We start from the raw sequence: 72,089 nt of genomic DNA on the forward strand, positions 1-72,089 counted from the left end.
ACCTGTCAACACTCCTGTTTTTCCCGGGAATCCCGTTTTTTCACAACCATCTCCCGCCACCTTCCTGATTTGTTGTTTTTTTGTGAAATTTCCATTTTCCGTAATTTCTTCTGTTAAATTCCTGGAACGCTAATAGGTCGGATTTTGGTACCAAAATGTTGACAGGTTTGACTTAAACAAAGGTTTTTCTGTAGAGTCATAAGATAAACCTCAACATGTAGCTAACAAAGATTTTGTTGACTGGACTTGGATCCTTAAGTTCAAAACTTATCAAAACGTTTGCCCACCTTGCAAAACTATGTAATCTGAACATGCAATATCATATTAAACAGGGGGTTAAAACAACATGGCGAATTCCAAGGGGACCCACGGTGTATGTAGATAGAAATAGTTCATTCTAAGGTAAAAAAAATAACACTTCATTATGTAAGCTCTATGTACACCTCTGAAGACATAGTTATGTATATTATATTTCATTTCTGTCAATAAAGCCTCCATAAAATTACACATCTGACCTAAGTGAAGGTATTTCATTTAAAATCCACTTGGCTTAAAAATTAGGGGCACAGGATGCTTTTGGGTGTACTGTATGTTTAAATTCAGAGAGGACAAGAGTTAGTGTATGACAGAGAGAGTGAGAAACGTCAAAAGAACAATAAAGGCAGAGAGAAAGGAGGGACAAAGACAGAGTGTGAAAGAAAGAGCCATACATATAAGGAAAGATGAAACGCAGGACGAAAATCCAGCCCTCTCTTTTCTCTGTGCCCTTAGTGGCCCGCCGAGCCTCTTGCCACACAAGCATTAATAATGCAGTCCCAGTTCAATAGCTCCAAACCCAGGTGTACATACGTCAGTCTCACCCCCCACTGGGAGAAGTAGATCAACGGAGGAGCAGATATGAACCGATTAAAGAGGGACACGAAGGTGAAAGAAATGAAGAGCCGTAATTGGCAGAGATGAGTTTGCCCTGGTTGCTGGGTTTAAATGCAGAGGTTTAAATGCTGGTTTAAAGAGGTACCCCAGGGCATGGGAAGCAGAGTTTAAAATGTTACCATATTTTTGATCAGCGATTGTACTGATCACATGACAGGTCTGTTATAGCCAGAAGCAAACATCTGCATTTGAACAAGTTTAAACTGAGAATTTGTGTGTGACTGTGTGTTTCTGAAGGAACAGAACTGTGTCTAACAGGCCCCATGATGTAAAGCCAAGTGATCCTTCTTAGCTCCTGGGTCCTACTTATTTTAAGAGCTCTACCATCTCCTTAGTGGTAATTCAGCGCACACACACAGACACTTTAGTAAATATAATCAGCTAAAACCTTAATCCAAAAATATTACAATAAAACATTTTTATTTTAAAATGTAAAAATAAACTGGAGTACATCCGTTCAGCCAAGAGGTTGAGCTCACGCCAGGCACGCTGGTTGATCTTCTTCTGCCGATTCAACTTCACCCTCTCGTACCGGCCTGGATATAAAATCGTCAAGCCCGACGCAGTCTCTCGCCTGTTCGAGCCACCCGAGGGGGAGCTTTCGGCCAACGCCATTCTCCCTAAGGAGATTGTGGTCAGGGCTCTTACCTGGGCTCTCGAGCAGCGAGTAGAGGAGGCCGGACGAGGGGTGCAAGTGCCGAAGGAACGACCGGCGGGCAGTTTGTTTGTGCCGGCTGCGCTGCGCCCCGATGTCCTTCAGTGGGGTCACTCGTCCAAGTTTGTCAGCCATCCAGGGGTTCGGGGAACCCTGGCTTCCGTCCGTCAGAGGTTTTGGTGGCCATCGCTGGTCATGGGTGTCAGACAGTTCGTGTTGGCTTGTCCCGTCTGCGCTAAGTGCAAGCCCTCTCATCGCCCTCTGGCTGGTCTGCTTCGCCCACTCCCCATTCCCTCACGTCCTTGATCACACATCACTATAGACTTTGTCACTGGCCTTACTCCCTCCAGTGGGTACACCGTCATCCTCACCGTGGTGGATCGTTTCTCCAAAGCGGTCCATTTCATCCCTCTGCCCAAGCTTCCCTCCGCCGGGGAGACCGCGCAGCTGCTGGTGGATTCACCTGTAGCATATTCCCCTTGATTAGTGCCCGTTCATCTATTATCTTTCCTGCCTGTTGTCACTCATCCTTAGTTAGCTTTCCTATTTATTTCCCTTTGTTCTCCTGTCCTGTGTCAGACCGTGCTTGTTGTTTTGCCAGCTCTGACTGCCCAGTTCTAGCGAGTCTAGTTCTGTTAGTCTTGTACCTTGTCGTAGTCTTGCAGAGTTTTTGCTTCTCGTCTGCCCTAGTCTCTGCTATTTTTGCTCTCTGCCCCGCTGCAGTTATTGGCCGCCCGGACCTCGATTCTCACGGCATCGGAGCTCTCACCATCTTGCCATTTCGGCGCTTCTCCCTGACGGGTGCAACTTCTCTCTACTGGAATCTTATGGGACGAACTATTCCCCGAGGACTGTTTTGCTGCCATTGGTGCCGTGGACTATTTGCTTTGCTTTTGCCTCACTGGTTTCAATAAAGACCTTGTTACCCCACATCTGAGTCTGCCCATCTGTGTGCGTCATGACAGTGTTTTCTCTTTGGGTTAATCCACTATTCATCACCCCTTTGTTCCTCCAAACTCAAATTACCTTTTCCTCCCCAAGTGGAGCTATTATCAAAATGTCAATGCTGTCAAATTCAATTCAATTCCACTGTTACTTTATTTCTTTTAAAACCCTTTATATTAGGTCAGCATTTGAACCTTTGGTCTGCTTGCATGCGACATGAAAACAGAGTCACTACAAAAAATAGTATTTTGTTAAAAAGCCATGGCTGTTTGATCATGTTTTGCCTCACTAAGGCCACCAACCCAAATCTACACCCGTGTTGTAGTATTTATTTATTTTTCCAAATAAGGACACAAGGATGTGGGGGCAAACAAACAAATTATGTTTACCCTATATCCTAACTTATTATGTAGTAGCCTATTTCTTGTAACACAGTTTGTGTGCTTATGTGATAATGTTTGTATTCTCATGAATGATTCTTAAACGATTGTGAAACAGAGATTTCAATTCTGTGTACATATGTACACACACACAAACTAATACCTACTTTATGCACACACAAATGCATGCATTAACATTATGAAGTCAGAGTGGGCATATGGAATATGAGAGTAATGAAGAAATATAGTAGATGTGACGTGTTCAGCTTCAGTAAATGTCTGTCTTTTGACCTCAGCGAACTGGAAGAAATAATAATATCTTGAAAGCCAGGCACAATATGGAATGTACTTGGATCAACTCTGAGCAGGTATAGCAGCAACACACAAACAAACAATCGCACACACTCACACATGCGCACGCACGCACACACACAAGCTCTGGTTCAGTGCTTCCATGATTCCCATAGCTGTGCAAGAACTCTTGGTACCCCTGATATTCGAACACATTCCCATGGCAACCTATGACTTGCATCCCATAAATCAAACTGCAAAAGCAAAGACCGAATTTAATATAATGCTTTCGGGTTGTTGTATATGTGTGCTTGTGTGGTCCTCTCAGTTTTAATCTTCTGGGATTTGTTCTTTTCCATAGAAGGCTGTACATTATTTGTGTGGTAATCTTTTGAGCTACATCACATTCAGTTTTAGCTGGATTTTTTTGTCCCTGCTATAGGTTTAACACAGCGTGCTAAAATCTACATGGAAGTCAAAAGGCATGTCAGCCCATCCGATTATGAACATGCATCAGCAGAAAATCCTGCTCCTGTCGGACCACAACAAATAATGCTTTATGAAGACTGGAGAGCATGTCTGAATACATCTGTCTCGTACATTTGTTACAGCAGTATCCCTGTTACAGCAGAATGTTCATTTCTTTGCAAAGTGAATTTGCCCCATTGTATTATTACCTCCAAGTAAGAATATTTTCTTGCTAATATCTATATTTATATGGATATTATTCCAGGTATTGCCTATTTCATTCTATTCATTCTATTTACCATCACACCTATAAAAATGAGAATCATTGAGCATAAGCAGCACTGACTGATTCTTGATTGAATATAGTGTATATTTATTTCATTATTTCTTTTGTTTCCAATCCTGGCTATACATTTTCATTAGCATGAATTTGATTAAAATGGAGATTATTACAGTGATTCATTTTTTTAACTAAAAACAAGACTCATCAAACATTTCATTTTACAATAAAATAAGAAATGTAGAATCTGTTATTTAATACATTTTGTTTGATGATGTTTCTTGTCCATATTTTTCGTTCTGCTTTTAAATGACAATGTAAGCAACAAAAATAAAAGGTTAATTGCATGCCAGCTCAATACTGAAAAAAACGTTTTGCCAGGTAGCATAAACAAGTGCTTCAAATGGTAATACCTAAATTATCGTCTTGGTTATGGATGTAACCTCAGTTCCCTGATGGAGGGAAGGAGACGTGTCGCACCGACAGATGGGGTTCGTCTTGAGAACCTATCAACTTCTGACTAGTTTAGAAAAGGCCAATGAAATTGGCGAATGAAATTTGCATGCCGGACTCCGCCCCCGGATAGCCGGGTATAAAAGGGAGACAGTGTGCTGCATTCATTCACCTTTGGGCTGAGGAGCCTGAGAGCCTCTCTCGACTGCTGCAGCGGGCGGCACGTGTTGTGGCATGAAGGACACAACGTCTCGTTCCCTCCATCAGGGAACTGAGGTTACATCCGTAACCAAGACGTTCCCTTTCTGTCGGTGTCTCGATGTTGTGTCGAACCAACAGATGGGGTTCCTATGGAAAACGCCACGGTGATGTGCCGCATCACAATCTCTAGCGAAGCGATGGTGACTGGCCTGGGCATGTCAGACGTGAGCGCTAGCGCGAAATACAGCGAAACAGTTTCTCTTGTTTCTTCCGTAAGGGCCACTGGGTAAGCGCTATTTCCTCAGTGGGGGAACGCGCTACAGAGACCACTTCCTACCGTAGGGAGGAGTTTAGTGGAGACACCAACAAGGTCTCGCCTTCAGGGGAGAACTCATAGGAGGAATTTGCGGACTGAAGGATGTGCCGCAAGGTGGAGGTCCACCTAGGGAAGGTCATGGGTTACCAAGGTGGGAACCAATCATGAGGATACATCAGACGGAACCGCCCGTTTGGGGGGTTACTACGGCTGGAGCACTAGGTCCGGTTAGAGCTATGCAGTAGATAACTCAGGTGGTACCCACCAGCAGGAGGTGCTTAGTGATGGATGGAATGCCTGTTCTTCACCCAGTGGGGGAAGAGGGGAGGCGAGAATAGCATGCTGACCCACCAAGAAGGAAGGGGGGAAGGTGCTTTTTCAGGCGTACGCCCTACCGGCCGCCGGTCTTACCTATTGCCATGCAAGACTCAAGCTGACATCGGTTCTACGCGGTGGCTGTAGAACCTCGCGAAGGTGTTGGGCGTAGCCCAACCCGCAGCTCTGCAGATGTCTGCCAGAGAGGCGCCCTGAGCCAGTGCCCAAGAGGAGGGTGGAGTGAGCTCTCACTGCTAGTGGGCATGGGCAATCTTGGGAACGGTACGCCGTAGTGACGGTGTCCACAATCCAGTGCGCAAATCTCTGTTTGGAGACAGGACCTGTGCAATGAGGCTCACTGGGGGGAAGGCGTACTTCCGCTTGTCCTGCGGCCAGCTGTGCGCTAGAGCATCCGTGCCGAGGGGGGCTTCGGACAGGGAGTATCATAGCGGGCAAAGGGTGGTGTCCAGGGAGGCAAGCAGGGTCTACCTGAGCCTGCCCGAACTGCACCCAAATGAGCTGGACTGCGCGGGGGTGTAGTCGCCACTCTCCGCAAGCCGTCGACTGACGAGAGAGCGCATCGGCTGTCTGGTTCAGGTCGCCTGGGATATGTGTGGCTCGCAGGGAGCTGATCACCTGCTGACTCTACAGGAGGAGGCGTCGGGCGAGTCATGTTAACTGCCGTGAGCGAATGCCACCCTGGTGGTTGATATGCGCTACGGCAGTTGTGCTGTCCGACTGGACCAGCACGTGCTTGTCCTGCATGAGAGGTTGTAGCCTCTTCAGTGCAAGTAGCACAGCCAACAACTCTAGGCAGTTGATATGCCAGCCCATCCATCGCCCCTACACTGCATGCCCATTGCACATGGCACCCCAAACCTGCAGGGAGGCGTCCGTCATCACGACGCGCCTGGTAATCTACCCGAGAGGGACCCCTGTCCGTAGAAAGGTCATTTAAGACCAGGGGGTTAGGGTGCATCGGCAGAGAGGCGTGATGACCATATGCCTGCTGCCGGTGTGCCGCGCTCTCCAGGGAACTCGACTCTGTAGCCAGTGTTGGAGCAGTCTCATGTGGATCAACCTGAGGGGTATCACCCCCGCAGAGGATGCCATGTGTCCCAGGAACCTCTGAAATTGTCTCAGTGGGACCGCTGACTGCTTGAAAAGGTTCAGGCAGTTCAACACTGACTGCACGCTCGGTAGTCGCGCTGCCATGGAGACAGAGTTGAGTTCCATATCGAGAAAAAAGATGCTTTGCACAGGGGAGAGCTTGCTCTTTTCCTAGTTGACCTGTAGTCCCAAACTATCTAGGTGCCAGGGGGCACCAGGTCTCTGTGTGTACACAACAGATCTCGCGAGTGTGCCAAGATGAGCCAGTCGTCGAGATAGTTTAGTACCCGCACACCTCTCTCCCTGAGGGGAGCGAGGGCGGCTTACACGACCTTCGTAAAGACTCGTGAGGAGAGGGACAGACCAAAAGGGAGGGCCCTGTACTGATATGCCCGCCCTTCGAAAGCGAACCGTAGGAACGGGCGATGACGAGGGAGAATCGAGACATGACGCATCCTTCCGGTCGATTGCCATGATCCAATCCTGACATCTGATAGACGCCAGGATGCGCTTCTGCGTGAGCAGGCAGCTTGTGTAGGTGCCTGTTCAGGGTACGCAGTTCTAGAATGGGGCGCAACCCCCTGCCTTTCTTGGGGATGATGAAGTATGGGTGGTAAAACCTGTTGAACATCTCGGCTAGAGGGACGAGCTCAATTGCTTTCTTCGCCAGAAGGGTGGCGACCTCGGTCCGAAGCACGGGAGCATCCTTTCCTCTGACTGAGGTTGACAGGATGCCCTGAATTGGATCGCGTAGCCGAGACCGCTCGTATCCCGTACCGACCGTGACGGTTTGGGAAGCTCTAGCCAGGCTCCCAAGGACCGAGACAGGGGGGCTAGGGGTACGATGTGCTTCATCGACCTCCCAGGGGTTGGTTCGATGGCTGGCAGTGCGGATCCCTCGCCGTGGGGAGGCCCCCGGGGAGGAGATCGGCTCTGCTGACTTACTTGCCTGGCGATGCAGCTCCACGCACCGTCGATTTGAGAGTGCTGAGGGCTGCAGAGTATGCTCGACATTGCGTCTCGCCGCGACGCAACGTCGGGTTGCCAAACACTGTCGTGCAGAGGGCTGTGAAAAACACCCAGAGAGAGAGGAAACTCTTTTTGTGAGAAAGTGGGCGCTAGGCCCCCGGAGGGACCTAGCAGATGTTGGGACGGGGCAGGGACTGTCCCGGATCGATCGACCAGTGATGTAATGGCTGGGGTTGGGCCCGATGGTGTCAATCTCCCTGGGGTCTTCCCATCAGGGCCGCTTCTGCTTCCACGATGGCTGCTGATGGGGCGGTGGTCTCCTCCTTGACGTCCTCTTCCAGGGGGCGGCCGGGGTCGGGGGTGCCAGAGCCGGCGTCAAAGAGGGCTGGGGCTGCTGGGGAGCAGACGCCGCACGGGATCTCGAAGGCCGGTGGGTGGCCGAGTCGCGGCGGGGTAGGATGTGGCTAATCGCCTCTGTCTAGAAATAAAGCTTCAGTGCTAGTTCTGCCGGGAAGACTCAACCTTATGTCACTTACTAAGTATTTTAGATTTTTTTTAGATTTAGATTTAGATTTAGATTCAATTTATTGTCATTGCACATGTACAAGGCAACGAAATGTGACCTCTGCATTTAACCCATCCAGAGAGTAGTGAACACACGTACCCACGGAGCAGTGGGCAGCTATCACTACAGCGCCCGGGGAGCAAGTAGGGGTAAGGTGCCTTGCTCAAGGGCACCTCAGTTGTTACCCGCCGGCCCTGGGAATCGAACCGGCAACCTTCTGGTCATGAGTCCGACTCTCTAACCATTAGGCCACAACTTAAAAGCGGACTTTCTCTGCGTCACGCCTCTGCGCAAGGTTGAGCCAGAGGTGCCTCTCCTGGACCACAAGTGTGGACATTGCCCAGCCCAGGGGCGTAGGGCGAGGTCGGTGGCGGTGCGAAGTTCCTGCATCAACCCTGGGTCGGTCTTACCCTTGTGGAGCTCTTTCAACGCCTTGGCCTGGTGGACCTGCAGGATGGCCATGGCGTGAAGAGAGGAGGCAGCCTGGCCCGCAGCAGTGTAAGCCTTCGACACCAGAGATGCTGAAAACTTACACGCTTTTGATGGGAGTCTAGGTTGACCTCTCCAGGTGGCTGCCGTTTGTGGGCACAGGTGCACCGCGACTGCACGTTCCACCCGGGGCACGTTGACGTAGCCTCTACCTGCCCCGACATCGAGGGAAGTAAGGGCGACGGAACTAGTCTGACGTGAACGAGCTGAAAAGGGGGCGTTCCAGGTCTTACTAAGTTCCTCATGCACTTCCGGGAAGAATGGAACCGGAGCCGGGCGTGGCTTGGAGTCACGCTCTGACCCGAGGTACCATGTGTCCAGCCATGAGCGTTGGGGAAGGGGCGGTGCGGTGCACTGTAGCCCAATGCTCACAGCGGCCCGGGAAAGCATGGCTGACATCTCGACATCCGCCTCTTCCTGGGCTCGACCCCCCCGAAGGAGGGAGCTCCAAGGAATCGTCGGGGTCGGATGCCAGTAGGTCACCCTCCGATGCTGCGAGGGACATCTCATCGTCATCACAAATCGTATCCAACTGCGTGGCTGAGGAACAAGACGGGGTGGGACCGCATCTTGGGGAAAGGTCAGACGACCGAGACGGGGTGCGAGCGGTTTACGAGCGCTTGGCTGACGGATTTACGCTCACAATAATCCACATATCACCCTTGCTGCTCGCCGTAGCGGACGGCAGGGCCGTAGCCACTGCTATCACAGAACGGGAAGCTGACAAAGTGGTGGCTGGCTCCCGAAAGAACACAGCCACCCGTGACCGCAATGTCTGGATCGCCATCCGCCCGCAACTGCACATTTATTTGCAAAAATCATGTTTTTTATTGTGTTAGTTAGCTGTATTTAAAAGTTTTTATTATCAAAACAAATCAACTGCAGTTTGATTGATATTACTTGGAGTGCACAATTGCAAATGAACTATTCGTTTTTGGTTTCAGAAATTACAATAGCTAAATTATGTAATTTAATAAAGAAATGAGTAGCCACTAGAGATCACATGGCGTACTGTGTAGTGTTCTAGTATATCTGACATAGAAAGACAATGCTGAGCTGGTTTAAAGATCACGTATCACAGGCAGTTTCTGCCAATCTCATATTAATCTTGAGTGCCCATGGCTCTCCTGTTTTTGCCAAGTGGTTGATGTCCTTAGGGCAACATCATGTTGACCCTGGGATAACATTTAAATCAACCAATCAGATTTCAGAAATAAATTTACAGTTTATTTTAAGTTTAATCTTCCAACCAGGATTAGGTGCTTCTAGACCATTGTTTTTCATTTAACATTTCCATCTGATTTTAGGGGTAAGTTATGGTTAGGGTTGGGGTTTGGTGTGGGTTTAGGTTTTATTTATAAAAATGTTGTCCTTAGGTCAACAAAATATGTATATAGTTTGATCAACTTTATAAACAGGAGATACATTTCCGGAAAAACACAAGCCGCTAGAGGTGGGACTAGTGGGGATAGTGGGATGGAACTACAGCACGAGGAAGCAACACATCATCACATAATCCCTTTGTGATTTGTACATTATGCACGTACACGCCGATTACCAACAAAACACAGATGTTTGACTTACCGTGTGACAGCACAGGGATCCAGAATTAGAAAAAACTTTCCGAAACAAGTTGGAGTGCTGGGGGAGTGTATCAAGTACAGAAATACTACGTCATTCGTCCAACTCGTTTTTTAACAATTTGACCATGTTAAGCATGAGAAGCCAGCACGTTTAACAGTGTGAAGAAGTCACAATGCATGACATAGCATGATACCCCATCTTTAAGTAAGAGATGTGGCAGTTAAAAAAGATTGCATGTCAGAAGTGAAATGTTGCAAATAAACAATTGGTTTCACTGTCACACACCCTCCATAAATATATTTATTGACAGCATAATCCATCACCTCAAAAACTCTACTGAGGAAAAAACAATCTCTCTCCACTCATTCACTTGCTCTCTTTCACTCTCGCTCTCTCCGTCTGTCTGGCTCTAATAGAATAAGTAAAAGTGCTTCTTCCTCTCAGTGGAAAAGATTCTCTTTGTAAAGCTCCGGGTCTCTTATTGAAGAGCTTAACGAGTGTCATGAACAGACAGAGACAGCCTCACACACCTCGAAGAGTTCTGCGAAGAATAGCTCATCTCTTCACACCCAGAAAACACTTGCACTTCACCATATACACGTGACAACATGTCGATCAATCAGTTCTCATCTTGTTTCATCGTGTCTTATTTGGTAAAAGAGAGTATTACACTAGCTATCTTTTAAAATTTTAATTATCTTGCCCTCTTTTATCTCACTATCTTATTGCATTTCTTTCTGTTTTTCTCTCTTCTCATCCTGTCTTCAATTCCTGCTATTTCTCCCTCTTTTCTCTGTAATTATACAGTAGCAGCAGATGTGTGTGATTTTGTGTGTCTTAATGTATAGGGTGAGAGCTGATTGAAGCCAAATTACTGTTATAAACAATGTTATTAGTCCCCCCCCCCACACACACATTTGTTTTTCTATCACAGTACAAACTTCTGTTGTTTTTAATGATAATTTTTGTTGGAATTTCTAGATGTACAGTATTACATATGTCAGAAAAACTGAATTGTCAGGTACACTAAAATGATTTATGTGGTAACTAAATTGCCTGGTTTTATGAAAAATAAACATTTTTAATGTAATGGGTAAGACTTTTGTCATGACTCTGCTTCATCCTGTCATGTCTATTCTTGGTCTTGTAGCAACTTTACAATAAGGTTTTATTTGTTAACATTATTGTTAAATAACATGAACTAGCAATGAGAAATTGAGTAAAATAGTTTTTCAGGATGTATTAATCTTTGTTAATGTTAAGTAATGTCAATAAAATTAATCATGTTAGTTCATTGTGCATTAACTAATGTTAATGTAATAAAGTTCAATAGAAGGGAAGGAAGGAGGCGGGAACCGGCGAACATTAACAAACTTTAATTCAAAACTAAACAAACAATAATCCAAGAATAAAAGACCGGCAGCCACCTCACGGTCGACTGCCGGCCAAACTTAACAGTTTCCGGGCCCGGGTCCTCTCTCTCGATGGTCCGGTCCCTCGTCCTCTTATGCTCCCGAGCTCCCCCGTGAGGCATGCGGGGACCGGCGGTCGCACAGCTGACACTCGTTGCCACTTACGCCGCCGGCCCCGCCTTACCCGCCCCACGGCTCTCACCCCGCCTTCCTCGCTACATACCCCCATCACCCCTCACAGGCCAGGGGGCAGCACCATGCCTGTGCTTACTCCCCCCCGGGTGGCCTACTCCCATGAGGGCCCCAGTGACTGCGGCATGCACGGACGAGGCGAGAGAACGGAGCCGGGAGCATCCCGAGTGACCAGGACGAGAGAGGGGAGAGAGGACAAAACAAAGAAAAACATGTGGTCCGGTTACCTGACACGCTGCCGATCGGTCCTCAGCCCAGCCGAGGCTCCTCCTCGCGGCGCTAGCTTGTGGTGCTGGACGTCCGGCGGACGGCCCGATCCTCCGGTCGCCTCCTGGTGATGGCTCCTGGCTGAGGGCAGCCGGCATTCCCGCGCTCCCTCCATGGCCGCCATCCCACCTCGTCCCAGAAGCACGGCCGCGGGCTCTCCGTCCCCACCGAATCCTCTTCGTTCCAGCACCACGATCTCGGGCAGCCGCAGGCGGACGCCCTCGTACAGCACTGCCCGAACTCCTCAGCACCGCGAGGCCGCTCGGCGGCGAGGGCTCCTCGGCAGCATGTCCCTCCTTCCTCCCGGGTTTCGGCACCAATGTAATAAAGTTCAATAGAAGGGAAGGAAGGAGGCGGGAACCTGCGAACATTAACAAACTTTAATTCAAAACTAAACAAACAATAATCCAAGAATAAAAGACCGGCAGCCACCTCACGGTCGACTGCCGGCCACACAAACATAAACAAACTTAACAGTTTCCGGGCCCGGGTCCTCTCTCTCGATGGTCCGGTCGATCGTCCTCTTATGCTCCCGAGCTCCCCCGTGAGGCATGCCCCGCCTTACCCGCCCCACGGCTCTCACCCCGCCTTCCTCGCTACAGTTAACATTTGTTAACTAATGTTGTTGTAAAATTGTATTGTATTGTATTAGTAAATACTGAAATTAACATGAACTAAGATTAATAAATGCTGTAGAAGTATTGAGAAGTATTGCTCATTGTTAGGTCATGTTAGCTAATGCATTAACTCATTGTTAACACAACCTTTTTTTAAAGTGGTACCATTTAATATAACTAATTTAACCTGGATTCATTAAGTTGCAGTAGATCCGTATCTATAGATTTAATTTAATTTAAGTAGATTGGGACACAAACAAAAACGTTCCCAGACGTCCTAAATTCGCTAAATTCATCCCTTTACCAAGGTACATGTGTATATCGTCGCTGTCGGGCGGAAACCTCCTGTGTCCAAATTTGGTCAATTTCATATTTTTTCACAAATCGATGCTATTGGTCAGTTCCCATGTGGGTCTGTTATTTTTACAAATTATTAACCAATCTAAAGTGTTGAAAATAGCTTGAGAGCAAATCTCTTAACTCCATTGGACACTTCAGCTGTCTGAGAAGTCTCGTAACTCCACCTCTTCTTCACTCCGCGGGAGCTTCTCGGCATTATGTTAAAGTTTTTTAGACAATAACGAGTGAAAATAGTTAGGTTAGGTACATTTGAGTAGGTCTGTTTTGTTAAAAATCGATAGCTGTAATGCTTCGGTGCAGAAGGAAGCCTGTGAGCCACAAAGGTAAGTTTGCGAGCAGATTCGGCTAATTTCCGCCTATTAGACAGCCTAGTCAGCTCATCGTTTTTTGTATTACATCACTTATAGTTCTTAAACCTTTAAAATAGAGTTTCGGAAGATGTATGTAACCACAGTCGTTAGCTTTGGTTAACAATTGAAGCCTTTTCTCATGTCAAGAGGCTCAACGCGACCGCCGACTTTATTTCCGCGCAGATTAATTTCCGCCTATATTAGACAGCCTGTTTAACGTTTTATTTTGGTATTGCATTACTCATAGCTCTAACATTTAAAATAGAGTTTAGGAAGATGTATGTAACCACAATCATTAGCTTTCATTAGCTCTTAAAGCCTCGTCTCTTGTCAAAAGGCTCAATGCGACGCAGACTTTGATGAACACTGCTGGCAGCAGCGACGTCTGTGTCCGTACCATTCTTATCAATGACAGTGTAATCTCGTATCTCCCTGCTCCCAAGTTATAAACCTTGTATCTCCGATTAAACATGGTTTTGGGGAAATGTTGTGTTAATGTTGGTACACAACAGTATATGATAGCAATATAAGGTATAATACCAACTTTAACGATACAATGTTTAATAACTCAAAAAATATGCAGTTTTTTTAACTTCCTGAAAAATAATGGTTTTGGAGATATGAGGATTCCGCCCAACAGCGGCGATATGTAAGGTAAATATAGTGAAAAACAGTCCATAAATCCATCTGTCACTCATTCTTCATTTGCCATCGATGCTTCTAAGGCTCGAAATATAACAAGTCGCGTCCTCTTATCAAGGAGTTCTGCACAGAGAGCGAACAACACACAGCACCGCCGAGAGGAAAGGCACAACTTCAAATGCAAGGACAGAACGCATCCATTTGTTTTCTCTCACACGGTTTAGCTCCCATAGCCTTGCTCATTCAATGCTTCTCTTATTCACTTAGGCTCTCGCTCACTTTCCCTCTCTCTCCATTTGAGCCTCCCCCGTCTGCTTTCCTTTTAAGTTGAAATTAGTGTCACGAAAAATATTTGCTTTCGAGAGATGTTTTTGTCTGTAATTTTACATGATACATGGCAATAGTGTTAGATTTGCTTTTAAGTGCTAAATGCTTCATAAGATTTTTCTCGTCTCGAGCAAACTGCCTTGACTGATAACAGAGCTGGTGTGCCAATTTAAATGTAAAGAAACATTCTACTGTTCAAGCAGCCGGCTTCTGAAACCGGCCGAAAGCCAAATTTGTTGTCGGTTTCACGTGGGTTAATCTTTTAGCGAAAAGGAAACAAAAAATTGCCAAGTCTGTACGTGTAGTGTGCAGTGAAAAAGTTGCCTTTATACATAATATCAGAGAGTATGAGTGGTTCAGAAAAACCAGTACTGAAATTACACCACATGCAGAGACACACACATTGGGGTTAATTTACTTAAAATGAATTGTGCCTGATGGCGTTGTTTATTTGCACGCACCATCTGCATTACCACCTAATGCACTTGTGCAAGAGGTGGCAGACTTTATTACACAGAGTGCAATCTTAGATAATGATAATTTACATAGAAAAGAGGCATGTTTGCACAAAAATTATAATGTTTTAAAGAGCCAGGTTTCAAGGTTTTTGTAAGTGTCCTAATGTTGTATTAGAGTCCCCAACAACATTTTCAAATGCATCAAAGGTAAAAAAAATGGTGCTATTTTCTTAAAATAAGCATTTAGTATCTATCCATTTCTCAAAGGTCCCTAATTAAAACCTATGGATTATTAAAACATAAACGATTCCTCCGAAGCTGTTCAAATTAGATTAGATTCAACTTTATTGTCATTGCACATGTACAAGTACAAGGCAACGAAATGTGACCTCTGCATTTAACCCATCCAGAGAGTAGTGAACACACGCACAGCAAGTGGTGAACACACGTACCTCCGGAGCAGTGGGCTGCAGTGATAGCCCGGGGAGCAAGTAGGGGTAAGGTGCCTTGCTCAAGGGCACCTCAGTTGTTACCCGCCGGCCCTGGGAATCGAACCGGCAACCTTCTGGTCATGAGTCCGACTCTCTAACCATTAGGCCACAACTCCCCCTGTTCTGCTTCTCTAAGCTCCTCCCTACCGCGAGTCCAGTGTGCTCCGATTGGCCAACTGGCCCAATCAGTTGTGATTGGTCTTTCTTCATACACTGCGTGTCAGAAACGAAACGCCCATTACCACAGTTCTTTTCTCAGGAAGGTTTTTGTAAACAAAGACGCTGTGTGTACAAATGGCATCAGTATTACCATATCACAAGTTTTTATCTTCATAAACTTATCTTCATAAACCATTCAGACTATTGTTTTCTGTTGATCTTTTTTCGTCATAGCTGTGGAAGAACAACGGCTCTATCCAAAAGTTGATCATTACTTTGATTATACAGAGAGGAGTAACTGAGCAAGTTAGCGAGAGCTTCCAAACATAATGCACACACCTTTACATAATAAAATGATATAGTGCTGTAGTCCGTTTTTAAAATAATGACAAGCAAACCGTTTTGTTTGAAGGGGATCGTGACCACAGCTAAACTTGGCACACTTGACACAACCATAATGTGAGACACGTTAGCAAAGTGCATTTGCGTTCACAGCACAAAACACAGCGTTCTCTAGACATGTTGTATACGCAACACTACCTGAAGTGCTAGTGGGCAGGTCAGAGTGTTCCTGTTTCGCGGGAAGGCGGGGATTGTGCTGATGCATTACACTGTGACGTATCGATGTTACACTCAAAAGATTCGAAAGCCTAACGATTTGTTTGGGCGGTTCGGAGTCGACTCCTTACTTTGGAAGCCAATATCTTAATTTATCATGGACTTTTGGAAATAACAACTTTGCAGATCGTCAAAATTGAAGGAAAGCTACGTTACACACTGAAATGCCGGTAATTTTATGAGATTCATGAAACCTGCTCTTTAATGTAAATACTCATGGGGTTGCACTTTTCCAGCAGATTTAGGTGAAAACGTCTTGGTTACGGATGTAACCTCAGTTCCCTGATGGAGGGAACGAGACGTTGTGTCGAGCCGACAGATGGGGTTTGACTTGAGAACCTATCATCTTCTGATTATTTAGAAAAGGCCAATGAAAATTGGCGAATGAATTTTGCATGCCGGGCTCCGCCCCGGAAATCCGGGTATAAAAGGAAGACGGCGTGCTGCATTCATTCACCTCTTGGTCTGAGGAGCTAGTAAGGCGCAACTAGTACCACTCCACTTGATGCTCCTCTTCCCTGACCTTGCACAGGGTCTGTGCAATGAGGCTCACTGGGGGGAAGGCGTTCTTCCGCTTGTCCCGCGGCCAGCTGTGCGCAAGGGCATCCGTGCTGAGGGGTGCCTCGGACAGGGAGTACCAAAGCGGACAATGGGTGGAGTCCGGGGAGGCAAACAGGTCCAGCTGTGCCTGGCCAAACTGCTCCCAAATGAGCTGGACTGTGCGGGGATGGAGTCGCCACTCTCCACGAGGCGTAGACTGACGAGAGAGCGCATCGGCTATCTGGTTCAGGACGCCTGGGATGTGTGTGGCTCACAGGGAGCTGATCACCTGCTGACTCCAAAGGAGGAGGCGCCGGGCGAGTCGTGTTAGCTGCCATGAGCGAACGCCACCCTGACGATTGATGTACGCCACGGCAGCTGTGCTGTCCGACCGGACCAGCACGTGCTTGTCCTGCACGAGAGGTTGTAGCCTCCTTAGTGCAAGTAGCACAGCCAACAACTCTAGGCAGTTGATATGCCAACGCAGGCGGGGGCCCGTCCACCGCCCCGACACTGCGTGCCCATTGCACACGGCACCCCAACCCTGCAGGGAGGCATCCGTCGTTACTAAGACGTGCCTTGACACCTGCCCTAGGGGTACTCCTGTCCGCAAGAAGGTCATGTATGACCAGGGGGTCAGGGTGCATCGGCAGAAAGGCGTGATGACCATACGCCTGCTGCCTGTGTGCCAAGCTCTCCAAGGAACCTGGCTCTATAGCCACTGTTGGAGCGGTTGCATGTGCATCAACCCGAGGGTGACCACCCCCGCCGAGGATGCCATGTATCTCAGGAGCCTCTGAAATTGTTTCAGGTGGACCGCTGACTACCTGACTTTCCCTGACTTTCAGGCAGTTCAACACTGACTGGACGCGCTCTGTAGTCAGTCGCGCTGTCATGGAGACCGAGTCGAGTTCCATACCGAGAAAGAGGATGCTCTGCACGGGGGAGAGCTTGCTCTTTTCCCAGTTGACCTGTAGCCCCAACCGATCTAGGTGCCAGAGCATCAGGTCCCTGTGTGTACACAACAGATCTCGCGAGTATGCCAAGACTAGCCAGTCGTCGAGATAGTTTAGTACCCGCACACCTCCTTCCCTGAGAGGAAGGAGGGCGGCTTCCACGATCTTCGTGAAGACACGTGGAGACAGGGACAGACCGAAGGGGAGGACCCTGTACTGATATGCCTGTCCCTCGAACGCGAACCGCAGAAACGGCCGATGTCGATGGAGGATCGAGACATGAAAGTACGCGTCCTTCAGGTCAGTTGCCATGATCCAATCCTGATGCCTGACGGACATCAGGATGCGCTTCTGCGTGATCATCCTGAACGGCAGCTTGTGGAGGTGCTTGTTCAGGGCACGCAGATCTAGGATGGTGCACAGCCCCCCACCTTTCTTTGGGACAATGAAGTACGGGCTGTAAAACCCGTTGAACATCTCGGCTGGTAGGACGGGCTCGATCGCTCCCTTCGCCAGAAGGGTGGCAACCTCGGCACGAAGCACGGGCGCATCCCCACCTCTGTGAAAAAAAAGTCCTACAAATAAAAAAATCCTACAAATATAAAACTGCATTTTCCAGCTTAAGAAAGAGCCATAATAAAATATCTTTTAAATCCGTCCCCCCGTCAGGGCCGCTTCTGCTTCCGCGACGGCTGCTGACGGGGTGGCGGTTTCCCCTTCGACGTCCTTTTCCGGGAGGCAGCCTGGATAGGGGGCGCTGGAGCCGGAGCCGGTGTTGAAGGGGGCCGGGGCTTCCTGGGAGCAGACGCCGAAAACTTACATTCCTTGGATGGGAGTCTAGGCCAAGCCCTCCAGGTGGCCGCCGTCTGCGGGCACAGGTGCACCGCGACAGCACGCTCCACCTGGGGAAGCTTGACATAGCCTCGGGCTGCCCCGCCATCAAGGGAAGTAAGGGCGACAGAGTCGGTCTGACGGGAACGAGCCGTGAGTGGCGCGTTCCACGACTTACTGAGCTCCTCATGCACTTCCGGGAAGAACGGGACCGGAGCCGGGCGCGGCTTGGAGTCGCACTCGGACCCCAGGTACCACGTATCCAACCGCGAGCGCTGGGGGAGAGGCAGTGCTGTGCACTGCAGCCCAATGCTCGCGGCAGCCTGGAATAGCATGGTTGACATCTCGACATCCGCCTCTTCCTGGGCTCAACCCCCCGAGTGAGGTAGCTCCGAGGAATCGTCGGGGTCGGATGCCAATAGGTCGCCCTCCGATGCTGCAATGGACATCTCATCTTCGTCATGCACTCCCGAGTACGTGGCCGAGGAACAAGATGGGGTGGGACCGTCTCTTAAGGAACGGTCAGACGAACGAGACGGGGCGCGAACGGGTAGCAGACGTGACCCCATGACCGCCTGACCCCGTGACCCCGTGACCGCAACGTCTGGATCGCCATCCGCCCGCAGTGCGGGCAGGACGTATCCACGAAGGCTGCCTCAGCGTGCCGGAGACCCAAACACCTGACAAAGACATCGTGTCCATCCCCTTCCTCGATGAGCGCATTGCACCCACGAGAACAGCAGGCCATGCCACGCTGGAGAAATCTGCTCGAACACCTCCGGAACTGCCGAGACGCCCAGAGGAGAGTCGCTGCAGGAAGGGACCGTCCGCTGTACCACGTCGTAGATTCCAGCAGGAAGATAGCTTCTTCGGAAGTAGATCAACAAAGGTCACAGAAAGATCATCAGATGCGTAGGCTCTGAAAACCAAAAGGTGAATGAATGCAGCACGCTGTCTTCCTTTTATACCCGGATTTCCGGGGCGGAGCCCGGCATGCAAAATTCATTCGCCAGTTTTCATTGGCCTTTTCTAAATAATCAGAAGATATAGGTTCTCAAGTCAAACCCCATCTGTCGGCTCGACACAACGTCGAGAGACCGACAGAAAGGGAACCTAAATTGTAATGCGAGTTCTTAGCAAAGAAGCAGGTTTATGTGAGCAAAAGTGACGCAACTGTTTGGTAAATTTTGCCTCTGTTTTTCTACAAATCAAGGCAATTTGGTGTTCATGTTTATAAAGTGTTGTCAGGCCTGAGAAAACATAATAAATATGACTATATTTGTCTAGCAACTCAGCTCGCTGCTAATCACCCCATCCCTGGCATAGAAAAAAACAATATGTTTGTAAATTTGCTCTGTATAAATGTCTGCAGATGCATAAGTTCTCCCCGAATGTCTGTCTTACTCTGCTGAAGCAAAGCCAAGGCCTGTAAATATCTTCTGTTTGTAAAGCACAATTCCTCCAGCTATCCATTTAGCTTAAAATGGGTTGTCTATTCAATCAAACCCACTGTACAATCTGATTTTACCACTTTTAGTCTGAATGTTCTGAGGCAAACATTTAATTCGCTTGTATTTAGAAATATCAAACAAAAACTCCTTAGGCACAGTCGAACGACGGCAGAGCTTCTCATTTCACACAAACATCCTATTCCCTGTGATGCAGAAATGCAAAATGAACACCATCTACAATTTATTGCCAATCAGCTAGATGCTTACTGTACTTCTTGCATATCATTTGAGATAATCTTTTATTCTGTTCATTTTTAAAATCCAAACAACTGCTGATGCAGTGATCTTTGGAAATATTATTAACTACGAAATAGCCATTACTTCATTTCAAACATCCTAAATTAAACTATTTTCCATGCCATGAAACCCTGACTGCTTTTCTCCATACAATGAATGTATATGATATGATTTCTAAAATCACACATTGGATTTTCATGTTTTATTGGGACTTTTCATCGACATAAGATTTGTAGCTGTACAAACTGTATTCTATCCTATCATCTAACCCTCATCCTAAACCTCACAGAACTTTCTGCATTTTTTTCTTTTTCAGATGAACAGATACTATATGCCACCATCCAGATTGTATGAAGAACACACAGGCTAAATTTACATATACATTTATGCATTTGGCAGACGCTTTTATCCAAAGCGATTTACATTGCATTATACTATAACATTTGTCACACATGTAGTGCTGCCTGCATTGTGAAAAAATATACTTTTTCTGGCAGTTGGGTTGCCAGAAAAAAATCCTAAAATAACAGTTTTCTTCCTGTAAAATTTCATTTCCCCCCACTTTTCTTGTAAATTTTGCGGCCTTTTTTGTAATTTTAAGGTTCTTGGCCGTGTTTTCAAAAATAAACTGTAACAAAAAATAAATAAAAAACGTAAAATAACAGTTTATCCTGAGAAATTGCATGGTTTCCCCATTTTTTCTTGTAAACTCAGGGTCTTTTTCAGTTTTTTAAACTTTTTTTATTATTCCTTAAAATTACAGTTCTATTTCCTTACGTTCCGACCGCCAGAAGCAGTGCTGTAAGCACTAGTGGAAAACCCCTCACGCTCGCGCTTGACCGAGAGTAGAATAACAAAGTTGTCACCTCTTGACTTATGACGTTTCTTGAGCTATAACAACACTGAAACACGTCATATATAACTCATTCTTGCTTGAGTGTGAAGATATTTTGTGCAGCTTGCTGCTGAAGAGTTCTTCAGGTTATTTACTCAAGCTGTTTCGTCACTGACTACGGATTGTATAATTTATACACCGGACGCATCTTCAGTGCATTGTGAGCAGAGATTATTTTTATGCATCTCTTTCTGGGAAGGCTTCTGGCTGCCTGTAAGTTTGAATGCCTTAGTGTTCATATGCACTCATTTGCCGTGGTTGCCTAGGTGTACGAGTGCGCGCATGTGTTTTCTCGCCGGGTGAATTCACTACGAGCGTAGTTCTTTTTTTCGAGTCTTGGATTTCGGGTGAGTATTGATTCGATAGGGATACAGTTAGGTGCTCTAGATGCCCTAATGTTATGGATATCATGGATGGACATCACCAGTGCCCTGCGTGTCTGGGTATGGAACATCTTCAAGAAGCTTTGTCTAACTCGTGGATGGATTGCTCAGTGATGCCGCTCGCGGTGCGTCGAGCGCGGTTGGCGGGTCTTGATTCAGAAGATTTGTTACTTTCTTCTACGAGTACTGTAGCCAATCGTAAACGTCAGCATGTTGTTCTAAGTGAAAAGAAGACAAAAAAGACAAAATCATCTGACTTAGCATGCAAAGTTGATCAGCTGTCCTCTGCAGTGGAGTTGTTACTGCCTCTTCTGGCTAAAGCTCAGCCTAATGTGGAAGCGCTAGAACCGCTAGAGTGCAGGTGGGCTGACAAGTTGTTGTCACGTGAGTACAACTCCACGGCGAGCCTCGGCCGTGTGTCTAACACCTTAGCACACATGCTTGTGGCATTACACTCTTCTCTAAGTGAGATTTCATCTGACCCACTGGTCAGTGAATTAACTGAGCTTGCGTTACAAGCAATGGGCGTTATTGCAAATCATTGTGGCACTGCTCTAGGTACTCTAGTGCAGGCTCGTCGGCAGGTTTGGTTGGCCCAGTGTTACACGCCGGAGAACCTGCCCTGCTTCAGCATCCGCGAAACACGACACCCTCAGTCCTAACCTCCACATAGGTTACTGGAAATGCTAGGCTAAACCGTCAATACGCAAAAATACATTGTCTAGGGGTTACAGTTTACAACCTAACCAGATATTCCCTCTTGTGTGTGTTCAGAACTTGAACGTGTTACTATATCAGTTATGTGTGTAATGATGTAATGATGCTAAGGGAGACCAACCAGAGAATCTCGCTTACCTGGTGGCGTCAATCTTTCTCGGCCTTCTGGGCGAGCCCAATCCTTGCATCCTCGGAGCAAATAGCCCTCGCATCTTTCTCACAAATCCACGTGCGATTTAGAGGATAACTCACCGCGACGATCCCGGCGCAACGTAAAGTCCGAGGGTAAAGCAAAACATAACAAAACGAACAAACAAAAGACACTCTCTTCATTGGGGAAAGTAAGTCCAGGGGAAGTCAATAGGGTTGAACATCCAACAGCCGTAGATTTGACAGTCTCACGCCATGCAGCATGCCAAGATGCATGCCGCCATTGTACTGCCGTCTCGTTCTGTGCACGCCCTGCTGGTATTTCGCCTGTGACTCATTAATTCATGTCTGGCCACACCTACCAATCAGCAGCTCTCTTACGGCTCCCATATCAATATGTACTTTCCCTAACTTCCACTAATCTCATAACACCCAGTCCTCTTTGACAGAAATATGTCGCAATGATTAGCGACGACTTCTGCTGGTTCCTGGTCGAATTTTTGGGCCGGCTGCTCAGGAAGCTTTTGACCGACATGTCTGTTTCTGAAACTAGGTCACGTCATGTGGGGACGGCCTCAGGAACCAGACCACCCCCAGCTACCTCTGGTGCTTGTAATCATAACATGGGTGTGAGATCTGCCTATAAACCTCCACAGCATTTCCAGCATCGGCACCCACAACCACCTCCTCGGCATGGTGGGGCTCAATTGCGTGAACATCAGTCACACACACGGCACTCAGGCCCCCAACGGCGTCCCCCCGTCTCTACAGAAAAAACACTCACGGGACCGTTGACACGGTCATGCAGATTGTGGGCTGTTTTACGGAAAGTCACCTGAATCGCTGGAGAGCGATAACATCAAATCAGTGGCTGTTGACTACCCTTTCGAGAGGGTACCGTATACAGTTCCGCTGTCGGCCCCCTGTTCATACTGGCGTGAGGCATACAGTAGTTCACGACTCTCGTCAGACAGAGGCATTTGCGCACGAAGTTCAAGTGTTGCTACGCAAACGTGCCATAGAGTTAGTCGGTCCCCAAGTTCACCTCGGGGGATATTTTTCCATTTATTTTCTGGTCACAAAAAAAGACAGCGGGTTTCGACCAATTTTAGACCTGCGGAACTTGAATTGTTTTCTGATGTTCTTACCGTTCCGAATGTTGCGCACAGCAGATGTGTTGCAGGCTGTAATGCCACAAGATCAGATCTGCTGTGCCAGTTGGAGGGGAGAGTATGGCACCCACATCCAGATCGACTGAACCTGTGGGTGTGGCCCCTGGGTCCACCGGGCCTCTCTTGGAGTGTTCACAAAGGGCTAGGGACACTGTTCTGAATGCTCGTGCGGCGTCTACTCGAAGATTGTACTCATTTAAGTGGAAGGTGTTTTGTGACTGGTGTTGTACTCACAATGTTGACCCGTTACATTGTCCAGTGGGTTGTGTTTTGGATTTTCTGCAACACCTTCTGGATCTGGGTCGTTCACAATCCACATTAAAGGCGTATGTGGCGGCGTTGGCAGCTCATAGATCTGAGTTTGGTACTGCTTCTCTTGGGTCTGACCGCTTGATTGTTGCCTTTCTGAAGGGAGCTAATCGCCTGTGTCCTTCACGGGGCTTACGAAGTCCGACATGGGATTTGAGTATGGCTCTCGGTTCCTTTTAAGACCGCATTTCTCTTGGCCATAACTACAGCGAAACATGTGAGTGAACTCCATGCATTATCCGTGAGTTCCCCCTGTTTACGTTGGAGTAGTGGATCCGGGGTGTCTCATTGTGGCCCAATCCGGCTATTCTACCCAAGGTTTTGTCCCCACATTTTATGAACCAGCCCATTGTTTTGGCTGCACTGCCCACGGATCAAACCGACATACCGTTGGAGTTGTGCCCATTGAGTCTTTGAAGGTCTACGTTGATAAGACAGCAGCCTGGCGCAAAACAGATCAATTGTTTGTTTGTTTTAGTACTGCACGCTTGGGGTCTGCGCTTTCTAGGCAGCAGCTGGCGCATTGGGTGACTGTGAGGGAATGACACGAGGCCGGTGGCGCGAGTGATAATGAGTGTCAGCTGTGCGTTACACCGGTCTCGCATCTCTCACGGAGGAGCTCCGGAAGCATAAGAGGAGGAGCGACAGGAAGGTATGACGAGAGAGGACCAGGCCTGGACATTGTATGTGTTTTAGTTATGTTTGTGTAGCCGGCAGTCGACCGTGAGGTGGCTGCCGGCCCTTTACTTTGGTTTATGCTTTGTTTATATTATTGAAGTGTTGGTTATTGTTCGCCGGTTCCCGCCTCCTTCCTTACTTTCTTCGAACTTTTTTACAGTGCTGCAGCGACTTGGGGTTCAACCTGCACGTTTTCTCGTTTCTACAGATTGCTGCATTGCTTTCTGCCTGTTCGGATGCTTCGCAACGGGATCCCTCGTGACTGCGTATGTATTCGTCTTCCACTAGTGCTTACAGCACTGCCTCTGGTGGTCGGAACGTAAGGAAATAGAACGTTAGTTACTGGCATAACTGTGGTTCTATGACTAAGTGGAAGACCGCCAGAGTCTCTGGTCACTCGGGATGGCGAGAATGATATAGAGATAGATATGACATGTTTCAAGGTTGTTATAGCTCAAGACATGTCATAAATCACGAGGTGACAACTTTGTTATTCTACTCTGGGTCAAGCGCGAGCGTGAGGGGTTTCCCACTAGTGCTTACAGCACTGCCTCTGGCGGTCTTCCACTTCCAAACTACAGTAAATTCTGTAAAATTATGTTTTTTACAGTGTGGACAGGGAAGATTTGATATTATTGACAGCAAATGCCATTGATTCACGTTTGTCATGTGACTGATCATGCTGTGATAAGTGATATGGACTACTTTAATGGTACCTTTTTGTCCTTTGTGTAGGTTCTAAACCACCATCCACCTTCCTTTTTTAGAAAGGCTCAATGTGCAATATGTTGTTTATCCATATTAAACCCATCGTTCATGCAGGCTAATCCTTAACATTATAATTTTCAGCATTTTTTCATACTTGGGCATATTTTGACACTTTCCTTTCGATGTAGTTCCTAGAATGCACTTAATTCAGCATTATTTAAACAGGAGGTAATGCTGTTTCATTCAAAGTTTAGAAAAGTACATTCAGTTTTTCATTTTCACCTATAAACCTAAAGTTCTTTCTGGGAAGAAGGAGAAGAGAGAGAGCAGTTTCCACGGAAACATATGTCTCTTCAGAAAATAGATTCATAAGTAATTCGGTTATATAAATACCAGATTTTCAAATGTTTTAAATGCCAAGCAATGTCCTAAATATTCAGAAATGTTTTTGTTTAATCACACTGAATTTAGGATCTAGAGTAAATTTCAGGTTAAAGGGAGAATGATTTACTCTTTCAATGTTTAAGCTCCTTCAGCTAGTTCTATCAGAATAAAAGTTAAATGCTATGTCTTTAGGGTTTTCCCTTCCAGTCTGATGTAAAGGATGGTGCTCTTGGGCCTGTTCCTGATATGTTTTCTCGGCATGAGCCGCTCACTTGCTGCACAGCGTGACAGGTGATTGATTAGCTCATCTTTTTCTCGCCGGTCAGACCTGTGCTGGTGAATAGCCGCAGCCTTGACGTGACACACGTGCTGTAGCACAAGCTCAGATGCACATGCTCACCCAACAAGCAGCTAACATAACTAACACACATTATATCAAGCCAAACATAGTTGTCCAGGAAAAATAAAACACACTGTCAAGCCTGATAAAGAGGCGCTGAGATGGAAAAGCAACATTTATTGAGGATACGCTATACACAATAGCAATATAAATTATTTGGGAAAATCTCAACAAAAAGTATGCATTTTTTGCATACAATTTTTTAAAATCATAACTTGTAAGTCAATAGTGCTCAAACCTAGGGGAACATATTCGTAGTTAATGTTATAACTGCACATGTGCTAGGTCACTCAGTCTGAGGGAAACAGACTTCATACATCCTCTTAAAATGAACCTGAGACCAATTAGTTTAAAGTACCTGTGATAAAAACAACTAGAAGTTAGTTGTGAGAAAAGCTCTAGCACCATTTTTTTCACATGCCACTTAGGTTTGACATTTTGTGCTTTATGCAATGGCACTGATGCATTTTTAATGCATCAATGTCATTAAATGTCATACATTTTTAAGTGTTTAAATATTTTTGTGGGCCACTGTATAATTGATTACAGTAAAGCCCTCTTTACTGACTTGATTCTATTTGGCTGTTTTACACATTCAAAGTGGCACTGGGCATACAAGGTAATCTAAGGTAACAAATGCAGAATCCAAATTACAATGACAAACTCTCAGTTCTCTAAGTAAAAAAGACGAGATACGAGATCTGCTTGAGGTGAACTGGAATTCAGCCAAATTCAGACAAAGCAAGAGTCATAGACACAGTGACAGGCACCGAGCCGTAGAGCTTGTGATGAAATAGGCCATTTGCATTTTGAAAGCTTGATGGTAATGTGTGAACTCATCAGGTTCTACAATACTGTACATTCCAACAAAAAATTGTGACTTTTGCCGTTCCACACTGACCTCAGTCACAAATGCTGCCGTATCACTTGAGCGTGACCGTGCACATCTGATGTCATATATCAAGAATGATTCAAGTCTGCTTTACGCGTAGTGCATTAGCCCAGACCTTGTAATTACACACCATCAATAACATCAAGAGGTTTCAACATGGCTATACAGGTTGTAAAAAGCTACAGGAGCCTATATGCAATAAAAAGAACATTCTAAATCAAAAAGTAAGACTTGAAGATAAGAGGGGCTAACTAAAAATTGTATTTCGCTCGGTGTCTTGTCGGCTAAATGAACCTCAGCACATTGTGGTGTAATTTTGTTGCAGACTCATTTCAAGCACCATAAATGCACTATTAACATATTAGAGCAGTGCTTCTGAAAATATGGGGATTTGATTTTTGGTTTGACCTCCATAGTTCATGAATCTTATTCACTTCCTCACACTCTGTGTGAAAATGCCATCTGGTGTATTGACAGGTCACAGTCTCAATGCATGTCTACTTCAGCCTCCGGCAGCCATTTGCACTTCATTACTGTGTAATTATGCCTTTGTTATCATGTTATTACCGTTCACACTTGGCTTGTGGCGTAATAGCAGGGGTTTTATCTAGGGCTCTAAGTGTTCAACAAGTTTATCCCCTTGGACAGGATTAGTAAGGGACATGAAAGAGGGGACGTGAAGGATGAGAGGTAACGAGAGATATGAGAAACGGATAAGAGGAGAAGGCATGGGGGTGCAATAAGAGAGGACCGTGTGATTAAGGGATTTCGCTTCAATTAAAGCCTAGACGTGTTTGACCTTTTTGAAACGTTTAGAGGCAATTCTGTTCCACTTCTACACATGAGATTGAGAGGATATGAAAGCGAGTGATCTAATTGTAAGCAATTTAAACAAACGGTAGGAAATTAGCGTCTGTTAGAGATGTATTTATACTGTTTCGCAGCATGTACTAGTAAACGCTACATATTTTAATTATTTCTTAACCACCTCAGACACGGATACAAGACATGTGCTCAGAGGGAAACATCACTCTACCAACTTTAATCTCTATGCCGTCCTGACATCACTTGGTGCCTGGTTTCAGAGAACCAAAATACATTTTTGTTATAATCTATTTACGCTGATAGTTTTTTAAACTTGTCTCTTTTCTGTCTTTTTTGGAAAAAAGATCTTTCTTTTTAAAAACGTAGAATTGCTTCATAGGTGAACAATGAAGAGAAAAATCAAAAGCAGAATATCATAGTCAATATTTTTTTGCTGTGATACATATACATTATCAGCTAAAGGTAATGTTCAACTTTGGAAAATTGACATTTAGATTTTTGTTTCAAACATATTGCAATAAATATTTTGCATGTATAATGATTGTTTCTGCCAAGAACTTTGTTTCACCCCGGCCAGCAGGGGGGCGCCTTCGGGAGAATCCTGTCAGGCGTCACCAGATGACACTCATTACAGTTCTGGTCGCTCCATTACTGCAGGGGTCGCTGCTGTCACATCTCATCACCTGATTCCATGTTGATTGTCCACACCTGTGTCTCACCCTTTATTAGTCTGTTTGTTCCCTGACTCTGTGTTCCTTGGATCTCTGTGGCAACCCCGAGAGATGCAGAGGATTTCTCACCCAGTGTACTTTGACTTTTGAGCTCCAACCAAGCAGTTTCTATACTGAGATCAGCAAGGTGGCTTACATAATTACCCTTCTCACGGGCAAGGCACTTGACTGGGCTTCGGCATTGTGGGATCAGAGGTCCCCATTGACCATTAACAGTCAGCTCTTCATCAAAGAAATGAAAAGAGTGTTTCTTCATCCAAGCAGTAGAGGTGACGTTGATCGTCGCCTGTTAAACCTCTCTCAGGGGACCCGAAGTGCATCTGAACTGTTTCGCACACTGACATCCATCGAGTTTCGCACACTGACAGCCGAGAGTGGCTGGGATCAACCCGCCCTTAAGGCAATCTTTCACCATGCCTTGTCACCCAAGCTTAAGGATGAATTGGCCTTCCGAGACCCGGCACCCGATCTCGAGTCCATCATTGATGTGGCTATCCGGGTCGACCATCGCCTCACAGAATGCCAGCTGGAACGGTAGCGAGAGAGCAGTCAAGCTCAAGTTGCTCCGGACGCTTTCTCTTCTCCCTATAATGACTCTGAAGAACCCATGCAGTTGGGAGGTACCCGAATATCCCAGGTCGAATGCAGCCAAAGGTTTAGAGAGAGGTGTTGTCTTTACTGTGGTAAATCAGGCCATTTTCGCACAGACTGTCCTGAACTGTCGGGAAAAGCCAATTCTCATCCTGGAGCAGGGACACCAGGGCGAGAATCGGAGTTATTCCCTGCACGGCGGCCTCTGGTCTAACGATCCAGGCCACCATCACCCTAGATCAACGAGACCATCATGTTCAGGTCTTTGTGGACTCTGGAGGTTCCGGAAGCTTCATGGATTTTAAGATGGCCCAGGTCTTAGCTATCTCGTCGGAGACCCTTCAGGAACCTCTTAATATAACGGCTGTGGACGGCAGCCCGTTGGGCTCAGGCCAGGTTACCCAGTGCACGACTCCCCTTCAACTTCAGATAGGGAATCACCAGGAAATGATTCAGTTCTTCTTGATTCACACTCCCAAGCTCCCCATAATCCTTGGCTTCCCATGGTTGACCTCTCACAACCCCCACATTGATTGGTCCCGAGGGGTTATCAGGGAATGGGGGACCAACTGCCAGACCTCAGGGACTGCCTCCTGTTGCCCATCTGAGCCACTTAAGACTTGCCAACTATCCTGTTTAGGTAACCTTGAGGAAGCCCCCCACTCTAGTCTTCAAGCCCTGTCCGCAGAGATCATGGCTGTTCCCAGGCTCATACCCGCCAAGACTAGGTCCCCACCACCCGAGACATCCAGAGTCCCTCCCGAGTATTCAGGTCTCCTCGAGGTCTTTAGTACGACCCGAGCTGCCACACTACCCCCGCACAGAGCATATGCTTGTGCCATAGACCTTTTGCAAGGGACCTGCCAACTTCGTGGAAGACTCTACTCCCTCTCTGGTCCCGAGAGATTGATCCAGTGCGCCAATCTCTGTTTGAGACAGCCCTCCCCTTCTGCTGATCTCCAAAACAGACACAGAGCTGCTCAGAGCTCCTGCGGCTCTGTGTGCGGTCCAAGTAGAGGTGCAATGTGCGTACTGGACACAACACAGATGGGGTTGGGTCTTCCTCCCCGGTGGGAGCGCCTGTAAGTTCACCACCTGGTGTCTGGGGGAGTGGTGGGAACTTTGGGCACGTAGCCGGGCCGGGGTCTCAGGATAGCGTAAGAATCACCGGGCCCGAGTTCTAGGCAATCTGTGGACACGGAGAATGCTTGTAGGTCCCTTACCCTCTTGAGCGCCATCAGGAGAGCTGTCTTCATCATGAGGTGAGAAAGAGCGGCATCTCCGAGGGGCTCGAAGGGGGGCCTCTTGAGGCCCGCCAGGACCGCATCAAGGTCGCAAGAGGGTACGGAGCGCGGACGAGGTGGTAGCCTTCTCGCGCCCCTTAGGAACCTAATGATCAGGTTGTGCTGTCCTAGAGACTTACCAGCAACTGGGTCGTGATGAGCGGCAATGGCGGCTACATACATGTTCAGTGTGGAAGGGGAGAGATTACTCTCGAGTCTCTGGAAGGACAGCACGTTCCCAATCGAGAAACTCCGCGGGTCTTCGAGAAGAGCACCAGGATGAGAAGAGGTGCCACTTATAGGCGTATAGCCGCCTAGTGGCCAGGGCCCTAGCCTGAGTGATGGTATTACCGCCGCAGGGGGTAGGCCACTCAGTATCTCCTCGTCCCGTCCGGGGGCCAGACATGGAGGTTCCAGAGGTCTGGCCTGGGATGCCATAATGTGCCCTTCCCCTGGGAAAGCAGGTCCTTCGTCAGGGGAATCAGCCAGGGGGGAGCTGTCGTCAAGAGCATTAGCTCCGAGAACCAAGTCTGGTTGGGCCAGTACTAGTAGCACTTGATGCTCCTCTTCCCTGACCTTGCACCGGATCTGTGCAATGAGGCTCACTGGGGGGAAGGCGTACTTCCGCTTGTCCCACGGCCAGCTGTGCGCTAGAGCATCCATGCCGAGGGGGGCCTCAGACGGCAAATACCCTAGCGGGCAATGGGTGGTGTCCAGGGAGGCGAACAGGTCTATCTGAGCCTGCCCGAACTGTACCCAAATGAGCTGGACTGCGCGGGGGTGGAGTGCGCATTGGTTGTCTGATTCAGGTCGCCTGGGATATGTGTGGCTCGCAGGGAGCTGATCACCTGCTGACTCCAGAGGAGGAGGCGTCGGACGAGTCATGTTAGCTGCCGTGAGCGAACGCCACCCTGGCGGTTGATATACGCTATGGAAGTTGTGCTGTCCGACCGGACCAGCACGTGCTTGTCCTGCACGAGAGGTTGTAGCCCCTTCAGTGCAAGTAGCACATCCAACAACTCTAAGCAATTGATATGCCCGCGCAGGCGGGGGCCTGTCCATCGCCCGACACTGCGTGCCCGTTGCACACGGCACCCCAAGCCTGCAGGGAGGCGTCTGTCATCACCACGACATGCCTCGTGACTTGCCCGAGAGGGACTCCCGTCCATAGAAAGGTCATTGAAGACCAAGGGGTTAGGGTGCGTCGGCAGAGAGGTGTAATCACCATCCGCCTGCTGCCGGTGTGCCACGCTCTCCAGGGAACTCGACTCTGCAGCCAGTGTTGGAGCAGTCTCATGTGCATCAACCTGAGGGGTATCACCCCCGCCGAGGATGCCATGTGCCCAGGAGCCTCTGAAATTGTTTCAGGGGGACCGCTGACTGCTTGAAATGTTCCAGGCAGTTCAACACTGACTGAGCACGCTCTGTAGTCAGTTGCGCTGTAATGGAGACAGAGTTGAGTTCCATACCAAGAAAGAGGATGCTCTGCCTCTTTTCTCGGTTGACCTGTAGTCCCAATCGATCTAGGTGCCGAAGCACTAGGTCCCAGTGTGTACATAACAGATCTCGCGAGTGTGTCAAGATGAGCCAGTCGTCGAGATCGTTTTAGTACCCACACACCTCTCTCCCTGAGGGGAATGAGGGCGGCTTCCATGATCTTCGTGAAGACTCATGGGGACAGGGACAGACCGAAAGGGAAGACTCTGTACTGCTATGCCCGACCCTCGAAAGCGAACCGTAGGAACGGGCAATGACGAGGGAGAATCGAGACATGAAAGTAAGCATCCTTCAGGTCAATTGCCATGAACCAATCTTGACATCTGATAGAAGTCAGGATGTGCTTCTGCGTGAGCATCCTGAATGGCAGCTTGTGTAGGTGGCTGTTCAGGGTATGCAGATCTAGAATGGGGCGCAACCCCCCATCTTTTTTGGGGACGATGAAGTACGGGCTGTAAAACCCATTGAACATCTCGGCTAGAGGGACGAGCATGATCGCCTCCTTTGCCAGACGGGTGGCGACCTCGGCCCGAAGCACGGGAGCATCCTTGCCTCTGACTGAGGTTGAGAGGATGCCCCGAAACTTGGGCGGGCGTCTGGCGACTTGGATCGCGTAGCTGAGACGGATCGTATCTCGTAGCCACCGTGACGGTTTGGGAAGCTCTTGTCAGGCTCCCAGGGACCGAGACAGGAGGGCTAGGGGTACGTTCTGCTTCATCGACCTCCAGGGGGGTGGTTCAATGGCTGGCAGTGCGGATCCCTCGCCGTGGGGAAGCCCCCGGGAGATCGGCTCTGCTGATTTACCTGCCTGCCGATGATGTAGCACGACGCACCGTCGATTGAGAGTGCTGAGGCCTGCTGATTATCCTCGACATTGGGTCTCGCCATGACGCAACGTCGAGTTGCCGAACACCGTCATGTAGAGGGTGAGAGCGGCTGTGATAAACACCCAGAGAGAGAGAAAACTCTTAGAAGTGGGCTGTTGGGACGGGGCAGGAACCGTCCCGGATCGACCAACCAGCGATGGATTGATGGGGTCGGGCCCGATGGTATTCTCGATCTCCCTGGGGTCTTCCCATGAGGGCCGCTTCGGCTTCCGCCGTGGCTGCTGACGGGGTGGTGATCCAGGTGGTCCAGAAGAGGACCGGGGCTGCTGGGAAGCAGACGGTGCACGGGATCTCGACGGCCGGAGGGCGGCCGAATCGCGGCGGGGGAGGATATGCTTGATAGCCTCTGTCTGCTTCTTTTACTGTTGAGAATTGTGGCTCGACAGTATCACTGAATAGCCCCCCCTTGCGAGATGGATGCGTCGAGAAAGCGGACTTTCTCGGCATCACTCATCTGTGCAAGGTTCAGCCAGAAGTGTTTCTCCTGGACCACAAGTGTGTACATCGCCCAACCTAGGGCCCGTGCGGTCACTTTGGTCGCCTGTAGAGCGAGGTCGGTGGCGGCGCAGAGTTCCTGCATAAGCGCTGGGTCAGTCTTACCCTCGTGGAGCTCTCTCAACGCCTTGGCCTGATGGACCTGCAGGATGGCCTCTCAACAACAGAGATGCCGGGAGTCTAGGTCAAGCCCCCCAGGCGGGTACCGCGACGGCACACTCCACCTAGGGGACATCGACGTATCCTCTAGCTGCCTCACCATCGAGGGAAGAAAGGGCGACGGAACTAGTCTGACGTGCACGCACCGAAAGGGGGCGTTCCAGGTCTTACTAAGTTCCTCATGCACTTCCGGGAAAACATGGCACTGGGGCCGCGCTCAAACCCGAGGTACCATGTATCCAGCCGCGAGCGTTGGGAGAGGCAGTGCGGTGCACTGCAACCCAATGCCGGCGGCCCGGGAAAGCATGGCTGACATTTCGACGTCCGCTTTTTCCTGGGCTCGACCCCCCGAGGGAGGGAGTTCCGAGGAATCATCGGAGTCAGATGCCAGTAAGTCACCCTCCGATACTGCAAGGGACATCTCATCATCATGCACGGTTTCCAAATACGTGGTTGAGGAACAAGACGGTGGGACCGTCTCATGGGGAACGGTCAGACGAGCGAGACGAGGTGCGAACGGTCGGCAAGCCGGTGGCTGACGGATTAGCGCTCACAGTAACCCTCATATCACCCTCGCTGCTCGCCGTAGCGGACGTCAGGGCCGTAGCCACTGCTTTCACGGAACGAGAAGCAGACGAGGTGGTGGCTGAGTCCCGTGGGAACACAGCCACCCATGACGCAACGTCTCAATCGTCAACCGCCTGCAGCGCGGGCAGGACGTATCCTCAAGGGCTGCCCCAGCATGCTGGAAGCAGACATTGTGTCCGTCCCCCTCCTCGATGAGTGTGTCGCACCCACGAGAACAGCGGGACATTCCACGCTGGAGAAATTCGCTCTTTTAGAGAAAAAACTCAAACACTTTTGGAACTGCCGAGACGCCCAGGGGAAGTCGCCGCTGGAAGGGACAGTCCGCTGCACCACGTTGTAAGATTCCAGCAGTAATTTGGTGTAGAGATTGAAGTCTCAAAGTCGATCATGTGTGAAGGCTCCGAAGAACAAAAAGGTGAATGAATGAAGCACGCCGTCTCCCTTTTATACCCGGATATCCGGGGGCGGAGTCCGGCATGCAAATTTCATTCGCCAATTTCATTGGTCTTTACTAAAAGAGTCGGAAGCGATAGGTTCTCAAGAGTGAACCCCATCTGTCGGTTCGACACAACGTCGAGAGACCGATAGAAAGGGAACACCAGTTTCTCATCTGGACGGACCATGAAAATCTTACCTACATCAGAGACGCCAAGAGGTTAAACTCTCGACAAGCCCGTTGGGCCCTTTTTTAACCGATTTAATTTGACTCTCTCCTACCGCCCAGGTTCCAAGAATCTCAAGCCAGATGCCCTCTCTAGACAGTTTGAACCTTCCGAGAAGGATTCCCGCCCAGAAACCATCCTCCCACCTCCAGGGTACTAGCCCCTATCCTATGGGATCTAGAGACAGCCGTCAAGAAAGCCCAACTGACCCAGGTAATGGCCCTAGCGGACGCCTTTTTGTTCCGGAGCGTATGCGTCCCAAGGTGTTACAGTGGGCACACGCGAACCCCTCCCGGGGGCTACTAGAACCTGCAAACTGGTCCAGAGGAGGTTTTGGTGGCCCAGAGTGCAGAGGGACGTGAGGTCCTTCGCCTCCATCTGTGGCGTGTGTGCACAGAACAAGGAGCCAAGGAGCCGTGCTCAAGGTTTGCTGCATCCACTACCTATCCCGAGACGTCCCTGGTCCCACATCTCTCTGGACTTCGTCACGCGGTTAACTCAGTCGCAGGGGAACACCGCTATCTTGGTGGTGGTGGACAGCATTATTCCAACCTGCTGGGCTGGCGTTCACATAAATCAAATCGTCCTTTAGGCGAGGCAATTATATATAACGATTCTGTTTCTGCCAAGGACTTTGTTTCACCCCGGCCAACAGGGGGCGCCTTCGGGAACATCCTGTCAGGCGTCACCAGATGACACTCATTACAGTTCTGGTCACTCCATTACTGCAGGGGTCGCTGCTGTCACATCTCATCACCTGATTCCATGTTGATTGTCCACACCTGTGTCTCACCCTTTATTAGTCTGTTTGTTCCCTGACTCTGTGTTCAGTCTTGAGCCATTCTTCCTGTGATCCTAGCTATTGGTCTTCTCAAGTTAAGTCTCGTTTATGTTATGGTTTTTGGACCCTCGTGTCTACTTTTTGTTACTCTGTTTTTGGAAGCACGGCTTTCCATATTATTTTGTACTTTGTTTTACTTTTTAAGTAAAGATTGATTCTGGATCACTCAAGCCTCCGGTCTATCTGATCTTCTGCAATTGGGTTTACTTACCTTTGGAAATAGCTCACGGTGTTATCTCTCACATCTTGAACACAAGATACCTGGGTTCGAAGCTCACTATATGCAACCCATCACAGCATGCATGTTGTGTAATTGTGCTATGAGTGTGAAGCTCAACTTTGAGAAGAATTGAAAGAGACTTGGCAAAAAAATACATATGTGCAAGCTAAGTGAGTCAAGGACAAAGTGCTTGCTTTTTTTCCTGTGAGCTTTTTATTTTCTCTCTGCATTTTTTTATTAAAATAAAACCCATATTTGCTGATATGCTGTAGTTAAACTTTTTACCAAATCATTTTTTCTAATAAATACCTTAAAGGGTGGTTTCCCAGACAGGACTAGCCCTAATATCAACGCTCCTAAAAGTTTCGTGTTTTGTCCGTTTTGTACTATACACCTCTTTTATTTATCCTGAGAGGGAAAGTAAATATTGCAAAATACATCAGTATAGGCCCGTGTATATCATAGTAAGCATTTAAAGACAAATAATAGTTATTTGTTTTAAGTGTCTGGCGGTTCTGTTAATACCATGCAGGTAGGTAGATATAGGCTTTTGTGTTCAGGTCTTGATAAGGGCTTTCTAACGTCCCAAGATACAAAGAGCCCATCTGTAAAAGGCAGGCTGTGGAGTCACTCTGGTTTAATTAACATCATACTGCTCTGAGGACATATGCCAGCAAAGAACCTGCCAGGACAATCGCAATTTCCCAGCAGAACTGTCGTTTGATTAGCCCGGGACTAGTAACCACGGTGAGCACCCACCAGGTATGTGTTGTGAATAACTGTGCACGGATTGAGAGAAACATGACAAAAAATGCTTCTAAAGGATCACTCACTGTACGTTTTCCCGACAACGATGGAGTTGAAAGTTCTTCGTTTGTTCCTTTAAAAAGTTTCACATACTGTACACATGGTAACATGTATCAAAACAATCTGCATTTAGATGGACCTGCAAAAGACTAAAAATGCTATATCATGCATGCCAGGCCAGTAGTTGGCGATGTCATTTTGTAAAAAAAACAGTAAGCGCCTGCACACATATGCATATCCAGGTTCAACACAAAAGTACTTAATACCCCTTGTCAGTGTGTATATGTGACCCCGGACAACAAAACTTATGGGTCAATTTTTCAAAATTAAGGTTTTTACATAATCTGAAAGCTGAATAAATAAACTTTCTATAGATATATGAGTTGTTAAAATAGGCCAATATCTGGCTGAGATACAACCGTTTAAAACTCAGGAATCTGAGAGCACAAAAAAATCAAAATATTGAGAAAATCGCCTTTGAAGTTGTTAATCAGAGGCACTATGGCAGACCATCCACTCACAAAAATAAAGTTTTTATATATTTAAGGTAGGAAATTTACAAAATATCTTCATGGAACATGATCTTTACTTAATATCCTAATGATTTTTGGCATAAAAGAAAAATCGATAATTTTGACCCACACAATGTATTTTTGTCTTTTACTAAAAATGTTCCCGTGCTACTTAAGACTGGTTTTGTGATCCAGGGTCACATATGTGTGAGTCTGGCGAATGTCAAATAATGTGTCTCCGTTGGTGGTATAGTAAAAAAAAGCTGGTGGTTTTGCTAAAGAAACGTTAATAAGTATGTTGCGTAGCACAGACACAGTCCTGGATGCCGGCATAATTTTATTGGGAATACTCGCATATGCCTACAGACTGCACACGTAATACACATGCGCATGGCGTTACATTTTCACAGTTCCGCGTTTTCACGATGTCGTTTTTAAAAACTGGCACTTTGAAACCCATTTTCAAAAGTTTTCGTGTAAACAAACAGACAAAACACATCAAATGTTTTCAGTTGAAAACGCTGTTGTATAGACAGTTTCATGGGACGCACGCGCCTGGCCCGAAGTTAACGTCCGGTCTGTGTTTGGTTATAATAATTTATTTTGGTATTCATTTATATAATTTTTTTTTATTGTATATCAATTTTTTTCAATTACATTAAAACTACTCAACATTTATTGATTCTTTGAAGAGGTCTACTGGAAGTTGAGTCTGGGCCACATAACGTTGAAACCGTTATAAATGGCCAGTCTTTTTGGGGGCGCTGGATCATTTAGCGGTTGTTTATCATTAACTTATTTAGCGAGCAAAAGTGTATAACAATAGAAGTGTTACTGGCTGATCATGATCTCAATATGTCAACCAGCAAGAGATGACCTGCTCCATGTGGAGTAAAACAGCTTTAATAAGGCTACTGATATGACTGCAGCCTTCATCTTGTATGATTGTACATGATTTTACACATCCTGTTATTTACAGTAGCTCTATTCATTTATTTATGTGTAAAACTTTTTTAAATAAGATTGTCCTTTCATTTATTTTGGAGGAGGCCTGATTCACGTAGCCATGCCTAAAGTAGTCTGAAAGGCCGCAGTTTCAATTCACTTATTCATGCTTCACAAAAAGGGCACCTGATAAAACTGAATTCTGTAAACCGTGTTTACTTCTGTCAGAGATGCTTATCGTTTTTCTCCATGTACCTGTGCCCTTCTCATACACTGCGCTTTGCATTTCAATGGCATTTCAAAGTTTGTTGTGCAAATGTTCCATGGAAGGTACTTGAGTGTACAAAACATAACTACATCAATCCCTCCCTTCAGATTCCGTCTCTGTTTTCTCTGTGCGTGTGGGCGGCTGAATATTATTTGTCTTTTGAGTAACTTTTCTCCAAGGTACGTCTTGTTTGGATTTTTAGAGTAGTGTATCTAATTTTTCCCCACTGAAAACAAAAACCTGTCATTTCTGTCCATGTTTCTCATCTGTTTGTCCTGGGATAGTGAGTGAGCAGCTAATCTGTGCCAGAGGAGTGTGGTATGTGTTCTGAGGGGTTTGTTTTAAATATGTGTTCACTGGCTTGTTATTTACATAAGCTAACAAGGTTATTGGGAGCTTTCGCTGGCTGAATGTCACCGTGGTTTTAAAGTATATAAGAATTTAATAAGCATCTCTGTCAAAGAGCGTTAGAGAGAAGGAATGTGGGGCATGAATATTTATGAGGGTCTCTTCAGAGGGATTTAATCCTGCTACCTGCTTCAGCATCCTTCCAAAATGACTTGAGACAATCTGCTGCGCGTGTTTATAAAATAGCCCCACTCACTCCCCACAACATCCGGAGAATTTATGATTAGATGAGAATTAAAATTGTTATTTTTCATACTGACATTCGATATGCAGCTACTGTAGAGTAAAGGAAAAAACTTGAAGAAACAAAGGATAAAGCAAAGAAAAAACACAAATGGATTTGTCTCTTCGCCAGCAAAATTTTATGTTGCCCATTTTCTGGTTGTTTGTTGAATGTATTATTATTTCACAAAGTTTGTCTGCCTTGCGTGTCCACTGGGAATGATGTCAGGGTTTTCTGTCTCAAGTCAGGTCAAGTCAAGTTTATTTTTATAGCGCTTTTTACAGTTTGCATTTATTGTCTTGGGCAGCAGCAACATTGCAAAAAAACATGATTTTACGGTTTTTTTTCATGTATAATGTACAAATTGCAATTTTACAGAAATTTTTATATATAGGGATAGAAAACGTCAAATTACAGAAAAAGACTGCAAATTAAGTTACTTTACTGTGTTTAACTGGAACCCCGGAAGCCGAAAAATTACAGTTTTTTACAATAAGCATCTAATATTAAATTGAGAATTATGAGTGTAGTTCTTTGACCTTTTGATTTTCAGCACATATTGTGCTAATAATAAATGTAAGAAGTAAGAAGTGCTAAGAAGTAAGTTAGTTGAAATAGAAATCATCCCTATTAGCCTTAAATAGCTATTTTGAATGATTTATCAGTGCACTTTACTCATAAGTTTGTTTATAGTTGAAAAAATTTATTAAAATGATTTGCCTCTGAAACATCAATGATTTTGTAATAGCATTTAAAGGATGGCGATTGTTTACTCAACAGAGGAAAATCATAGCAGTAGATCCTCATGAAAGCTTTTTAATGCTAATGGATAATGTTAACTGACTCAACAATACGTGTAATTTTGGTACTCGCTAATACAAAGCATAAGATCCTCTCGAATAAGGTGAGCGGCACAACACTGTGATCTTTCTCTCATACATTTGCTGTCCTTTTAAAGCTTCAACTGCTGATGCCCCGAAACCGCACATGACTTTGACTTGGTACAATCAGCTTTAAATGAATCTTTTTTCATAAAAACATCTACATAATTATCTGCTTATTTGGAGTAGAGACATGTGGAGTGTTTAATGAAAAGAAGACACTCTAGAACATCACTTTCATAACTACAGTACGCTAAATGGATGTTAAATTATAACAGAGTGCAGCTTTTAGAGCAGTATTTTGTCTTTCTATCTATCACTATTTGTGATTGAAACATAAAACTTACTTTAAGATGAGATAAAATATTACTGTGTTTTGATCATTGATTTTTATGTTTTTTTTTCACTAATGTAAGTTGTAAATTTATTAATGAAAAATGCTGTAGTTCACCTTTAATGTATTTAAAATACCATTCAACAATATCACGTAAAGATCACACCGTCAAGTGGTAGAAAAACTCCCGCTTTACGCTTCAACGTAAGCTTTTTGCAAGACCATTTGCATCACTGCCTTGCTCTCTTTATCTTTCATTCTGCCCTTTTTTGTTATCTTCCTGTTATCCTGGACTTTGATCAGTCATGGGTATCAGCAAACCCTTACCACCCTCGTGGCCCAGACTTACATCAAGAGACAGCAGAAAAATGTCGGAGTCAGCAGAACAAGGGACCCAAGTATAAGTGTTAAATGAGTGTGATGGCGGGATGATGCTTGGTGTTTCCTCGGTGAGCCCCTTGTTTCTCATCGTCGCTCTTCAGCTCAGTGATGTTAAAGCAAGTTAAAATCCGCAAATGCAATGTTCATGTGTCCAATAGCGAGGAGCTGAGTGGGTTTTTCACTTCATATACGGGAGATGAGCTCGGGGGGCGAGGGATTGACAGAGAAGTAGAGAAGGTGGTAAGAGAAATGTGCAAACGCAACAGTCAATCATTGATGTTTCCCATTAATGTAATCATAGTTTTGATGGGTTTTTTTTAACACAGAAAGTAAAAGAAATCCTCATTGAAGTAGATAAGCGCTGCATTAATTTTATGTAATTTTCTCTTACACTTTTGGACTTTTCAAAGTAGATTTTGCATCAAGTGAGTTGATGTAACTGTGCATATACTGTTTAGAATAGCAATACAATAGTGTATTGAAAGACAAAGACATTTCTGTTTCTTTTTTACAAATACATTTTAATTTCTGCATTTGACAGATACTTTTACCCGAAGCGACTTAATTCAATCAGTTTATGCATGACCACGACCTTAGCATTGCTCGTGCCATGCTTTACCAGTTGAGCTACTCACAAACCAACATAAGACATTGTGCAAAACTGTCGTGTCATTCTACTCTCATGTATGTTTACATGGGCTGTTGTCATAGAGCAGATAGGATAAGCCACAGCGCCTCAGTGCTCTTTCACATACAGGCCCAAAGAGATCTCTGTCAGAGCTTTATCTATCAGCGCACTTGTGACTGAAATACCAATCCAATATGAAGATTATGAAGGAACGCTGAAAACAATGATTTTGATTCTCTGAGACAAACCTGAGAGGAGGATGAAATCGTTTGATGAAGGAACACATAGGGAAGCCGCCTTGACAGGAGGTGGGAAAAAGGGATTGTGGGAAAAGAGCCAGTGAATGAGTGCGTCTCTGAGGATACAAGAGGAGCACCAGAGAGAGGTGAGGAAGGATTGACAGAAAGAGGATGATAGCTGTTTTTCCCCCACAGCTTTGTTTTCTTACAATGTGTCCAATCAATTTCCATCCCAGAATGCTTGGTGTGAGATTTTATATTGTTTATTTTGCGGCTTCACGCCAGCCATGAACACATGCAGACTGACTGCTGTCTGTTATACACTGTGTCTATGGATTGTTGTCCCTTGGTATTGGATGTGTCTTGTTTTTTTTTCCAATCATATAGTTGACTTGCACTCTATTATTGAGGATATACAATCAATAATACAGCACCGTGCAAACGTCAGCCTGTGATGTCGTGCTGAAATTGAAGGGAAGACTGTGCACTCCATCATTCACTACCCTTTGATGAAGTTATTGCCAGGATGTGCTTTAAAGGGTAATTCACCCAAAAATGAAAATTCGGTCATCATTTACTTATCCTCTTATCATTTCAAACCTGTATAAATTTCTTTGTTCTGCTGATCACAAAGAAAGCAAGAATGTCAGTAACCAAACAGACCTCATCCCCTATTGATTACTATAATATTTATTTTCCCTACTATGGCAGTAAATGAGGGATGGGATCTGGGTTGCGTTTCCCGAATGACATAACTCGCTGGTTAACCACCATAGTAAGATGCATCGTTGTGGAAATTAACAATGTATAGTTACGACTGTTTCCCTAAACCGTAGTAACTCTGTTGGAGATCAACCGTTTCAACCAAGTTGGTTCAGTAATCTAGTTGCTGACACCATACAGGTGGTGGAGTAATGATGTCTACTAATAAATACGTTCAGACTGAATTAATGTCAAATTCTTGCTGTAAATAATATCCATTGCATTTAAAGACGACTTTTGTTATCCTATATTTGTTATCTGTTGTTTTATTTCAGGGTATTTAATTAATTCATACGTCACTCCTTCCATGGATTCCCCAGGGTCCTAGAGCACGTAAGGTCATGCGCATGCACACTTTTCAAAAAACAGTGCTTCTATTTTCTTGACAAACTAAAATATGTCAAATTGAATTTGTATATATTTAGAATGATGGATATAGATTGCACTGCATGTTGCTTGCTTAGTTTGCTCCAAGGCATGATGCATGTACTGTAAGTCTAACTCGCATGCAACTTTGCGATGCTGCTTGCGATTGATCGTTGGAACGATTGTTTCGGGAAACACTCGTTGAACTATGCTTGAACGATGGAACATGCAACCATTGTTGCCAAACGATGCTTTTGGGAAACACTCACCTGTCTTGGAACAATCGGAGAGTGAGTAAATGATGTTAAGATTTTCATTTTTGGGTGAACTATCCCTTTAAAGGGACAATTCACCCCAAAAATAGAAAATGCAAACACTCTTTAATACTTTTTATTGGTTAGATATGTGCAAAACCCAGTGACAAACATAAAGTGTGACTAATAATAATGATTTATGACTAAAGAAAATCACGCAATATGGAGATACAAGGTTACAGAAAGACAGCAGCGTAATGTTGTTGCAAATTATATATTTTTCTTTCTGAAATATACATTCATCCATACTTTGAGTTTAATATTTTTAAATTTCTTTAAAATCTAACTTTGCATTTTTATGTTTAATTTTAAAGAGACCTCAGCTTGACAACATGTTTTTTGTGTGTGTGTTTTGTGTTTGATATTAACAGCAACATTCAATTACTAAGGAACAAAAGAGGCAAATGAAGCATTAGAAGTGCTCCCCCCCAAAAAAACATCAATCGATTCCACCCCCCCCCCTAATCATCTCGTATATTTTCAGCTGTTTTCAGTACCATCAATACAAAAACCACCACAAACTCTTTGTTTGTTTCCACGTTGTTTATCGACAAATTGTCAACATTCTCTTTGACAATGAATTTCGGGAATATACAGATCTACGATCTGGGAATAACAAGTGGTCTTCTAACTGATGCACCTAGTCTGCAATTAGTTGTGTGTCACCAACATGACAGAACACAAGAATCTTGAATCTTTAAAATGTGCTCACAGTGACAGGCTTCTTTCTTGTGCTTTGCACTCAGCGTTAATCTATAAACTATGTGTCCTCCCTGTGCATATTTTTCCACATATTGGCCCTCTGGGAATATGTTGACATGTAATGGGAAGACTCATAAATTTGGGAGAAAGGGTAAAAAGTAGGGCTCGTTGGAAGCCGGGTCTTTATGTGAGACCGATAAATCGTGAGGCGTTTCTATAGTGAGAGAGCTGCATGGGAACCTTGGGCTGATTGATACCGCTGGAGGTGAAAGCAGGGAGAGAGGAAGCTGTCCTCTGCACCACTGGTGGATGTCATCCTTCAACCATCTGACACTCCACTGAGCTCTTCTAAAGGCAGAGCAGGACACCAGGGCTCCCTGATGTAGCTTCCATCATCACCTTTTTCACTTCAACCTCTCCAGCCAACCCTTCTGTTTCACCGTCATTTACTATAATTGTTTCACCCGGCTCTAACATCTGCTTAAATGTAACACTCTTCCTTAATTCGTGTTATTAGGTACGCAAATGATTTGTCAATTAGGGGCACTTTTGAAATTGTGACATTTTTGTAAACTGTCTCATCTGTCCTATCCCGAAGTAAATATTATAAATTTCAAGTGAATTTTTTGGACATTGCGTGTGATGGGAACTTTCACCTTGGACATTACAAAAATCATTTTTTGTTTCTCCTTCAACATTTTATTCTTATCTGCTCTGTCTCCTCTCTTTTCCATCGTCTCTCTCCCTCTCATCCATCTCGATGTGTCATCACCTCTGCTCTGAACTCCAGCACTGCTGTCTTCACCTCTCTGACTGAACTTCTTGCATCCAGAATTTTCCCCTAATCCCTGAATCCCCAGTATGCTTCAATTGACAACACTCCCTCTGATTTCCAGCAGGACTTAAAACAGGACGGAGAGTATGACTTTGCCGCAGCATCATAAGTGATGGAGACATTGAGGTCTTCTGTAGCTGGTGCAAACACATTATTTAGTCCTAAAGAGGCTGGAGAATAGATCCATTGACTGTAGAGATCGTTAGCAGAGAATTAATTTATGCTTAATGTATTTAAAGAAATTATGAGGAAAGACAAAGATTTATGAAGAGAGCAGGAGAATATGAGGAATGAGAAAGGGGTGCAGATGAGCAGATGTCTGATTTTTTTTTCATGATTGCGTTTTGATTTTTAAGCACTTTTTAAATTTGACTTAACATTAAGTCATATGTACTTAGACTCACAGAGCGAAATTATTTTTAAATAGCTGATACCTTCAGTAGTTGGCACCGTTTTTATTTTGCGAATCAGGTGCTAAAACAACGCAGACAGCCTGTGAGAATAAATGACGCTATTAGCAGCCAAAGTTAATTTTCAGTCACTTCTAAACTGGTGCAGTGCTTTTTCAAACCAATTAAGAGCTAATGTATTAAATGTTAAAGTGTTTTGAGTGTTTGTAAGTGCTAGATGTACCAGTTGAATGGACAGTTATAAAATATATAGTGTATCTAGTATATCTACAGATATATGCTTAGTATCATAAAGCCAGATGAGATGACCCCACTGAACTCACACCCATACTAAGGGTGCGGTCATATTTGTAGTTCGGTTCTTTTGGTTGTGGCGGGAGTATGGACCCAGGATCAGCGTCGCCTTGGAAAGCGCCCAGCAGCCCGCTCTAATCGCACACACCTGAAGGCATATAAACCGCTCGAGCCCAGCACAAGGCGAGCTAGTTCTCCTTTGACACGGCACTAATGCTGTGTATCTTTGGTTTATACAGACTCGAGCGGCTGAAGCACGGACACTTTGGACACAACCACAGATACCGGGAGACACATACACCTCAGCACACCGGCACCTAGTTCCTGCACCCATTGTAAATAAAATTCCTCTCCAGGGTTGCTGCCTCCCAGCCGTCTTGTGGTTCCGTGTATTCTCTTACCTTGCCACATGGTTATTTTGGTCCGGAACAAAAAATAAATGTAATCCTGGTTCGCTTAGCATTCAGACTGGCATTTTAACAGCAAACCTAAAGATATCAGTTTAACAGCTTAAGTATAAAGTCGCAACAAGATTGGACAGCTTTTATGATTTATACTTTAAAACGGAACTTACCGGACATCCAAAACAATGCTGTGTGCTGGGTTACATGCTCAGTGTATGCCTGCGCATATGAGGGAATGATGGCGCTAAGAATTCCTCCGTTACATGCGCAAGCACAGATCATATAAACACTGCTTTTATATTACCATATCACTTCATTTTGGGGTCGTATCTTGTTATCATTTCCAGTGTTTAGTTCGGTTAGATGCCTTTGGTCCGTGTTGCGTACATATTTCAATCAGTCCATTCTACCAGTCTCGGTCTGCTTGTTTGGTGCGCATCAGGGTTCAGTGGGCAGCATCACAATTACAAAAATAAACCGAACTAGAGAGCAATCACAACAGAAATAGACTGCACTAACAGAGCAATCACAACAGAAATAAACCGTACCAACAGAGCAATCGCACCAGAGTTTGTTTTAATCGAACCAAACATGGCATATGTGAACACACCCTAACACTCTCCATTTATTTAAAGAACCTGATGTCCTTAAAGGGATAGTTCACCCCAAAATGAAAATTCTGTCATCATTTACTCACCCTCTTGTCATTTCAAACCTGTATGGCTTTCTTTCCAGAACACAAAAGAAGATATGGTCCCATTAGTCCCCATTGACTTGCATTGGTTTTTGTCTCCATACAATAGAAGTCAATGGGGACCAACAGTCTTCTAAATATCTTCATTAGTGTTTTGCAGAAGGAGAAAAGTCACACAAGTTTAAAATCTCAAGAGGGTGAGTAAATAATGATAGATTTTTGTTTTGGGGTGAACTATCCCTTTAAGCAAAAAGGAGACAGAGAGGGAGAGAGTTAAAGGTGAGTTAGAGAAGACAGCACATCCTGACCATCTGTCCTAATTATGCAGAAATAAAAAAAAAACTGAATCCCATATTTGACTTCAGAAAGCTAAATGAAAATACACAGCTTCAGATTTTATAAGGTGATCAAATAATCTGTTTCACTAACAGCATAGACGCTTGTCAAAAAAAGAGCGAAGAGTCATTTAATAAGTGATCCGCTCATAAACAAAAACACACGGATCTCTAAAGTATGTTTATGTTTATCTTACATGATCACTCATTATAGTATATTATAGTTTATTTTATACATTGTAACTTCAGGCAGTAAACAAATTGGAATTGGAGAGAGAGAGAGCGAGAGACTAGCCCTTCATTATCCAGACAATAGTAGTACAAATTCATGGCTCATAAATCTCTCAAATAGATAAAGAAAATGGGAGAGGGAGAGGTAGGGGTTTGCTGTGAATGTTATCCGCTCTGTGTTGTTTGGTCTGGTTATTGTCGGCAGTGTTTGTTGGTCATGTGGCGGGTGGATAAAACATCAGCTGATGTGTCAGTGCAGAGGTGGAAAGGTTATTGATTAATTTGCCTTACACAGTCCAGGGTTCTCACACCAGTCACGCAGACACCTCATATCATAGACACAGGGATGGCAGCATGCCGTGTGAGTCAATGGGTCAAGGCTGAGGTGGAGGGAGAGTGTTATATGAACAGTCTGAGATGAAGAATGGACTCAGTATGGTGTGAGCAATGAGGGGTGGTAGTGAATGTTGTCGCTGCTTATAACAAGCTCTCTCACTTCGATTAGCATCATAACTTGTACATAAGCACGCCACTGTCTGACCTTCACTACACACACACATGCAATGATGTAAGTCGTTGGCTTTTTGGATCACTCAGCTGTTTCAGTGATGGCTGCCCATAGGAATGGCCATTTACCAAGAAATCTGCTGCCTGTTCGCTAGGCTCACACATTCCCACGTGTTACACACACCCCACCACACATCCTAAACACCTGTATCCTTCAAACATCTTGCACACTCCACATTCACCACAACCTATTTTAAAGAATGTTGGTAAACAAACAGCATGGACCCCATTGACTTCCATTGTATGGACACAAAACCACTGAGACATTTCTCAAAATATCTTCTTTTGTGGTTCACAGAAAAAAGGTCATATACAGGTTTAGAATGACACGAGGGTGAATAAATGATGACAGAATTTTTGAACTTCAACAGCCCATGCTTCTGCATCTTCTCATGACCCTTAACATCCTACACAGACCACACACAACCCCTAACATATAACACACATAATAAACATGACATGTTACACACATACAACCCAAACATCCTATGATACTAAGATCAATACACCCCACTTCTCAGAAAAAAGGTTTGCAGTGGTACCCTTAAGGGTTCCTTCTTGTGGGTACTTTTTAGGCACGTTATTGCACCCTAAGGACCTATTGTTCACCAGCTAAATACTCCTTTGGAATATTTGGGTAGAATAATGTACCCAAAAAGGTACAATATTATATTATGTTTTACTTGCAAAGGTACAAAAAGAACTTTAGATTACCCCCCAGAGACAGAAAAGATACAATTTTAATCCTTTCTTTCTGACAGTGTACTCATCACACACCAAACACCCTAAACAGTCCATACACACCCCAGAAACCCTACACATGACCTCCATTTTCAAACACACTTCTAACACTTTTCACATTGAACGCAGCCATCCAACTCCACACAACCCATTACACACTCCATATGCTGTTTATACTCTGAGCAGAATAGAAAAGGTCACACATTGATGATGACAACATTACATTGAACACTGTCCTGAATTATTTACCTGACAAAGTACAGGACCTGTAAGCTGTAATGCATTACTTGTACACTCAGGTAAGAAGCTTTTACATGAAGGAAGACAGCAAGAGCACAACACCTTAACAAATGTCGATGCACTCGAATCAGCCCAGCACGACACTTGGCACAACCATTTCTTTCTCACTTTGGAGGAAAGTGGCCCTCTCACTAAAAGCGGCTTTTTATCTTTTGATTTCTATTAAAACCTCCTTACCACTAGAACCTCTGTCAGGCCTTGAAAACAAATAGCTGATTACTGGGAAGAATGTATTATCTCGATTGCCTGCCTTTGACGTTATGTGCTGATATCACAGCTCTATAGAACAGAGGATGTGCTTCCCAGTGTATAGTTACTTATAAGATAAAATCTAAAGTCCCTGGGCACACCAGCCTTTTTCCCCAAACTATATAAATGTATATGAGCCAAATCTAGGCCAAGACTAAATCTGAATTTTAATAGGTCGCATGATTTGTTCAGACACGCAATTTTTCGGCAGTAAGAAGTACAGCGCTCTGCATTTCAATCTCAGGCTCCTATGTGCTAGGACATCGCCACTGCGGCTCAAATACTCAATCAAAAGGACAGCTCGATGTCAACATTTTTACACTGACATTAAAACCTGATGACCTTTCCCCTCTAAGCTCATATCAACACATATACTGTACTTGTGCTATCATCATGGCAGCAGCCCTTCAGCTTCCTGCCAGAACCGTAATGCATTAGGTGCCGACATTAGCCGGTGAATTACAGGTGCCCCTGCCAGCTCAACTCATGATAAAGGCTGGCATCACTCCAGGCAAATGTGTGCAGAAGGGAGAAAGACCCATAGATTAAATCTGCTAGTGATCACATGTAATGGGAATCCATTTATGTATAATCAAGCTGCCCTCTAGCATGTGTGATGTTAGAAGGAAGGCACTTCCTGTTTTCTTCCTCGGACAGAATGGCATGAATGAAGTCGTGACATGCAAACAGTTGTTGTGATGAGTTTCATGATTGCTGGTCTAATGCTTCTCTGCGTGAACTCAGAAAATGATAAATATTAATGCATATCATTCAACTTGCGTTAGATGGGTTTTCGCTCTCCATCATCTCAGTAAGCTTTGGATCAGATTCGGCTTTGCAAAACTTTTTCTCACAGCCAAGCAATTTGGAATGAGCAAACACAGTTGAAAATCAACTAGAAAGTCATTTGTAAAGAAACATCTCATCAGAGCGTGTGGTGACCAAAACATTGTTTTTCATTATTATGACAAAAAGAAAAACATATCCGGTCATAGTGTTTCAATACTTTACAAACATTCCTAAAGTAGCCTAAAGGATGCCAACATGACTATGATATGACGAAATGCTTAGATATAGAAAAATACAGTTTAAAGGGATAGTTCACCCAAAAATGATTTTATTATTTTATTATTATAAAATTTACTCACCCTTCCAAACCTGTATACATTTCTTTCTTCCGATGAACACAGAGAAAGATATTTGGAAGAATGTAAGCAATTTTCAGATTTGGGACATCACCCACGACCATAGTAGGAAAAAAAACATTTTTTTATTGTTGTTCTGTTGAACACAAAATGAGATATTATGAAGAATTTAGGAAAACAAACAGTTAGACCTATGACTACCATTTTATTTTTTCTTCTATGGTAGTCAATGAAAATTACTAACATTCATCCAAATATCTTTCTCTGTGTTCATTAGAACAAAGTAATTTATACAGGTATGACATTGCACAAACTATCCCTTTAAGATAACGTTTTAGCCTCCAGGAAAAATATACCAGGAGAGAGACCACTGTAAAAAAATGTGATTTTACAGAATTTCACAGTTTTTTTTTTACTTTTTAAACATATTTTTCACGGATTTTCGTAATACGGTAAAAAATGTCCAATTACAGAAAAAGACTGCAAATTTACAAGAAAAACATGAAAAAAAAAGTAATTTTACTTGAACAAAATGAAACTCTTATTTTACTGTATTTTTCTGGTGCCCCAGCTGTCAGAAACTTTTGTTTTTTTACAGGATTTTTTACAGTGTTTGCAATCCTAGTGAAATCATTAGTTTTCTTGTGAAAATTAATGTGATTGGATCATAAAATCCCAATGTCTGAATTTGTATTCTTCACATAATAAAACCCAAAACAAAGCAATCTATACTATAATAACAGACTGTTTTCACTATGAGCTTCACAGAGCTTTTTTTGTTTGTCTGTTCTTTTGTAGCATGAAATTGTTTTGTCTGTTTGCAATTAGCAGCAGGTTTACTACATTAGTAGCCGGGTCAGCAGAGGTCCAGGATATTTGCAAACTTTAGCATCCACAAAGTAAAGCAGACGCTGGGGAGGAGTTAACATCAACCCTGAAGAACATTATTACACTTACTGAACTTTCCAGAAGGCCTAATGAGGGTGAGAGCTCAGCCTAAAAGCAGCAAACAGGATAACAGCTCTTCAGATAGCCACAGCTGACATTTCCCCAATAATAATCATTCGTGCTTTTAATAAACAATAAACTTCAGGGGGCTGTGCATTGCTTGACCCTCTCATTTACTCTGTAATTATGTTCAAAACTAAAGAGACTCTTAAGACACGCTTGAGTCAATAACTATTCAAGCTATTGAAATGATCAAGATGTTTTTGCAGTTTCATCAGCTTGCTGTGGTTGAAGCTTTGTGGTGTCACTGGAGTGCACAACTGTAATTTTCCATAAAATACAAACACATCAGCACAATGGAGCTCTAGTCTTAGTTTTTGGTAAAAAAAAAAAAACTTCAGATCAGCACCTCACACAGTTTGCCAAATGCAGACGGGGGTTATCAACGTGAGTCGCCCAAACCGTGAACTTTGATCTGCCACCTGAGGCCAAAACCACTAAGCTCTGTAATCTTGATTCTTCGTGCGCGCATGCACACGCACCGTGACTCCATTCACACCTCGCTAGCAGAGGCGCAGAGCAGTGTTCCACAGACTGCACGTCCTATTTTGAAAGTGAAATAAGAAGCATTAGTCAAATGAAGCGCCCACGCAGTCAGTGAACCGTTTAAAGAGCACCGTTAGCATTCTAACCGTCAGCAAACAGCCAATACCTGCCATTACGCTATATGAAGCCTGAGAGCTAAAACATGGACCTGCAGGCCGAAGATAATGCATTTCAATAGAGTTTAGCGTTGAGCAGCCTGGAGTTTAATGTCGGTACGGAAATTGCCCCTAACCATCTCTGTGTTTGATTTGTGCGCTGCAGTAATTGTTAAAACTTTATTGTTAGCTGTGTTCAAGATTTTTTGTTAAAAAAGGAAATAGCGAAATATTGTGAATGATACTGTCAGGTCGAGCAATCCATGGCGAGAGCCTGAGGCACCGGCCCATCACAGCAGAAAATGTACACTGGGATTTGACAGGTGATTTCTCAACATAACATGGGATCATCTCAGAGTGTGTACAGTGTGTATATGAGCGCACTGTTTAGGGAAAACATTTTTAAGTGTTCTACCAGGCCGGTATGCCAAGGGCCCCATCGAGCAGTTGCACCAATTAAAACTCTCTGCATTCAGTCTGGGCTGTGTTGTAACAGGCAATAAACATCAACAAAAATGATGGGCAATATAAAAAAAAGAAGCACAATGAGTGGATTTTTCCCCAGGCTGTTCCATATAGGACAGCTGTTAGATGTACAAGCTATATCTCATTAAAACATTCACCACCCAGAAATTAGAGTGACACACACATCAGATGCGCAATGTCCTGGAAAGTTTTGTGTGTGTGTGTGTTTGTGCATGTGTGTGCGTGCGTGCGTGTGTGCGTGCATTCATTGTCCATAATCAGCTGAATCGTTTCTTTCCCGATAGAGATGTTTAAATTACCTGCCCGTCCTTTACATCAGACAGATAAATTAAACTGAAGTGGGTCTTAATCTCTCACTCACAGACACACAAAAGCACATACATTCTCATCTTCTATTACACCACCCAGCCAGTCAGTCTCTGAAGACGGTGTCACTTTAATTACTTCCAAACCAATTAGAGAGATGCTACAAAACAGTTTGATTAAATTCTATGCTGATTCTGTGGACCGTGTTGTACATCCTTTTATTAACCCTTCGTTCTGATGAATACTCACTCCCACTTAACTTTCTTCCAATTAGAAACTTTCCCTTCAGAAGGTTGAGTATGCGGTTAATGCTCATATTCTTGCAGAAATGGAGCAGCAGTTTCAGAGTGGTAACTATTTTTGCATGCTGTTCTCACGCTATTAAAGTGACACTTGATGCATGTAAATCATCCCAATAATAACAATAGCAAAACAATTGTGGAAAAGCATTTCATGAGATTGTGTGACCAAGTGTAAATGGTAAACAGATTTTGTAATACAGTATAAATGACATGGAATAGAGTGACCAGATAATCATTAAAATATTTACCTCCTGCGTTCCATGCAAGAAAGTCATACACATTTGGAAAAACAAGACTAATACTTTTTCATTTTTGGGCAAACTGTTCCTTTACGTGGTAGTGTGAACAGATGTGTGTTGGCAGTGGTGAGTGTATATTGTGTAATTCCAGGAGAAGGAATGAAGATGCCAAGGTCACAGACGCTCTCACACACCCTTGAAGGAGGTGTGTCAGTGTCCCTTCAATGGCTTGCGGCGAGACAATACCTCTTCATGTGCTGAGTTTCTTACTCTCACTCACACAGACACTGTCTGTTGTCTCTCTCCTACAGACACATACTCACACACCGGAGCAGGCAGACAGGCAGACAGGCAGAACGGTCGTACCAGCTCCGTTAGGCTGTGTAGAGTGGAGTGGGTGCATGGTGGAGGCCGCAGTTTTCTGTATGATTATGATTAGTACGAGCAGTAGGTGTACATAACCGTGAAGGACACAGAATCTCCACTTACTCTTCTTTCCACTATCATTTATAATCTATATAGAACTCTCCATTAGGCTCCACTGATAGCAAAGACATACATTTTAAGAGAGAAAAACGGCCTGTCTGTGTGACACCTCTATGTTTGTGTTCTTCAAAGCTGTGAGATGTCTTGCCTTAGGGGGGCCTGTAATGTAAAGCAGGGGTTCCCAAAGTGGGGGTCACAAGGCAGCGAGGGCGGGGTCGCAAGGTGATTTCCAGATTTTTTTATTATTAAACAGCGTATTTTATCAATAAGTGTAACAAAATATGAAAATATTAGTTAACTCAAAAATAAAACCATGCAAATAAAAAGCCATCAGCCTTTCGAATTTACTTCCCCTCGATCATGACCCCTGAGGTGATTACATCACATTAATGACATCAGCAACTGCATTAGGTTAGGTGCAGCAAGTCAATTTACAGCACCATGTTAAACGTCCCCATATGTTCTCGCAGATTATTTGTCAGGCTTTAAGTTTAGGATATTTTGAATTGTCGAAATTAAGTGTTGGTTAATATCGACCAAAGACAACACAGGGAGGCCAGTGGAGGAGGGCGGGGAAGCGCCGCAGTCAGAAAGGCCATCGCCCTCAGGTACAAAAAGAGACTGCCATTTGCATAAAAAGTACATCTATCAGCACTCAAATCAATTTTAAGAAATGTGACCTGTAGTAATAGTTCATGGTTTATGTATAACAGCTAATGTAGTAAAGTAATGAGCAAATTATTATATAATAATATTATGTTCAACAGTGTTTTTTTGTGTTGTCATTATGCGTGTGTTTGAATAGACCTAATAAGTGCATGTGCGCAGTTGCACGCAACGTTTGTATACTTAAACCACCTCCAAGGATAGTGGCTTGGGGTCTCCAGTCACTGGCGCTGTTATTTTGGGGGTCGTGGGCTCAAAAGTTTGGGAACCCCTGATGTAGAAGACTGAGGGACCATTGTATCAAAGAGCAAATACAGCATATTAAATAGCATTATCCCACGGGGCTGTGGAATGCTTCATTCTGATTGGCTGACAAACGTTCTATTTTTTCAGTCAAATGCAGAGTTCCAGATCTGTCGACCGAATTACAGTTCGATATGACTGCGCCAAGTTTAATTGCATAAGGTTATTCTGTAGCCTACTGTCCACCACTGAATAAAGATCTAACTAACAAAAAACAAAATGACAGGTAATTTCCATTGTCTGAGAAGAAATAACTATTTATGGACAGCGTGACAATTTCAACAACAACACCAGGTGGCAGCGCTGTGCTGGACTGTCCAGACGAAAAACGAAAGCGTATATCAAACCACAAGACACAATCAGTGGATAACACATAGAAATACGAAAATAACAAAAAACAACAGTTTTATTAGTTTAATGGTTGGCTTAAAAATCAAAAATACGTCTGTGGAAGAGATAAAATCATGTCATGTTTTGTCTCCAAATGCTTTTCTGATTTGTCCAGGGGCCTGTACCATGAAGCCGGTTTAGGCTTTTAAGTTTAGGATTAGTTTGCGCCAACCCTGGGTTTTAGGTACCATGAAAGTAACTCAGCTTTTATGTGTGTTCATCACCATGGTAATTTAAGCTGCACGGCTAACCTGCTCCGGAGCAGGTTATGATCTAGATTAGAGAGCTCATGCCGAAAGTGAATCAGCGGCGAGCAAATTTACATATAAGTGACGCAACTAATGGCTGGTTATTTTTAATAATGTTTAATAATCAGATTCGCTTAATAGGACTAGATGTTATAATCCCACTATTTCAGCACAGTTGAATTGCCCAATAGGACATTTCCCATGCCGTATGCATGACAGGGGAAGCAGTCAAGAATATGAATAGAGGAAAGGAGGTCTGAGGTTTCACTGGTTTGTCGGGTAGGCATCCTCTGTGTTTGGGGGATAAATGATTATAGAAATACATAGCATACTTACCTTACCTTGCCATTATCAGAGATACATCTCATGAGTTGTGTGTCCCACTTTCATCACATCCATTGTCCTGGGTGAAAGATGCCTTTTGGTGAGGTGCTGCTGATAATGCCCTTTCTATGGTTCCCATCAATGCGACACATCGTCAGTTGTGCACCTTAGCCTCATTGGGTGTTTCGGCCCTTTATCACAAGACACCCTCAGACAAGGGAGGCCTACTGCAGGTTGATCAGACAGCATTGTTACAAGGTCATCTGGCAGCCCATGTTGTGTCCATCCGCCTAAACCACAGCCATTGGCTTCTTCTTTCTGCACCACTGGCCAGTTCTTGATCCAGTTCAGTTCAGGTCCAGTTCTCCTCCACTGGACCTGTCCTCTGAGAGTGACCTATTTGTCAACTATGATGACCTCTGCATTTAACCCGTCCAGTGAGTAGTGAACTCACGCACTGCAAGTCGTGAACACATATACACCAGAAGCAGTGGGCAGCTATCACTGCAACTCAAAGGTACAACAGTCGTTACCCGCCAGCCCTGAGAATCGAACCAGCAACCTTCTGGTCACGAGTCCGACTCTAATCATTAGGCCACAACTAGCCACACTAATTAATGCGCGCTCAGTGTCCCCGGTCCCGTATGGCATACCATAACAACATATTACCAAATTCAATGCAACCATACACGCCAACCCATTGGCTAAGGCTGTTATAGCCCCACTGGCTCCGTTAATGCAAGCTCAGTGCCCCCGGTCCCGTATGGCATAACATTACACATTAACAAAACTCAACGCAACCATACGCGCCAACCCGTTGGCTAAGGCTTTTATAGCCCCACTGGCTCCGTTAATGCAAGCTCAGTGCCCCCGGTCCCGTATGGCATAACAATACAACACAACACCATTTTATTACATGGTCACTTGGCAGCCCATATTGCGTCCTTCCGTTTCAACCACAGCCAGTGGCTGCTTCTCTCAGCGACAGTTCTTTGACTACCGTCCGTTGGGCCTGTACTCTGATCCCCAATTTCTTAAGCAGCCTTGTAGTGGAATTGGAAACAAAGCCCCTGCAGCCCACTTCCACCGGGAACACTTTCGCTGTCCATCCCCGATCTTCAGCCTCCGCTGCCAAGTTGGCATAATGGAGATTCTTTCTTCCAAATGCATCGTTAATGGCCTCTTCCCAAAGTACAGTCAACTCAACTATGAGGACTGTCCTACTGGAGCTGGACCACAGAACCATGTCCGGCCGCAGGTTGGTCGCTGCGATTTCCAAGGGGAAAGTAAGTCTGTGGTTTAAATCAACTCGCATTTCCCAATATATATAGTTCTATACTCAGAAGACCTGAATCTGGGGTTAAGGGCTTGGCCCGCGGTTTCTGCCCCTCCCGAATAAAGGGTTGCCTTTTTAGCGAGTTAGCCTTTGCATTTTGGGGGATGGCATTTGCCGCCACTCTCTTGGTCTCTACTGCTGCAGCCAAGAACTTTAGTACTTGATTGTGGCGCCATGTCTATCTCCCCTGTGTCAAGCTCTTCTTACAACCCACAAGAATATGTTTGAGGTTTGCTGGAGCTGCACATAGGTGGCAGGCTGGACCCTGTCCACACCAAACATGCAGATTTGTTGGTAAGGGCAGCACATCATATGTAACTTTTTCTAACGTTTAAAGTTATGTAGCTCTTATGATGAAACTTAGCCTGTTTTTTTCCATACTCCAAAGCTCACTCCAACTGATTTTGCGCCGTTCAATGCCTTCCCACCTCATCCAACGGCCTTGCTGGGCTTGAGAGACCGTTCTGGTGCATCTACTTGCTTCCTCTTGACACCGAACCTCCTCTACTACCAGGTGACGCTGTTCCTTTGGTGTCGCTTTTCACCATGTGGGGGTGTGGTTGATGCCAAACCAAGTCCCCCTCTGCCATGTCACACTTGTCCCACGATGTCCTTGTGTCTGAGGGCTGCCTTTCCATCTTCTACCACTGTGGTTGGGTTCCATTTCCTTCCTGTCGCTACTGTTGGAGCAGCATCTCTTACACAGGATTCTTTGAGCGTCATCTCTAACCTTGTTTTGGTGCATTTATATTCCTCCACAAGGCATGAAATGGGAAGTGAGAGAGCTCCATTCCCATACAGCCCTATGTTGCTAAGGCCTCTTGTTAGCCCAAGCCATTTTCTCACTTGTGTACTCACCAATCTCTCCAGGTTATTGGCGTGAGACACCATGAGCTCATACATAGAAATTGGCCCCATCAGGCGTGGCAACAAGCCAAATTGGAAGCACCAGAGTTTCAGCTTCCCAGGAAGAGCTGTATTATTGATTTTCTTGAGTCCACTGGCTGTGTCTTGCCTGAGTTGTTCCACCTGTTCGGAGTCTTTAAGGTCTGCAGTGTACCACCGTCCAAGGCTTTTGATGGGCTTTTCTGTGACCATTGGTATGGGCACACCCTTTATACAGAACCTGTCATTGGTAAGCCTGAAAATATGCCTTAATCAGCTTTGTTACCTGCTCTGGAACGTGGAAGAAGTCAAAGGCTGTCCACAGCAGCTCATGTGGCACTGATCCAAAGGCATTGGCAAGATCTAGAAAAACCACATGCAGGTCTTTCTCCTCCTTTTTTGCCATTTGCAACTGGTGCCAGATGATGTTAGCATGTTCCAAACATCCAGAGAAACCCCCTATGCATGCCTTCTGCACTGAAGTGTCCATGAAGTTGTTTCTCTTCAGAAATCCTGAAAGTCTATTGGCCACAACGCTGAAGAAAATCTTACATTCCACATTCAAGAAGCTAATTTGGCGAAACTGGTCAATAGTTGAGGAGTTGGGGATCAGTTAATAAAAGAAAAAATATTTAAGATAATAAAAAGATGAAAATATATATTACAAATATAAAATCATATAATGGTTACTATATAGGTAAACATAATAACATAACCTTCTATTAAACAGCTACAGTAAGATACAGACAAAACCATACATCGACAGGTGACATCACATATCTTTTAACACTGCTATTTTAATCTTTTTATGAAGTTACACTTAGAATTCACCTAATAATGTATCATACAGTAGGCCTACATTTTTAAATGTATAAGAAGTTTTTAATACTTTAATGCCTACAACATTCCCTAATGTGTCATGAATGGTGAGGGCAGTGGTGTAAAGTATTGGAGTAAATGTACTTAGTTACTTTACTTAAGTATATTTTAGGCTACTTTGTAGTTGTATTGAGTATTAAAGATATTAGCAACTTTTACTCTCTACTTAACTACATTTTTGAATAAGTATATGTACTCTTTACTCCACTACATTTGTAATGACTAATGCAATTACACATTACATTTTGCATGGCACCTATCTTATAATCAATGTTGCCATTTACAGGGCAATGAAGGTACTACAATCTTGTGGATTTTGCCCTAACTTACAAAAACTTGTCAACATGGCTTCTTTATATGAATACGAGTGCAGTATCAGGTAGATGGCAATCGCTGGCGGTTTACACACGGTTAGCCCTTACCCACTATATTTCTACAGTAATATATTGGCAACACTGTTGCCAGCTAGTTACTGTAGGTCACACATCTACAACAGCTCTTATTTTTAAAACTAACTCTTCATAAAGGTGCTCTAAACATGTTTGCTCAAAATTTGACCATATGGTGGGACTATTGCCATGAAGTGATGTAAGCCAGTAAAAAGAATGTATAGTATTTCAATTTTCAAAAGTGCTCTCACACTATATAGACAAAAAATAACCTATAGAATGAGTCGGACACAGAGAAATGAACAATCCACATATGAATCTCAACAATGGTGACAATCAACTGAACAGCTTCATGCTGCAATGCATGCTGGGTACATGGTACAAAACTCATTCATGATTGTTTGTCACCATTGATGAGGTTTGTATGTCAAGTGTCTAACTGTGTCTCAATTGCAAAGAAAGATTTTCTGACAGAGATCTTTCCATTATAACATGTGATCACTTTACCATGTCCAGAGCAAAAAGGCTTTGACTTTTTAATTCTACTTAACATTATTTTATTTATCCGTTATATTGAAGAAGGAGCTTGGTTTACTTATGAGTACTTGAGTTTAAATGAGACTTGGGTGTTTGTAATAGTCGTAGGTTATGGTGTCGGCCATGATTTGTTGCAATTTTGAGGTGTTCAGTCTTATTATGATTTAAGAAAATAAATGCGATTGCTCTCCTCACGAATCATCTGTTTCTAGTTTTTCACTGACGTGTCTCTTAAGTGTTGACGACTAGTGCTGCTTTGAGCCTACATTCAGTATGAGTAAAATACTCAAGTACTGTTCAAATCAGATACTCGAAGACTTTTACTGAAGTCGTTTTGGAATTGGTGACTTGTAACTTGTAATGGAGTCATTTTCACTGCAAGGTATCTGTACTTTTACTTAAGTATGGTTTTCAGGTACTCTTTACACCCCTGGGTGAGGGAGAACCCAGACGCAGACAGCAATTGAGGGGTTAACAAAAAATACTTTTATTAAATGTAAACACAAAACAAAACCCACAATGGGGCAAAACAGGACTTCTTAATAAAACAAGCAGAACACTTCCCACGAGGGGAAATAAACTCAAGGACTCAAAGAGAAACTAAACCGTATACTTCACACAACACGGCAGGGCAGGGCAGGGCAGGGCAGGGCAGGATCACGGCAAGGACAAAGTCCCAGACGAGGGTAACAAGACATGCACTTTAAACAATGAACCAGCGAGGGCGAGAGAACAAGAGGGCATTATATAGGGAGACTAACAAAGGATAATTAACAAGGGACAGGTGTCGGGAATGAAACACTGATGGGAAGCTAAACGAGGAAACAGGGGGGGTGGGGTCAAAGACGAGAGTGGGGAACGCATGAAAATCGTAAGCAAACAATGATCATGCGTTTCCACACAAAACACGTGGGACTGTCATGACCCTGCCACAAGACTAGAAAATCATGACAAGGTGGGGCAGGATCATGACACCAATGCATCTGTGTTGTGTCACTGCTTTAAGGATGGTAAAGTAAATGGGGAACAGTACAAAACCCTTTAAATGAATTAAATATGTGACCAAAACTCAATTTCAAACTTTAATACAATCTTTTCTTCTTTGTTCTATGACAGGACTGCTTGATAGCCTGTTGGTGGGAGACAGGGGTTCCTATGTATGCCAGAGGTTTTTGCTATCCTGACCACAGAACCACTTCAACTTGGCCCTCAGTCAAACCAGAGTCAGGATGGAGATGACAATCAGATTTTTAAATGTACACTTCAACTGACTACTAAGTTCACTGTGGTAAGGTTCGATGTCAGAGGAAGGAAGGAAGATTGGGTCAGCGTGGCTGAGAAGACTGGTCTTTATTTTGTTTAAAATACAAAACACAAAGTAAAAGGAAATAATATTTAAGTTGTGCCTCCTGGCACACAAGGTGTCTTTCTGTGTCTTTTCCAGCATCCGCTCTCTCTGCTTCTTTCTGGATTCAGCCAAACTCTCCTTCTTGAATCTCCCTTCATGCTGGCTTTTGAATGCTTCTCGCCAATCACTGTAACAAGAGACAGGTGTTTACAATCAGCCTTTGACCTACTTACTTCCCGCCGGTCTCCTGTCTCTCTCTCTCCAGACTTCGCTAGGCCACGCCTCCCCTGCCACACACCCCCACCGCCCGACTCAGGCCGGGGCCCCATCCGGCCTGCAGCCTCCTCCCCCCCCCTCCTGGAGAGAAAGTCGGCTACTGTCATCTGGGTCCCCGGCCTGTGGATCACCTGAAACTTAAAGGGTTGTAAAGCAAGATTCCAACGGGTGATCCGCACGTTGGTATCCTTCATGCGGTGGAGCCATTGGAGGGGTGCGTGGTCCGAACAGAGGGTGAACTCCCTCCCCAGGAGATAATAGCGAAGGGTAAGAACGGCCCACCTGATCGCCAAGCATTCCTTTTCAATGGTGCTGTACATTGTCTCCCTTCTCGATAGTTTGCGACTGATGTACAGCACTGGCCGCTCTGCCCCCTCTACCTCCTGGGACAGGACCGCTCCCAGCCCTCTGTCCGACGCGTCCGTCTGTAAGAGAATGGGAAGAGTGAAATCAGGAGCGTGCAATAGTGGGCCGCCACACAGAGCAGCTTTAACTTGGGTGAAAGCTTGCTGGCACGGCTCCGACCACTGGACGGAATCTGGTGCCTCCTTTGTAGTGAGATCAGTCAGGGGGCTGGTGATGGTCGAATCATCCTGCACAAACCTCCTATAATAACCCGCCAGTCCCAGGAATTGCCTCACCTCCTTTTTGGTCTTGGGCCTTGGGGAGGCTGCAACCGCTGCCGTCTTGTCAATTTGGGGACGCACCTGGTCCATGAGACGCTGAAAGGTTGCTGGGGCTCTGAATAAGCCGAACGGAAGAGTAATAAATTGGTGTAATCCAAACGGCGTAGTGAAAGCTGTTTTTTTCTTTGGATAAAGGAGATAAGGGGATCTGCCAATACCCTTTTTTCAAATCCAATGTCAAATAAAAACGAGCCGCACCTAGCCGATCAAGCAATTCGTCAATCCGCGGCATAGGATATGCGTCGAATTTCGACACAGCATTCACTTTGCGGTAGTCCACACAGAACCGAACCGAGCCGTCGGTTTTGGGAACCAAAACTATTGGGCTGGCCCAGTCACTGTGGGACTCCTCTATTACTCCCAAATCCAGCATGGTACCTAATTCTTCCTGAACCACTTTCTTCTTGTGCTCAGGCAACTGATACGGCCGGCTACATACTACCACTCCCGGTGTGGTCTCAATATGGTGCTCAATGAGTGTAGTTCGACCAGGCAGAGGCGAGAACACATCGGCAAAACGAGCTTGCAACCTGGCAATGTCAGTGATCTGGGACGGTGAGAGGTGATCTCCACCAGGGACCAGAGGGCTAGGCCGAGTCTTTCCGCCCACTTATGGCCCGAGATCATCCTCTCTACCCACCACCGTCGCCAGAAACACTGCGTCCGTCTCACTCCATTTTTTTAGGAGGTTGAGGTGGTATAATTGATGTGCCCCATTTCTGTCTGGTCGTACTACCTCATAATTGAGATCCCCCACTTGCCGTGTAACCACAAAGGGTCCTTGCCACTTGGCGAGTAACTTTGAGCTGGATGTTGGGAGCAATATGAGGACTTTCTCTCCTGGTGTAAATTGGCGTAATCTGGCACCCTTATTATATTGCCGGCTTTGTCTGTCCTGGGCCTGTAACAAATCCTCCATAGAGAGCCGCCCCAACGTGTGGAGTTTTGTTCTCAGGTCCATTACATATTGAATTTCGTTCTTACTGGCGGTAGGTCCATCCTCCCAAGTTTCCCTTAGGACGTCTAACACCCTGCGGGGTTGACGCCCATAGAGTAACTCGAAGGGGGAAAACCCCATGGAGGCTTGGGGGACCTCGCGTACGGCAAATAAGAGGGGTTCCAGCCATTTGTCCCAATTTTTGGCGTCCTCGTGAACGAACTTCCGGATCATGGTTTTTAATGTACTGTTAAAACGTTCGACCAGCCCGTCCGTTTGTGGGTGGTAGATGCTGGTCCGAATCGTTTTCACCCCCAATAACCGTATAGTTCGCGGAGTGTCCGTGACATGAACGTCGGGCCTTGATCCGTGAGAACCTCTTTGGGGATTCCCACGAGGGAGATTAACGAGAACAGTGCGTCTGCCACGCTCTTGGCAGAAATATTGCGGAGCGCCACTGCCTCGGGGTATCGTGTTGCATAGTCGACGATGACTAATGCAAAACGATGCCCTCTTGCTGATCGCTCTAACGGCCCAACCAGGTCCATACCAATTCGTTCAAAGGGGACCTGGATCAGAGGAAGAGGGCACAATGGTGCTTTTGGGGTGGCAGGTGGGTTTACCAGCTGGCATTCACGACATGCGGCGCACCATCTGCGCACATTCTCGTGGACGCCCGGCCAAAAAAACCGGGCCGTTAGGCGATTTAGTGTTGCGGATTGCCCTAAGTGTCCTGCCATTGGGTTGGCATGAGCTGCCTGGAAAAGCATTTCCTGGCGGCTCTTTGGGATGACCAATTGTGTTGTATCTTTCTTTCACTGAGTGTCTTGGGTCACTCGATACAACTTGTCCTTTATTATGGAAAAATAAGGAGAGGTGAGCGGGTGCGCTGGTTGGAGAGGCTGTCCGTCGATCGTGCGGACCTGCTCAAACGTGTTTCTGAGCGACTCATCTCGAGACTGATCCAGAGGAAAATCATCGCACGATGAGAGAATCTTCCTCTCGATCGTGCTCTGTTCCCCTGAATCCATGGTCGAGGGTCCCGGCTCTGCCTCTCCAAGCTGCGCCACCGCCCCACCCAGCTCCTGTTTACTCCAAGAAACACCCACACATAAATACCCTAATAGCATACTAAAGTCCGGCCAATTTTTCCCCAAAATTAGCGGATGTGAGTTAACAGCTACCTCAATTGTATGCTTTTTCCCTCTAAATTTAATGGCCAAGGAAACTAAGGGATAGCTCACCACCTCCCCGTGCACACACCTTACCTGAACCTCGTGGCCCGTATCCAATGCCGTAGTTTGAATCACGCCTGGGTGGATCGAGGTTTGCTACAACCTGAATCCACCAAGGCCTGATATGTACCCCCCTCAATACTCACAGGTATTTGGTACAACCCCGCCTGATCGAGGGCAGCCCGTGGTGCGTCGGGGATCCGGATCACCGCACCCACCTCCATAACCGGACAGTTCCTGATGAAGTTGGCGAGAAGATGGAGTAACAAAGCGGGCGGGGACTGCCCTGCTGGATGTCTCCCCCTGCCGGAGGGTAGGTCTCACATCCGGTAGAAACTGGAGTCCCGGGCTGCCTCGGACCTGGGCCACTACCTGCGGCTCCGAACGGGACCTAGGAGAAGGGAAAACCAGAGAAGGAGAGGGGAGGAGAGAGGTCTGCGGTCCGCCGACCCCACGGCACGCCGCCATGTGATCCTCCGCCAGCTGGACAGCCTGGGACAGTGATGCCGGCCGGTGGCAGTGGACCCACTGAGCGGCCCCCGCGGGAAGCCGTCCCACAAATTGTTCCAGTACCACTTTCTCCACCTTAGTGTCGACGTCGCTGTCGCCATCCAGTAGCCATTTGCGACAGGTATCCCGGAGCTGTTGGGCAAACACGAATGGGTGGACGCCGTCCCCAAGCTCCAACGACCGGAACCGTAGCCGCTGCTGCTCCGGTGTCAGTCTGACCCGCTGGAGGACGGCCTTTCGGAGGTCTGTGTAGTCGAGGAGGTTCTGGACTGGCAGCTGTTGCGCCGCGAGTTGTGCCTCCCCCGACAACAAGGGAATGAGGCGGGCAGCATAGCCCTCACGGGGCCAGCCAGATACCTCCGCGGACCTCTCAAACAGGTATATGAAGGTCTGTCTTATGGAGCAGTACGGGAGTCACAGGGACAGCGGCCACTGGTGCTCCGTCGGTTTGCCCACCTCGAGCGATCCAGCTCCGGAAGAGCTCGTGGTCATCCGCCTGAGCCTGGAAGAGTCTCTCGAACCTCCTCTCTTGATCTCCTTGTAGGCCCAGCAGGGCTTGGTGTTGTTCCTGGTGGAGATCGCGTGGATTACCTCTGCAAACGGTGAGGCTGGCGGGTTTTGCATGGCGGCGGCGTTCTCCTACCTTCCCGGGTTTCGGTACCACTGTGGTAAGGTTTGATGTCAGAGGAAGGAAGGAAGACTGGGTCGGCGTGGCTGAGAAGACTGGTCTTTATTTTGTTTAAAATACAATACACAAAGTAAAAGGAAATAATATTTAAGTTGTGCCTCCTGGCAGACAAGGTTTCTTTCTGTGTCTTTTCCAGCATCCTCTCTCTCTGCTTCTTTCTGGATTCAGCCAAACTCTCCTTCTTGAATCTCCCTTCGTACTGGCTTTTGAATGCTTCTCGCCAATAACTGTAACAAGAGACAGGTGTTTACAATCAGCCTTTGACCTACTTACTTCCCGCCGGTCTCCTGTCTCTCTCTCTCCAGACTTCGCTAGGCCACGCCTCCCCTGCCACATTCACATACTGGCATTTTTTATTTAGCCTTCTTTATATAGAATCAGCTTCTCTAGTGTATTTTGTTCACATTTCTTCTGTAACCTATGGAGGTATACACTTCAGCTTGTGGGGAAGGTTGTGGTTGTGAAATGTCCTACAATAACAGAGACACCAGTAACGTAAAATATGATCCTCAAATTCACACGTGTGCCATATTGAATAGAAGCCTACAGTACATTGCCCTCTTTAACTCTGTCAGAGCGCACAGATAGTTTCTCTTCATCATGTGCTTCATCCTCATTAATAAAGGTAAAATAAATGATAACTAATATAAGGCAGTATATTTTCTTCCACTGTGGGGGCACACGCACACATAATACACATACATCATATTACATTACTGTAATGTTTACCTTACTATAGTATACTACAGTAAATGTGTGTACTTCACAGTCGTTTAACTTGCGCATTAACTCAATCAGCAGTTTTTTTCTGAAACACTTCTCTCTTGCATAGACAGCAGAAACTGTCATGATTCTGCCTTCTCTTGCCATGCTTTTTGAGCCTTGAGGCAGAATCATGACAGACCCACGTGTTTCATGTGGAGAAAGGTAATTTTGTCCCTTGTGGCTTGCAATACACTCTCTCCGGTCTCGTCTCTGTTCCCGCCCTCTCGTCTCCTCATTATTGCTCGTTTATGGTTTCATGCCCTTCACCTGTTACCCTCTTGATTTTATCCCGTACTTAATGCCCCTGTGTCTTCTGTCTTGTGCCGGATCATTTTGCCTTGGTTGTCCCTTGTCACCCTCCCGGTTTGTATTGCAGTGTTATCTAGTTTAGTTAGTTGTAGTTTATGTCTAGTGTTATATTTAGTCTTGTCTAGTTTAGTGTAGTTAGTCTATGTTCCTGTTTACCCTTCATGTTAATACCCTTGTTCTGTTATTTTACACCCGCGTGGGTTTTGTTTTGTCTTTATTATTAAAAATCTTGTGTTAACCCCTTACCCGCTGTCTGCGCCTGGGTCCTCTGTCCTTGTTCCCTCACCGTTCCTGACAGAAACAGTATTACTCCGTGGCTGAAATACATTTTTGTGTTACTAATATTTGCGCATAATTATTTCCTAAGAAACATACGGAACTCCCTCTATCCATGTTGAACGCGATTAGTTTTGCGATGCCGACATCACTCATTCATGTGCATGCACACGTGAAAAAATCTTAGCTTCAGGATCAAAGCTTGAGTTGACAAAGGAACTCATGGAAGGATCACGTTGGTTTGGTTTTGTCAACCCAAAACTAATCTTGTAACCCTGAGTTTGTTCATCAACATTCATGGTACAGGCCCCAGGTTGTTGAAAACAGCGAAAACAAATATCGATACTTGGCTTTTTTTGTCTAAATGAAGCAAAAGCATGATAACTGCATACAGGCTCAAGCAACAGCTTGAGATGAGACGCGTAAGAAATTAGTCCGATTAAATTGGTTGCCTGTTAGAAATTAGCGCATTCCAGGACAAATACCTTAAAAGTGTCTTGACAGCAAACATCAAAACAACGTGGTAACCATGGTATAAAGGGAATAATCGACCCCGGTCCATTGAATTCTTGGAAAATAACACACATCCCGAGGTGTAACGGCCACTATTTTGTAAGAATTCAATGGCCCTCATCAATTATTCCTCAGACATACTTAATAACTAATAAGCTGTGAGTAATAGCACATTAGCACAATAGTACAAAATACTGTAGAGTAATAGCACAAATTTAGATCAAGAGATTTTTAAGTTTTTAAAGGCACATAAAGCCACAGAAAAAATTACAAGACCATTACAAATTTTGATTTAATCAGCATTTCTAGACGTATTGTGACCATTCCAGTCCAGTGTCTGTTGAATTTCAACAAAATCAAATTACATAAAGTCATCCAACAGCAACTTTTTTTGAAACTTTTCTTAAATACATGTACAATTATTACAGTTGTATTGCTTAAAAGTGAACATGAACTTGTTTTCTTTGCAGTATTTGAGGTCTGAAAAAATACAGAGCATCTTATCTGTTATTTTGACCTGTTTCTCCAGTTTTCACTTTCTGCAAATAAATGCAAATAGAAACAACATTTTTATTTGAAATTTGTTTGAAATATTGTTAGTATTTCACAGAATGAAGCAATTATAATTTTACCTATACAGATACCTAAATAGTACATTTTATATTGAAATTATTACCCAATAGAGGCAATTATACTCTGTGTAATAATTCAGTTGTATTAATTTTGTTGCATTTAGAATTATATTTCTGATTAGAAATTATCCTCCTGAAAAGATGAAGGACTTTAAATACATTTTGCATATATCAAGCATTTGTGAGGAAAATTTAAACGTCTCTTTAGTTCCACTACCAAACAAACTGTGATGACTATTGTCATCAAATGCAGAAAATGCTTTATAATCACAATTTTGTGAAAAATGTATCCTAAAATGAGCCATACAGTAGTCTTCTTGCGCATGGTTGCACCATCTTCACCATAGTGATTATTACAGCCTCAAGGGGTTTACAGATGCATTTACCCACAAGCAGGTCCTGCCATTCTCCTGTCTTAATGTTTCAACAGTCGCTCAATGTAAGCAAACTCTGTTGTTCAGTGACGTCTGAGTGGACGGGATGTTCGTGCAGTAAATGGCTTTAAGAGATTTCTGTTAAACCTTTTGCTTTCGGTAAGCACTTTTAAAGGCAGGCAGCAGTAACAGTCTTAAGCAAAAATCTCAGAGCTCTGTTTGGATGTTACCCTTTGCACAAGAACATGATGAATAATTTTGTTCGTGAAAAGCTCTAAATATAATCTGAGCTGTCATCTTGTAATTGCTGTAGTAATTTCAACACAATGTAAACACGGTATGTCTTAAAAATAGTTTACCCAAATTGATACGAGACAGAAAGTGACATTCAAAAATTGACAATCAAACAAAATATTCACTAGAGAAAAAACTCGCCACGGCCTTCCCTCACACCTCTCTTGTTTATGTCCTTCATGGTCTGTAGAAGACTCTCTTTTCTTCCACCCTTGCATGTGCTGTCTATGCATCATGTCACATCTGATATCCTGTGCCAGACGCTGCAGGCTGGCATTACTGCCGCAGGAACTTCAACAACACATTTATCTAACCGCTGCAGAGCCGTGGGGCAACAGATGCAACAGACGCATGGCATAAGTCTGTGGCTGGTTTGAGGTTTTGACTGTGTAAAGCAAATTGAACAATCTGTGATGTCGCCACAGGACCATTCCATTTTTCACAATTGTTTTTCATGCAATAGCAGGTTACCCACGTACAGTACTGCGGTGGGAAATCATCTTATTCGTTAAAATTACAAAACATAGGTATCCTCCATGCTGATTTTCTATACCAAAAGCAAAGGTAATCAGAGCAGAAATAGCAACTGAGTGATTTCTTAATAAGACTCAAGCGCACACAGTCTCACAAACACCCGGAAAGGAACATTTTGGTGAAAGATGCAGTTTTGCAGACTCCTACAAACAAACTACTCTTTGATTGATACTAACTCCATCAAATTGCAGGGTGGTTACAGACAGATGTTTGAAAAACACATGCATTTATCAATGCAGGTTTGTCCTCCCAGTATTCAAACCATGGGAGGGGGTGGCAAACACAGGGACAAAATGCTCTATTTTCTTGTCAGTGTTACTCATCTTGGTCCCCCGCACCATGTTCTTTGGTACACTTTTTCTCTCTCTCCCTCGTTTTTGAAGACTTGAGGATATTCACCCCCACTTGGCTGAGACTACCACTCGGCAGGCCTGGTGAAACAACTCCTGTGAATCTTTCTCGCCCTGTCTGACAGTCACCCCATTCACACAGTGTGCCATTCTGTGAAACAGCATTACATAACACATTCTGTAATATAGCCATAGGAAAAATTACCAGGAGATTGTGAAAAAACACACTTGTTGCTCTTTTTTTTTCAAATGGAAAAAATCTCTGAGTTCAAGCTTGCTGTGTTCTTGCTTCATGCTTTCGCACAGCTGCCATACTGAATCGTAGCCATGCGATTTTTTTTAGACTTGAGAAAAGTTGGAGTTTAATTATGAGGAGAATCACAGCCCTGATCTTTGAGAACACTGCAAATAGATGGTCATTACTCAGTAAAGAAAGATAAATGAGTCATATTGCATTTGCGCACAATGGCTTCTTGCGTCCTCAAGAGTCCACTAGATGGATAATGAGAAACATGAGCAAAGGTGGGTGAGGAGACACTATTTCAAATGTCTAAACCTAAATCAGGATTTATTTTTTTAAATTTAAAGAATTTAATTTAAAATCTTAGGACTGCTGAATTTTTGTAGCCATACATTCACATTTGTTTTTGTCTGTGTGTGTGTAGGAAAGAGAGAGAATAGGTTTGGCACTATACCATTTAAAAAAGATTCCCATACAAATGATGGAATCTGTTCAAATAAATGATCCAATTTATACAGCCTATAATTCAACATAAAGGGTTTACTTTTAATTTAATATTATCAATAGTGTCATTATGAGACATTCTGACTAATCTTGCTGTTTTAGTAAACAATATGGTGACCGAAACAATGCTGCTTGGTTCCAGGTCATCAAGAAAAGAGTATAAAACTCAATGCTGTATCTACAGTAAAGCTATGACCTCCTCTTCTCACATTTTTCTGGCAAAGTCAAATTCACACTTTTTATGCATATTAAAATTCTCACATCAGATGCATCATGCTGACATTGTCTGTCAAACATGTATGTAGACACACACACATTCTCACACAGATATAAGTCTTCTGTGACTGTATATGTCTCGGAGTAAAAAGCAGGTTGATATGGCTTTTTGTTTCAGTCGTTACACTCCTGTATACTCACAGAGAGGTCAAATTCGTGATCTCTCACAATTACAACAACGACAGCAACTACCCAAATAGAATGACATTATCAATTAATTGAAAATTAGTCTTCTTATTATATTTTAATTGTCTGTTGAGTCAATAAATTAGGATGGTGTCAGCCGGGTTTGTTTATTGGTGAGAACAGAAAAGGGTAGGGCGGAGAGTTTAGTCAATGTTTGCTTCCTGAACAATTATAAATCCATTTGCATCTCGGTTTCTGTTAGATTTACTTTGAGGTAATTGCATTAAATGTATGTTTTAACAGATAAAAAGATGAGTGACAATTGAATTCTGGGGGATATTAGAGCCTTGTTTCAATTGTCATCCCAAAAATCAGAGAGCGAATGCTTTAAAGGGTGTGATGACGATTTGTTCATTGTAGTCATCACTTGCATGCTAACCATGAGGTTTGTGTGATTTTCCACTATTGTTTGCAGACTTGAACCTTTTTTGGTTTATGTTTGTTATTATGGGTTTCTGTGATTCATAGTTTATTTTTTATTTATGTTTTCGGTAATAAGTTTTGGGTACTGTGTTGTTATATTAAATGACCATCTAGCCATTGTACATCTGCTAACATTAGGTATGTTGTTCACTGATAGGTGCACATGTTAGTGATCAATGTCAGACTGTTTTACATCAATAGTTCCTATAAGCAATATTCAAACACACAGAGACCAGTTGAAGATTATAAATGATTTATTTTGTAACATATTGTATAGGTTAATAAGGAATCTTACATGCCATGTGACATTCTCACCACTTCCTGGATTGGTACCTCCTGTTACGAGAGGGCGGGGCAATAGTTGTCCTTATTTATCTTGTGGGTCATACCATATTGCAATGTGGGGCCAAATAATATATCTTAGGCTTAAGGTTGTGACCAAGTGTTCTCAAAGCTGTTTAAAGAGTTGAATACTCAATAATGGGACATCTCATTTGAAGAACATTCTGCATTGATTTTATTGTTTGAAGGTTATATGTTGTATTATGTTCATTGTGAGATTTTGTCACCCCTATAGTTGGTAGGGTTCTTCATAATGCTTTAGATTATGGCCCACAATGTACCGCATAATTAAACAGGATTTACAACGTGACTAATTGTTACAATAATGTACCGCTACAGTACATATCTGTAGGTAACAATATGTACAATTTGGGGAATAAAGGGGAAAGAGTTGGGAAAATTAAAAAATATATTTATGAGGGAACTGCATGCCATATAAACATCCAAATCAAACTGCTCTTGAAATTGATTATAGTCTCAAAATATCAACATTGATGTCGCATGTTACACATTAAAACTCATTAAAATAACTCATAAAAACTCATAATTAAAAGAAAGTATTTGTGACAAAAAGTCCTAAAGTCAATCAAATAAAATTAATCCTAAAGTTAAAACTCAAAATTTACAGTTGACAGTCTGCGTGCTTCATTCTTGCTGTTTTGCTTGCACAAAAACTGAACACATCATTTCCCCTTATTTTATGTTTGCTATAATAATAAAATAAGAACCCTGTACTTAATTAATGTCCACAGTAGCTTATTTATGGGTACATTGTAATTACAAAAATGTAGTGTGTGTTCACCCTAAGACTGTTGTATAGCATACTGAAGGTAATGCATACCACGTTATGTTAAAATAGTTACCCCTTAGTTTTAAAATACTTACAGTATAAATGTTTTTTTGAATTTTCTGACTTTATTCCCCAAACTTTGCAATTGTTCCCCTTTACCTACAGATATGTACTGTAGACTTACATTATTGTTACAATTAGTTACGCCGTAAATTCTATTGAATTATGCAGTACATTGCGGGCCGTAATCTAAAGCGTTACAGGGTTCTTCTATTAGGGAGGCTGGCCAAGCTTATTTAAGCCAATCTAGTTCTTAAGAAAGAGTTGTCCTTGCGCTGTGTACTGTCTTGCTGCCTAAAGCAACTATTTTCTTTGTTTAAGTTGCGACAAAGTATGCACTGAGTCTAGTGCCATTACGTTTGTGAATTCGTTGTTAGATTTTTCTTTTTTGTACTTTATACCTACGGTGTACCTGTTTCATCTAAATTTTGCCCTCAATTAAACACTTTTTGGGATTATAATCAGTGTCTTCTGAGCCTTCCTACCACCTCCCCTTAACCAACTCGAGGTGCACTACGACAAAGGGTTAAAAGGCAAACATTGGACAAGATTTTGTTTATCATAACACAGGAATATATATAATCTCGCTCCTCTGAGATGTTTTCATTACCCTTATTCCACCTTTATTTCCATTATGTATTATGGGGTCATTTCCAGTGGAATGGTATTTCCCTTTATCTGTTAAGATAATTGAGTTCATCACCCCTCTCCCTCATTCTCAATGAAATAAAACCATTTATTGAAACAAATC

The sequence above is a fragment of the Triplophysa rosa genome, linkage group LG9 (assembly GCF_024868665.1).
Source record: "Triplophysa rosa linkage group LG9, Trosa_1v2, whole genome shotgun sequence".
Classification (NCBI taxonomy): Eukaryota; Metazoa; Chordata; class Actinopteri; order Cypriniformes; family Nemacheilidae; genus Triplophysa; species Triplophysa rosa.